The 72,089-nt window shown below is 41.9% G+C and overlaps 1 protein-coding gene across 1 annotated transcript; it reads left to right on the forward strand.

Annotated features, from left to right (window-relative positions):
• The first annotated feature begins 4,208 nt into the window (after positions 1-4,208).
• LOC309865617 (conserved oligomeric Golgi complex subunit 2-like) lies at positions 4,209-35,639 on the forward strand. Its single transcript, XM_082732144.1, has 6 exons — positions 4,209-4,352; positions 23,775-23,936; positions 25,082-25,144; positions 27,371-27,451; positions 34,213-34,340; positions 34,896-35,639. The coding sequence occupies exons 2-6, from the start codon at positions 23,880-23,882 to the stop codon at positions 34,936-34,938; spliced, it is 372 nt and encodes a 123-aa protein (XP_082588270.1). The 5' UTR covers positions 4,209-4,352; positions 23,775-23,879; the 3' UTR covers positions 34,939-35,639.
• The last annotated feature ends 36,450 nt before the right edge of the window (positions 35,640-72,089 follow it).

Raw genomic sequence — 72,089 nt, forward strand, 5'->3', positions numbered from 1 at the left:
GACCCTGGTTAAGCTGTGTCTGGCCTCCTGACAGCTAGAGATGGTAGGATAGTAAACTGAGCTGTTTAAAGTTACTAAACTTGTTATTATTTGTTATGAAGTAACTATTAAAAACAAAACAAGAAGCCCAAAATTGAGTTGCTTATGCTAAGCCCCATGTCCCCGAAACCAGACTTAATTATGATTTCAGCTGTCCCAGAAATTGAATCTGAGCACAGGCAAGCAGACACCACCTGATCCCCACTCCCTCGGACCCCTGCCATCCCCTAAGCCAAGTCATTTGGCCATAACCAACCTGCCTTGTTTGCCTGATGTGACTTCCTTGCTCCTCCTCTCTTCTGCCTATAAAAGTCTTTCATTTTGTACTGCTCCTCTGAGCTCCTTTCAGTCTGCAAGCAGGATGCTGCCCATTTCGTGAATCATTGAATAAAGCCAATAGGTTCTTTAAAATGTACTCAGCTGAATTTTTTTTTTTTAACACAACAGAAAACTCAAGCAGAAGGTCCGAGTCCCAGAGCACAGGACTGATGTCTAAAGGTCAGGAAGCTCAACAAAACCCAGCCAGGAAAGGAGCCATCATCACTGACCAGTGTGGAAGAGAAAGGGAGAGCCAACATCATGATGAAAAAGATAGAATATTTCCAGAGAAGTGGAGGGAGTTCTATGTCTATAGGACTGACAGGTTGAGTCATTTGGATCTGAAAGTTAATCATTGGATTTGGCAACTTGGCGGTGATTAGCGATCTTGTAAAATATCTGTGTAGGTGTAGTCGTGGCTGTTAACAGTGTCTGAAGTGCAAAAAAAATTCAGGGTTTGGATTCAAATGGGAGCAGTGGATATAAAGAGCAGTGAGCAAGTCTGACTTCTGTTTTGGAGGTCAAATCAGTTGGTTTTGCTGATGGATTAGATACGAGAAAAGGGAAAGGGGGAATTTATCCCAGGGGCTGAGGCTTTAGCCAGTAGGAGGTGGGGATGCTGTTTACTAAGATGGGGAGACTGGGACAGGAGCAGGTTGAGGAGGGAGCAGGATAGAAATCATGGTGAAAATAAGACTCCTGTTACATATTCATGGAGAAATATGCTGCATGTGAATCTCAGCTCCAAGGGCAGGTTAGGATTAAAGACGTTAACTTCAGAGCCTTCAGCTTCTACAAAGAACTTAAATCAATGACGCTGAATGGAATCGGCCAAAGCAGTGGTTTTAAAACTGGGGCTGGGAGGCAAGGAGTTTTTCTCCCAGGGCCGATTGAACAATATCTGGCGACATTTTTGATGCTCACCACTTGGGGGGGGGGTGCTGCTGGCATCTAGTGGCTAGAGACCAGAGATGCTACTAACTGTCCTGCATGGCACAGGACAGCCCCACAGCAGAGAATCACCCACCAGGTATCAATAGTGCTAGGTTGTGAAAGCCTGATGGAGGGAGAGAGAGAGAGAGAGAGAGAGAGAGAGCAAACGCATAGCTACAGAAGACCCAGAATCAAGCTCTTCAAAGGGGCAGAGATGAAATAGAGAAGCAAATTGACAATACAGGTCCAGGATGGTAGGAAGAGAACTAACCAACCAAAAGCTGGCCCGGGGACCCCTGCAGAGTCAAGTGTTACACGCCCAGTGCCTGGATCACGAGGCCATGGTAGGGATCTTGGGAAGGGTTTAGGGTAGGGAGACACACAGCAGGTTCTGGCCAGAGGCTAGTCACCAAACTTTGTGTGGCTGAAGGGGTGTGTACCAGCTGAATGGCAGCTCCCAGACGAAACTGAGGGAAATGTACTTTGGGAAGGTTTCCGCTGACTCTCTGCCTTTCCTTCATCCTCCCCAGGGTGTTCCATTAGCATTTGGGGTCTGGGGTCTTGCCTGTTGCTCCTGGCTTTGGTGGGCCACGCCACTGCCACAGCCAGGGCTCCAAGTGGCAGTGCACTGTATGGGCTCTTGACTGTTCCCTCCTTACTCTCGGAAGGAGAACAGGCAGCAGGGATTTTCATTCTTTGTTGGCACCTACTCTCTTCAGCAACACCAAGATCAGTACCCCAGGCTGCACAAGCTCAGGTTCATGTCTTTACCAAAGGCCGGCAATAATTTCAGAAAGGAATGACAATGAAGGTAAAAAACAGTTCAACTACTCGCTCATCTGGACTTCTAGGGCAGGTGGGGTTCCCAGACAACTTTATTCCATCGGTCTGGCACCCTTGCCCCCCTTCTCGGTGCCTTGGTGATGAGTGTGGGCCTTGCTGTTTGCGCTGCCTGAATTTGCCCTTGTCACTTATTAGTACTGTGGCCCTGGGCTAAAAGTCATGCCTCTCAGAGCCAATCGGAATAGCTTATTACACCTATTGATTCTGGCATAGTGGGCCTGTGCGGAAATCTCTCTTCTTCATCCCTCCTCCTTCTCAGTCTTCCCCTCCTCCACCTCTTCCTCCTCCTTCTTTGATGTGTAAACCAAGGTATTTGGGGAGCAGGGAATGATGTGATGTTTGGGATTTACTTTAAAATATATTCCAGACCTCCCCCCTCCCCAAAAGCAAAAATACAGGCACTTCGGGGGCAGTAGAAGGAGGGCCTATGAAACAGTTTGGGAAGCAGAGTGATAAGTACTCGGAAGGGGCGGGATCCTTCTGCTCTACACATTTTGGTGTATGCTTGAGAATGCTCATAATAAGAGTAAACAAACAAAGACCAAATAATGAGGCTTTCATTCCCTATATCCAAATGACCACAACAGGGCATAGAATGCAATTTCATAGTTGTTCCCCTGGCAATTTATTCTGATTCTCCAAATAAGATTCCAGCTCTCATCCTACCTGTCATAGTCTCTGGATATTGACTGGGAACGTTTTCCTCAACAAGGCCTTGCCAGGCCCACTGCTAGGGAATGTATTGTTTCAGATTCTGTACTCAGGTTTTAAAGATTTTTTTTTATTTATTTATCAGAGGAGGGGGAGAGCGAGCACAGGCAGATAGAATGGCAGGCAGAGGCAGAGGGAGAAGCAGGCTCCCTGCCAAGCAAGGAGCCCTTGTGGGACTCCATCCGAGGACGCTGGGATCATGACCTGAGCCGAAGGCAGCTGCTTAACCAACTGAGCCACCCAGGCATCCCTGTACTCACGTTTTAAAAAAAGTGACCAGTTTCCCGTTTGGAGTGACTCGAATGCAAGACTCACTGTAAGCCGTTGTCTTGCTGTGTCCCATCCCTTTCTAAGGACTGCTTGTGCTATCTCTGGGAGATCACAGCATTGGGAGGGGCAGCCCAGGCCTGGGCTATTACAGCAAAGCTGCAGCCTGAAGGGCACGCGTGAGATCTGTGGTTTGAGCTGTCAGAGTCTCACGGAGAAAAAAAAGAGAAATGAATCATCATTTGACCATGACATTCCCACTAACGGGGAGGACAGTGGGAGAAAGAGCAAGGGAAGAGGAAAGAAAAATCTCAAAATAAATGTGGGGTGGACGGCAGGAGGAGGGGGGGCAGGTGTGGCGATTGAACCAATGCTAGCCAAACACACGATTCCGCCCATTCTAGAGCGGACTGGACATAAACATGCTCCCACATATACTTCTCGGCTGCGTTTTGTCGGCCAGTAGCGAGGTGATTCTTTAAGAGCTCTGAGAACCCAAACTTGTGGCCTCCCAGCAGCTGAGCCGAAGTGGAGGTGGGAGCTGCCCAGAGGACCCGAGGCTGCCAGCTGACCACCTTCCTCCCTACTGATCGCTGGAGCCAAGCTCGGCAGGGGAGAAGCCACGCTCGCGGGTGGGTGCGGGGCTAAGGGCGGAAGCCGGGTTCCCACAGAGGACTCCGCGCCCAGGCGGCTGCAGCGGCGGCGCAAGAGGACCGGAGGCCTGACACCGGGACGCGCCCCCCACTCTGGACAACCGGCCGCAGAAGTAAAGGGCCAGCATCCCGCCACAGCTATGCTTCCCGCGGGACAATCTCGGGAGAAGGTCCTGGAAGAGGCTCGCAGGCCGATTTTCTGAGGGAAACGGCGAGGTGCGGAGGGAGCGCCCCTGACCCTACCCGCCCTCCCCTCTCCCGCTCACCCCGCATCACCAGCGGCGGGGCTGCTCCGCAGAAACTTACTCGAGGTTGTAGTGTCGCCCGCCACCGCATGGGGGCCGCATCACCTGCTGGCTCGGCGTTAGCGGTCCGCACCCCACTCTTGGCGGAGGCAGGCGGAGGCGGGCCTGCGGAGTCCTCTTTCATTGGCCGGGGCGCAGACGCTGCCATGTTGGAGGAAGCAGTGCCTTCTGTTCGGTGGAAACGCCGTGGCTTCACCGGTAGTGTCGGGGAGTGCAGCCTCCTACCTTTCCTCCTCGCTCGAGTGTCGGTGCTGAGAGGCGGCGGCCGGCGGGATGGAGAGAAGTAGGATGAACCTGCCCAAGGGGCCGGACAGGCTCTGCTTCGACAAGGACGTGTTCATGAAGGTGCGCGCCTGGGCTCTGCTCCCCGGAGCTGGGACGTGGGTGGCCTGCCCTCCTTGGCCCTCCGGGGCCTCTCCTCGGGCTTCTCCTGCGGGCTTCCTGGGCCGTCCCCGCCCCGGACGGGTCCTCGGCAGGGACCTCACTGCACTTCGCAGTGAGTCTCTTGGCCTCGGGTGGGCTAGGTGCAACCTGGAGAAAGCACTCCTGTGAAATCGTGCACATTGAAGGAAAAGGCCTGAAAGTTCAGGGCAAGTGGTTTTGAGCTAAACATAAAAGCCCCGGACCCGTAGGACCCGCCTCTGGTACCATGCGGCACAGTCAGACCGCCGCTCCCCCAGCCTGACAGAAGCCTCCCAGTGCCTTGTGCCTAGAAGCTCAGCGACTGTGCGTTGAACACATCTCTGAACACACGTACTTACCAGGAATCGGGTCAAAAAGGCACTTAAGCTAACGTTTATGCGTGACTTTCGTCTTAAGCTCAGAATGAGAAATCTGAAAGACTGTACTGTCCTTACTGGTTCTGGTCCGGTACTACAAAGCATACCAAGCTCCTTTTCTAATGTTTCCCTACTTCTCTTGGTGAAGTCAGCCTGAAGCTGGCAGCAGATAACTGTAGGACATAAACTTACAGAATAGAAATTTAAACTGAAAAGACTTTACTGACAGGAAAGGTTCATCAGACATAGCCTTGAAAATGTCCCAAGGTTTGAATCAGAGCCAGGAGGAGCTTTATCTGTTTTCTGTATCCCTCTGGGTCTGTACTTAAACTATCAAAACGTATATGTTTAATTTCTAAGGATTGGGATTTAGTAGCTGGTTTCAGTGTTAAAAAGTTTTGGCTCTGTAGGTACCTAAAATTCTGAAGAGTTTGAATTTCTTACTTTTTTATGGCTTCAAGTCATAATATGTTTTTTTCTTTTTTGGGTTAACCAGCTAGTTCCTTTTTGATACTTGCATTCAGATCACATCTCCCAAACTCTGGCTTTAAAAGTCCTTATGTCTGGATCCTCTGCGGTGTGGCCATATCATTTTTAATATGTAGGGATGTCTAGACGAAGGTATATTGTACTCTTGTTCTTGTATGGTGATGTTAAGCCACTGTAATAAAAGGTGTAAAGTGAATGGAGTGTCTGAAGGAGAGCACAGAGTGAATTCTCTGATCCAGAAACCTTTTGTTAATGAAGGACACGTGATGAGGAGAGAGGTCATTGGAAGAAGAAAAGGCACACACATAGACTTAAAGAATCTCAAAGCACGGAAGTCTCTTTAGCTTGTCTGTCTTTGGACTTCGTCGGGCTTTCTTTGGGCCTAACACTAGCATTTTCTAACACTTCCTAGCCCTGCCATCTTTCTCACTCTGAGCGGACAGAATGCCTTTGGTCAAAGCAGCTTCGGAAAATAGAAATCTCAAAATAGCAGTTCTAAAGTAGGACTTAGAGGTAGGAAGAGAGCAAACTGGGAAAGTGGCTAGAATGCCAGCAATTCCATATTCTTTCAAAGCTCTGAAATTTCTGAATATAATGTACAATTTGTAGTGTTAATGAACATGACCCCTTCATACATAGAAGGAAAATACATGGAACAGCTGTTCTGTGTAAAGTGGTATTGATCTTCTATGTGGGAGCTGGAGATAAAGGTTATTTGAAATTTCTGTTTCCATCAGAGAGATGTTTTGTTAAGTTACAGTTCCGAGGCAGAAATGAGCGGAGAGCTTGCTGTCGGGGTTGTATTTCTACATAGGTGTCTTGTTTGGCACATTTTGGAATGAGACTGGGATGGTAGAAAAGGAGATGGGGTGGGGCTGCGGGTTGCACTTTGGACACTGCATACATTGAGGGGTCCACGTTGATGCAGTCTTCATGGTAGAGCTGCAGTCAGGTTTACAGCAGGAAGTTGCATGGTCATATCTGTTGAGTTCGAGCTGACTGGTGGCAGGAGACTACTTAAAAAGTCATGTTTATGAGATCTAATAAGAAATAGAAGGGGAAAGGTATGCAAAAGAGGTAGGTGATCAAAGTGCAGGAATGGCAGATGGGGAAGGGTCACCTGGGGCAGAGGCACTGGCAACATCATACTTTGTCGGCTTAGAAATCCGAAAATCCTTTGGGTTGACAGCCAACTAATAGATGAGCAGGACATAAGGTATTGGTAGTAGGGGGAGAAAGTGGCATAACAGATAAATTAGACCATTTACATGGGTGTGCTATTGACATCACAAGTAGCCTTCCTCTTTCATCTCCAGTCGTACAGAAAAATTAGCAGCCATCCCACGGGACCTCTTCCATCCTGCTGACCATGATCCCATTCTTGTATTTGTCCCCTTCTCCTCCTCGCCTGGTACGGGGAGGGGCTCTCCTTCCTCCTCGGGTTCAGTCTCCACTCCGGCTCGGATTCCATGCCCTCCCGCCCTTCCAGGAGCCTGCAAGGATCCTCTCCCCTGCACTCCTTCCCATCACGCGCTCCTGTTTGATCCTCTCCCACTTGACTGCCCCACCTCTAGGTATTGGCCTGTCACTGTCGCGCATCACAGCCAGTGCTCAGGGGTTGACTTGACTTTCCCACCTTCCACCCTTCAGGCCCTGTCGTTCCACTAAAGAGTTCTTACCAAAACTGTTTCTAAGTCAGCACACCTGACCTTTCTCTGTCTCCTTACTCGACATCGCAGTAGACCAAATGCTCTGCATTGCTTCCTGTCTTTCTTCTACCTCTCTGATGTGTCTCCTGTGCAAAGTCATGCTCCTGGTAGCCACTGAATGCTGATTATTTGCTCAGCCCCGTGTTCCTTTCTTTCCCTAGATGACCTTTTGTGCAGCTTCATGACCACCTATCAGCAGGTAAGGCAGATTCCTGTCTCTGGTCCACACGCTTCCTGAGCACCAGTTCTGTGTATCGGACTTGCTGATCTTTCTTCTCGGATGTGTCTGTGGCCCCTCAGACTCATCAGGTTCAAGACGGAATTCATAAGCACCTCCTCCACGGAAAACCACCTTTCTTATTCTATTGCCTCTCTCGGTAAACACTTCATCCGTTTAGCCTGGAGTCGGGAAACCAGAAGTCAACTCCTACTCTGTCACCTTTCCAAAATCTAGTCTGTTACACCAAGTCCTGTGGATTTCGCTTACTAAACCTCTTGAGTCCATATACTTCTTTCCATCTCTTCTCGTACCTTTGCAGTGCGCCCTTGCCATCACACCGTAGAAGCTTCTCACCCAGTCTCCATGTGCCTTCCTTGTCTTTCTGGCCCCTGGTCTACACTGCAGGCGAGCCACTCTTGTCAGAATGCGGATGTGATCTTGTATGTACCAGGTGACTGGTCAGTCCACCAGCTCTTGAAAAACCATTTTCCCACGCACTCGAACGTATTTCAAAGAGAATCAGTCCCCCATGGGGTAGTTTTCCTTGGTAGACAGTTTGTTTCTGCAATGAGCCATCTGCCTCCTTTGAACTTCTCTGTGTCAGTTCCTCTCTGGAACCTGTGGCTTCGTTGGCACCCCGGGTAGGCACATGATGACCTTTTCCATGAGAAGTGAAGGCAGGAGCCCTCTGGACGGTGAATGTATGTACCCTCATGTTCCATAGGTAAAAGAACCGTGTGTGGGGGTCCGGGGGTAAGTCCTTGAGGCTCCTCCCTGTTCTAATTGGGTGAACTGGGAATTTTGAGGCAGGAAGCAGGTCCTGTGTGTCCTTGTTTGCAGGGAGCATGCATTCTGATGGACAAAACGGAAAAGGGGAAGAATGAGCAGCTGCTCAGATCTGTTTGTACTGTGCTGGCTGATTAGCTGTGACCTGCAGATGTGGGTCCCATCCTCGGCTCTGCTCTCTGCCTGCTTATGTCTGTCTTGGGGCAAATCACTCGCCTCCGGCCTTCTGTTTGCTTGTTAGTATAATGAGGTGGTGCTTATCTATGTGATCTTTGCCGGCTCCTCTGAAAAGACTCTAGTCCATCCTGGCTTGCAGATAAGGAAACTGAGGCCTGAGGGGTGATGACTTCCTTTAAAGCCACACAGCTAGTTGGGGCCAATCACAGGCCAGATCTCCTGACCCCCACGCATCAGTCCTTGGAAATCCTACTGTAATATGTTCCTTTCCAGAGGCCACAGGTGGGAACTGAGGGAAGTGGGACGATCAGAACATTAAGAATAGCGCAGAAGATGGCACAATGTCCGCATGCCTTGGCACCTGCATTTCACCAATAGGGCCACCTCTTGCCTTAGAAGAAGTTCCCACAGGGCTGGTGATCTGGATGCCTGGCCTGGAGCTTAGCTATGGTAAATGGGACCAGAGGGAAGTGATGGCTGTTTGAGGTGGACTTTGTTGACAGCAGCTGGAGATAGCAGCTGACAGAGGAGGAAGAGGGAAGAGTGACAGACGGCAGATAGCCGCAGGCCCACAGGTCAGCCACTGTTGCCCAGGGTCGCCCATCCCCAGGAGCCGACTTCATATCACAGGATCTGAGTGCTTACCCTGTGGGTTCTTAGTTCGATGTCACGTCTTGATGACAAGATTCCATTCTCTTCCGCATCAGTGTGAGACAGACATCGTAATGAAATTCTAATTAGCCAAATATGGAATGTAAGCCTGGAACTCATTTTATAGAGAAATTTTCTTATGTGAACTACTTTCCCTGATGATAGAGGAGTTGTGACGATGTAACATCAGATAAAGTTTATCTGATTGGCACTTGTAAGAAGGGTTCCCGGCAAAAAAGAACTGTTTTTTTGTTGTTGTTGTCCTCCCTTTTGATCTTTCCTTTCCATTCCTTTTTTTTTTTTTTTTTTTTTGTCTTGTGAGCGGTCATCTGATTTATAAAAAGATGCAACAAAAAGTAAAATGGTACAAGATAATCAGTTTCAAAACATAAAAAAGTGAGTGTCTTTAGCCATAGCTCAGAACAGAGGAACTGGGTAAGGAGAATTGCTTGTATGAACTGGCAACAGGAAAAGTTGGTAAAGGAGAGCTGAGGAACTCTATTAAGACATAGGAGTGAGGGGCTCCATCATCATCTGGCATTTGCTCAGTGTCGTCTATATGGTTAGAGATGTCCATGATGGGAACTCCAGCAATCTTCTGGGTCTGGGTCAGCTGATGCCACAGTGTAACACTCTGAAGTACTTCCATACTGAGCAGTCATCTGCATAGTTTGTCTTGTGTGTACGTGGTAATCATTTGAATCTTGGCTCTTTCGCAATCCTTAGAGCCTCTTGATACTTTCACCCCGGTTTCTCAGTTTCAGCCATTACACAGTCAGTTGTACAACTGGTAAACTTGGCACACAGCCCATCCATCATTGACCGGTCAAGTTTGGCTTAAATAGAAAAGTTGATAAAGTCGGTACCAACCAGGATGTGTTAAGTCGGCCCAGCTGTGTTTATATTGGAAAAAGCAGGAGGGATGTTGGGGGACTTCTCTTTCCTTGAGTGCATGGGATCCTTCTTTTCTTTCTTTTTAGGTTTTAATCTGTCCTTCTCTCAGAGAAGGATCTCAGAGCTAAGCATTCGCTTCCTGGTCACATAGTTTCTTGCTTTCTCTTGCTTCCCCATGTTCACATCATGCCCATTTCTCCTTGCTTTTGATTTTCTAATTCACTCTTTGTAGTACCATAAAACTTATTTAAATAAAATGTTGGCCTACTAAGTTATTGATTATTAGTAAGTTCTTTGTTCAAAATTTGAGAGCAAGAAGTATTATGTAAATATATCTTTTTGTTATTTAACTAGTCTTACAACATTTAGCATCACATTTCTTGAAACATTTAAACAAATTAATCACAAACTGGGGCTTGGGCTCTTTCTTTCTTTTTTTTTTTTTTTTTAAGTAATCTCTATACCCAACATGGGACTTGAACTCACAACCCTGAGATCAAGACCTGCACGCTCCAGTGACTGAACAAGCCAGGTGCCCTTTGGGCTTTTTGTTTTTAAGTTCCTCAGGTGAGGGGGTGCCTTAGTGGCTCAGAGGTTTAAGCTTCTGCCTTCAGCTCAGGTCATGGTCTCAGGGTCCTGGGGTCAAGCCCTGCATGGGACACTCTGCTCAGCATGGAGCATGATTCCCTCCCTCTCTGCCTACTTGTGATCTCTCTCTGTGTGTCAAATAAATAAATAAAATCTTAAAAAAAAAAAAAGTTCCTTAAGTGATTCTAATGTGTGACCAGTGTTGAGAACTCTAGCACTGGATAATTCCTTTAAATAGCTCAAGAAATTAATTTTGAAAAGCGAACTAAAAGCCTACATAGATTATGATTGGTGTTAAATTGAGGGGAAAAAAGAGATAAAGAGAAGAAATCAGCGGGAACAGAGTGTAATTAGGTACTCAAATATTTGTTAGATGGATAAATACATTTACGGAATGTAGGGTTTGTTGTTTTTTTTTTTTTGTCTCTTCATAAATATGTCAAATGGGTATATAAATTCAAGAAAGGAGTTTGATATAAAATTGATTAAAATGTTAGAACAGAAGTTTTTTAGAATTTTAGTGTTACTATTTCATGATGCTTTTAAGATGATCTCTCTGTAGATGGTGGGAAGATCTTGTTAGCATATGTTTTTAATTTTCAAGCTTGAATAATTTAGTCACCAAACAAAGATTTAGAATGAGTTTTGGGAGACACAAGTCCTAGATTATGTCCCCACCTAGCTGGGTCAGAGATTTGAGAGCAGGGGCTGGAGGGAAGAGCTCCAAGGACATTTTTGTATACATGCTGATACCTTGGGCGGGAACACTCTTCCCACACTTCCGGTGGCTAGCTCTTTTGTGTCACTTGGATCTCAACTCATTGTTCTATATTTCCTGGTTCATCCAAGTTAAAATACATCCCATTTGTCACTCAACCTTTACTGTGTCCTGTTTTCTTTTTAGCTGTGATCACTATTCATTAATCACTATTTGATCACTGTTCATTAATATAATGTTTGTCTACATATTTATTTTCTCATTTCTGCATTAGAATATCTGCTCCTTAAAAGCAGAGACCTTGTCTTTTCTTTTCATGACTGTGTCCCCAGGTCTTAGAGCAGAGCTGGAGTTGCATGATAAATATTTGAGGAATATTTATGGGATATACAGGGACATTTATTCATCTCTGTTGTCCATTGTTTTCAAGAATGGTTGGAAACACACACATACGTGAGCTCACACAAACTTTCTATGTCTTTCAACCCCTATGTAGTGTGCAGATTAGTGCTTAACTATTTTGGTTTTTTGTCTCGATGAAATGGGACATGTTTCATAAATTTCATATGCCCTCTTAGTACTTCTCATCATTACAGAGTGATGGTTCTGGGGGATTCTGCTTCTCGTGGAGATAGTATATAGTGATTTTATAAGTCCATGTATCTGGGAAGGAGTGTTTTACTTCTTGGCAGCTTAGAGAACTTCAATCTTTCCAAATTCCATGTAATTTTCATAGCATTAAAGCTACTAATTTCAGATTATTGGTAAGTTTTAAATGATTAATTCCCAGGTTACTTTGAATTAGTCTTTGTTTGCCATCCCTGATTGCAGCTAGTTAGTAAAGTAGCTAAACTTTTAAACTCTACTTGGTTTTAATTTTGAGTGAAGTCACTGCTTCTCTCATGGTTAATGGTTCTTAATTACCTGCAGCTTGTCTGGTTTGCTCATTTATTTTCCTGTGTTCCAACACCTCTTGTGATCTCCCAACTTCTGGCCTTTTGGGGGATTTGTACTTTAACTGGGTTCAGATAGGAAATGCCCCTGAGTACAAAGAGAAGATATTTTTCTTCTAACTTCACTATCTCCTATTATTAATGGATTACATTGTTGTGGTACATGTGTTACAACTGATGAACCAGCATTGATACAGTATTAATTAAAATCCATGGTTTACATTAGGGTTCACTCCTCTTTCTATAGTTCTGTGGGTCTTGACAAATGTATAATGTTATTTACCTACTGTTGGTATCTTACAGCCTAGTTTCATTGCCTTGAAAAACCCTGTACCTCATCTATTTGTTTCTTCTCCTCTCTCTGCACCCTCCTTGCTCACCCCTCAGCCCGGGATCTTTTTACTGTCTAGAGTTTTACCTTTTTAGAGGCACCTGGCTGGCTTAGTTGCTAGGGCATCTGACTCTTGATCTCAGGGTTGTGAGGTCTAGCCACCACATTGGGTATAGAGATGACCTAAACAATAAATAAAAATAAAAATGTTGGTTAATTTTTACCTTTTCCAGAATGCCATAGAGTTGGAATCATATAGTATTTAGCCTTTGAGACTGGTCCTTCACTTAGCAATATGCATTTAAGGTTCTTCGAAGTCTTGTGGCTTAATAATTCATCTTTTAATTGTCGAATAATCCGTCGTGTGGGTGTGGCACAGTGTACCTGTTCACCTACTGAAGGAGATTGGATTGCTTCCAAGTTTTGGCACTTCAGAGAATAAAGCTGCTGTAAATATCCGTGTGCAGGTTTTTGTGTGGACACTAGTTTTAAGCTCTTTTGGGTAAATACAAAGGAGCACAATTACTGATCTTATAGTGAGAATGTGTTTAGTTCTGTGAGAAACTGCCAAGCTGTCTCACACAGTGCCTCCCATTTTGCATTCTGACCAAACAGTGAATGAGAGTTTGGTTGTCCCACATCCTTGCTAGCATTTGGTATTACTAGTGCTTTGGATTTTATTTGCAATTTCTTAATGACATACAAAGTTGAGCATCTTTTCAGATCCTTTTTTTTTTTTCGTTTTTAAAGATTCTATTTATTTATTAACAGCACAAGCATACGGAGAGGTAGCAGCAGGCAGCAGGAGAGGGAAAAAAGCAGGCTCCTCGCTGAGCCGGGGGCCCAGTGTGGATTTCAGTCCCAGGACCTGAGCTAAAGGCAGATGCTTAACTGACTGGGGTTCCCAGCCACCGCTCTTTTCACATTTTTAAATTAGGTTTGATTTCTTGTTGGTACTAAGACATCTTTATATTATATTTCTTATTTTAAGTCCTTTACCATGGCTGTGTTTTGCAGATATTTTCTCTACTCTGTGACTGGTCTTTTCATCTCTCTCTTTTTTTTTTTTTTTAAAGATTTTATTTATTTATTTGTCAGAGAAAGAGCGAGCGAGAGTGAGCACAGGCAGACAGAGTGGAAGGCAGAGTCAGAGGGTGAAGCAGGATCCCTGCGGAGCAAGGATCCCAATGTGGGACTCGATCCCAGGACGCTGGGATCATGACCTGAGCCAAAGGCAGCTGCTTAACCAACTGAGCCACCCAGTTGTCCCGTCTTTTCATTCTCTTAACAGTGTCTTTTACAGAGAAGTTTAATTTTAACAAAGTCCCTCTCATCAATTTTTTTCTTTCGTAGATCATGCTTTTGGTTTTATATCTGAAAAGTCATTGCCAAATCCAAGGATCCCTACATTTTTTCTTATGTCATCTTTAAGAAGTTTTGCATTTTACGTTTAGGTTTTGTGAAAGGTGTGAAAAGTTTGTTTTTATTCTTTTCATTTGTTTGTTTTTTCTTATCAATGTCCCATTGTTCGGTTCCATTTGTTGAAGACTGTCCTTGCCATTGAGTTGCCTTTGCCTGTGTGTGTGGATGTTGTTCTGGGCTCTCCACTCTGTTCCAAGCACCTGTCTCTTTTGCCAGGCACCTTCTGTCTTAATCACTATAGCTTTAATAGTAAGTCTTGAGATTGGGTGGTGGCAATCCTCAATTTCCTTTTTTTCCCCGCTCTTTAATATTTTGTTGACTACTCTGGGACTCTTGGTTTTCCAGTTTTCCATCCAAATTTTAGAGTCAACATGTTGGTATCCACAGAATAACTTCCTGGCATTTTGATTGGGATTGCATTGAGTCTGTCGATCAGTTTGGGAAGAACTGACCTCTTAACAGTATTGAGTGTTCTTACCCAAGATTGTGGACTTTCTTTCCACTTCACATCTTACCTTGCTTGTTATCTTTCATCAGAATTTTATACTTTTTCTCATATAGATCTTGTGCATATTTTGTTAGATTTGCACCTAAGTATTAATTTTTTTGGTATGCTAATGTAAATGGTCTTGTGTTTTTAACTTCAAATTCCACTTGTACATTGCTGGTATATACGAAAGCAATTGACTTTTTAAATTTTTTAATTAAAATTCAATCTCGTTAACATACAGTGTACTTTTAGTTTCATGGTTAGAATTTCGTGATTCATTGGTTGCATACAACACCCAGAGCTCATCCCAACAAGTGCCCTCCTTAATACCCCTCACGCAGTTACCCCAACTTTTCCCTCTCCAGTAACCCTCAGTTTGTTTCCTGTAGTTAAGTCTCTTGTGATTTGCCTCCCTGTCTGTTTCTATTTTTCCTTCCCTTCTCCTATATTCATCTGTTGTTTCTTAAGTTCCACATGTGACTGAAACTATATGGTATTTGTCTTCCTCTAGTTCCATCCATGTCCTTGCAAATGGCAAGATTTTGTTCTTTTTGATGGCTGAGTAATGTGTGTGTGTGTGTGTGTGTGTGTGTGTGTGTGTGTATGTATACCACATCTTCTTTATCCATTCATCTGTTGATGGACATTTGGGCTCTTTCAATAGTTTGACTATAAACATCAGGGTGCTTTTGCCCCTTCAAATCACTTTGTGTACTTTGGATAAACCTCTAATAGGGCAATTGCTAAGTCGTTGGGTTGTTACATTTTTAACTTTTTGATGAGCCTCCATACTGTTTTCCAGAGTTGCATTCCCACCAACAGTGTAGGAGGATTCCCCTTTCTCCACATCTTCGCCAACATCTGTTGTTTCCTGACTTGTTAATTTTAGCCATTTTGACTGATGTAAGGTGGTGTCTCATTGTGGTTTTGATTTGTATTTCCCTGATGCTGAGTGATGTGGAGCCCTTTTTCATGTGTCTGTTGGCCATTTGGATGTCTTCTTTGGTCTGTTCATGTCTTCTGTCCATTTCTTGACTGGATTTTTTAGTTTTTGGATGTTGAGTTTGATAAATTCTTTATAAATTTTGAATACTGGCCCATTGTCTGATACATCATTGGAAAGCAATTGACTTCTGTATTTTAACTGTGTATTGTGCAGACTTGCTATAATCACTTGACTAGTTTCAGGAGGGTGTGGGGTGTGAAGTCTTTGTATTTTCTGTAGACAGTCATGTCATCTGTGAACAAAGTTTTATTCTTTCCCAGGTTGTATACCTTTTGTTTCCTTTTCTTACCTTATTTCATTAGTTTGGCCTTCCAGTATAGTATTGAATAGTAGTAGTAGGAGGGACATCCTTGCCTTGATTCCCTGTCTTCTATTTTCTCAGTATTAATATCATGTTAGCTGTGGATTTTTGGAAACATTCTTTATCAAGTTGAGGAAGTCCTCCTATTCTTAGTTTCCTGAGGGTTAATAATGAAGAGGTGTGGATTTTGTTAAATGTTTTTTTTCCTCCCTTCATTGATATAATCATGTGATTTTCTTTCTGTTGATATGATGGATCACATTGATTTTCTAATGTTGAACATTTTCTAATGTTGCATACCTTGAATAAATCCTACATGACCCTGGTGTATAATTTTTTAATATAGTGTTTGCTTTTATTTGCTAATTTTTGTTGAAGATTTTTGTGTCTGTGTTCATGAGAGATACTAGTTTATAGTTTCTTTTCTTGTAGTATTGGTGTTGGTGTCAAGGTAATAATGATCTCCTAGAATGATTTAGGAAGTACTCCTTCTAGTTTTACTTTCTGGAAGAGATTTTAGAGAATTGTGTAGTATTCCATAAATGTTTGGTTGAATTTACAGTGATTGGGATTGTTAGCAGTAGCCCTCCCTTCTTTCATCTGATATTAGTAATTTATGTCTTCTACCTTTTTTTCTTTGTTTGACTGGCTAAGGGTCTATCTGTTTTATTGATGTTTTCAAAGAAACAGACTTGGGGTTTATTGATTTAAAAAAAAAATTCCTGGTTTTAATTACATTGATTTCTGCTCTAATTTTTATTTTTTTTCTACTTCCTTTAGGGTTTTTTTTAATGATTTTATTCGACACAGAGAGAGTCAGTGAGAGAGGGAATACAGGCAGGAGGAATGGGAGATGGAGAAGCAGCCTCCCTGAGCAGGAAGCTCTGATGCAGGGCTCTGTCCCAGGACCCTAGGACCATGTCCTGAGCCAAAGGCAGATGATTAACCAACTGAACCACCCAGGAGCCCCTCCTTACTTTAGATTTGATTTTGTTGTTGTTGCATAAAATGGAAGCTTAGATTATTGACTTTAATCTTTTTTTTTCTAATATTTGCATTCAGTACTGTATTTTCCCTTTAAGCAGCATTCCACACATTTTGCTACATTGTATTTTGTTGAGACTGGTCTCCTGTCATTTAGAAGTGTGTCATTTAATCTCCATGTATTTTGGACTTCTTCAACTATCTTCTGTTACTGATTTTTAATTCCATTGCGGTCTGAGAACATACTTGGTATAATTTTTATTTTTAAAAATTTGTTGTGTTTTGTGGCCCAGAATTATTCTGTCTTGATGAGTGTTCCATATGAGCTTAAGAAGAATGTGTGTTGCACTATTACTGGGCGAAATAGTCTGTGTACATCTGTTGTACGGTAATTGATGGTGGTGTTAAGTGTGCCATGTCTGGACTGAATGTCCACATCTGTCAAATCCTTGTTGCCCTGCTGCTGGATCGGCCCATTAATGATGAAGAAGTGTTGAAGTCATCAGCTGTGATAATGGAATTGTTTATTTCTCCCTGCAGTTCTGTTAGGTTGTGTCTTACCTGTGTTGATCAGGCACACATACCTTAAGGATAATTGTGTCTTCTTGGTCAGTCGATTTCTTTATCATTATGTAATGCTGCTCTTTATGCCTGATAATTTTCCTTCTCTGAAATCTGCTTTGTCTGAAATTCATGTAGCTACGCCATTGTTCCTGTGATTAGTGTTACTTTGGATTTTTTTTAATGAATCCTAGCATTTAGCTTGTTGATATTTAAGTTGTTTCATTTTTCATCAAAATATAATTCACAAAGCATAATAGTTGCCATTTTAAAGCGTACTCTTCTCTGGTTTTTAGTATATTTACTGTGTATATGGTACATACGTCACTTCTGTCTAATTCCAGAATGCTTCCATCACCCGAAAAATAAACCTCTTACTTCCAATTCTCCCCTCCCCTTATTCCCTGGCAATCATGAATCTACTTTCTGTTTTTATGGATTTGCCTTTTCTGGAACATCTCATATCAGTGGAATTGTATAACACGTGACCTTTTGTGTCTGGCTTCCTTTAACCTGAGAGTAGAATGTTTTCAGACTTCACTCGTGTTGTAGCATGTAACAGTTTATTCCTTTTTATGGTTGTGTAAGAGGCTCTTCCACATTTTATGTATCCATTCATCAGTTGATGGACGTTGGGTATATACTCTTTTGGCTGTTACGAGCAGCGCTGCTGTGCACATTCATGTACAGGTTGTGGCAGGAACATCTGTTGTCAGTTCTGTCGGTGTCATACCCCTAGACGTAGAACTGCTGGGTAATTGTACGTGTGTAACTTCTTGAGGAGCTACCGAGCTGTTTGCTGCCTTAGCCACACTGTTTTACATTCTCACCGACAATACAGGAGGGTTCCAGCTTCTCCGCCTTCTTGCCAGCACTTTTCTTCTTCTTTTTTTTTCTTTTTCTTTTTCTTATTTTACCATAGTTGTCCTAGTGGGTGTGACGTGGCATCTGCATGTGCTTTTGATTCGCATTTCCCCAATGACTAAGGATGTCGAACATCCCGACATGTGCTCTTGACCGTCTGTGTATCATCTTTGGAGAAATGTCTATTCAAAAGTCTTTGGCTTGTTTTTAAATTAGGTTATTTGTCTTTTTGTTGTTGAGTTCTAAGATTATATTTGCATATTCTGGTTATTAGATCCTTGTCAGACAAATGATTTGCAGATACTCTCTCCCATTCTGTGGGTTGTCTTTTCACGTTCTCCGTAGTGTCCTTTGACACACGAAAGTTTTTATTTTGATCAAGTTCAGCTTATCTAATATTTCTTATTGCTTTGTGTATCATGTCTAAGAAAGCTTTTCCCGATCCAAAGTCATACAGATTTTCACCTGTTTTCTCTGAGTGTTACAGTTTTGACTCTTACATTTAAATCTTTGATCCATTTTGAGTTATATTTTTGTGTATGTGTGACGTTGCTGTTCCAAGTTCATTCTTTTGCATGTAGATATTCACTTGTCCCAGTAGTAGGCACTCGAAAAGACTGTTTCCCCCCCCCCCCATTAAATGGTCTTGGCATCCTAGTGAAAAATCAGTTGACAATAAATGTATGGGTTGTAAATACTTTCTTTTTGAATACTTGGGGAATCTACACTATAAAGTAAAACCATTCCTAAAGTAGTAAAACCATTCTTGGTTAAGTGAAATGGGTCTCTATTATGGCACTGTGAGTTTGGGTTTGCTTTTCACAGCAAACGCTGCCTAACCCAGTATTCACAGATGTTCCGAGTTATTTAGTCATGTGTTATGCAACTTTTGTTTATCTGAGAACAAATGCATAAATGGTAAGTTGAGTACTAATATTACCTAATAGCATTTGTTCACTGAGGCTAAGTTATATGATTTATTTATTTATTTATTTATTTAAGATTTTATTTGAGAGTGAGAGAGTGCAGGAGCAGGAGGAAGGGACAGAGGGAGAAGCAGGCTCCTTGCTCAGCAGAGCGCCTGATGTGGAACTCAAACCCAAGAGACTGGGATCATGACCTGAGCCAAAGGCAGATGCTTAACCACATAGGCACCCCAGTTATACAATTTAGAATGCCATCATGAAGTTCAAGAACTTCAACAATGTGTAACTGAGGCAGGGAAAGTGATCGACCTAAAGGTATACAGTTGATGAGTAGGATGGCCAGGATTATGAACCAAGACCCCCTCCCGTGATGTACTACATAACTATGATGTAAGGTCTGAAATTGTCTCAGGAGAGAAAGGTCCAGGCTAATTTGGTCACCAGTGTAAGGAGCAGGTGGCTTTCTGTAGATGACTGTGAAATTACGGTTTGGTATGAAGTCCTTCTCTCCGACACTAGCAGGGTCAGTCTTTGGTTGATTAACTAAAAAAGTCAGTTTAAACAAGTATTCTTAGGGAATGGTACATACAGTTTTTAGTATTTTATTTGGAAAAAATATATGTACATTTATTCTCCATTGAAACAGTGCCAGGTCTTTTCTCTGGAAACTGGCCTGCAGATTAGATTTCTGAGTTATCACAGCACTTGGGTTGCTCAATAGGTTAGGCATCTACCTTCGGTTCAGGTCATGACCTCGGGGTCCTGGGATGGAGTCCCACATTGGGCCCCCTGTTCAGCAGGGAATCTCCTCCCATTGCCCCTTTCCCTGCTCATACTGTCTGTCTGTGTCTCAAATAAATAAAAAGAATCTTTAAAAAAAGTTTTCTATGTTGTCTTTTTTTGCATTCAGTTTCAGTTTCTTTAACTGAATTGAGTGAGAATCCTGTGATCACTCCCTCCCTGCCTGGTACTTGGTCATCTCACCCATACCTAACTTATCAAAAATTTTCTTATTGATTTCTTTGTATCAAATCTTTCCAAAGTAGCTGTGTTAGTTTTCAAAAGAACAGTGATTTTTTTTGCAGTCATATTTTGTTGGTTTACATAGTGTTTAATGAAAAGTAAGTGTAGGTGTCCTTAACTAGTTTGGGAATCATCACATTTGATTCTTTTTTTTTTTTTTTAAGATTTATTTATTTGACAGAGAGAAATCACAAGTAGACAGAGAGGCAGCCAGAGAGAGAGAGAGAGAGAGGGAAGCAAGCTCCCTACCGAGCAGAGAGCTCGATGCGTGACCCGATCCCAGGACCCTGAGATCATGACCTGAGCCAAAGGCAGCGGCTTAATCCACTGAGCCACCCAGGCGCCCCATCACATTTGATTCTTGCTGACTAAACAGGTCATGGAGTAGCAGAGTCACAGGGGAATTAGATAGTAATTTATTGCCTCTAAGCATATAAGCCTACCAGGGTATCACAGTATTGTAGAGGGGAAACACAGGATAGCTAATCCTGTGAGACCAATACTTGGAAATAGGTTATGAAAGATTTGGAACATCTGTTCAATGGGACACTCAGCATGCACATAAAATATTAATAGAAATGTATGTGTTTTATGTAAAGACATTCAAGTTATATTTTTAGATGGGAAATTTTTTTAATAGAATGGGTTTTTATTTTTTATTTTTTTATTCTTTTTTTAAGATTTTATTTATTTATTTGACAGAGAGAGAGAGAGGTCACAAGGAGGCAGAGAGACAGGCAGAGAGAGGGGGGAAAGTAAGCTCCGGCTGAGCAGAGAGCCTGATGTGAGGCTTGATCTCAGGACCCTGAGATATGACCTGAGCCGAAGGCAGAGGCTTAACCCACTGAGCCACCCAGGTGCCCCTAGATGGGAATTAGTTTAGAAGAGCATGAATATTTGTGTGTGTGTGTGTGTGTGTGTGTGTGTACACACATATGTGTGTGTACACACATACATAGATAAGGTCTGGGGTTTCCATTCAAGATGGTGGCATGGGAGGATCTTGATCTCATCTCTTCTATGAAATACACACTGAATCTATAGCTCCATATGGAAAAATTTCCTGTGGAAAAAACCCTACAACTAGCTGAGTGACTCCTACACATTAGGTGAGTAAGGAAAAAAACCTATGTTGAAGTAAGAATCAGTCTTGCCATAAACCCCACCCCTGGTACAGCGACCTGGGATTGGGAGGGTACTCAAAACCCCAGGCTTCTCCCTGAGGAGCAAAGGGTTTGAGCCCCACTTCTGGCACCCCAACTTCCAAGACGTACATCTAAGAGACAAGACCCCAAAACATCCAGCTTTGGAAGCCATCAGAGCTTGCACCCATGAGACCCACAAGGCTATAGCAAACTGAGAAACAGTTCTTAAAGCAGTCCCGCGAGTAGACTGACCCACCCTGGAACTCAGCACAGAAGTAGCAGACTGAAATGGGATCAGATTTCTGTGAAAGAGGCTCATTTGCTTATCTTAAAGCCCTGAGGGGCAGGCATCTAATTTAACGTGGATCTGGGAGCCTAGTAAGGTATTCTCCAAAGATGGAGCTGATGGGTACCATCTTTGCGCTGTCCCTCTGCCTCGCTTCTGCTTTCTGGTATCTCCTGGAAAGGAGCTTGAATGCTCGTATGATGCCCCGAGGTTTGCTGTTGCTACCCAGGTATACCTCTAGATCACCTGGCTCAAGCAGCCAGCAAGACTCACACTCACGGTAGTGAGTATCACAGTATTTACAACAACCAAGACTTGGAAATAACTAAAGTGTCCACCAATGGGGTGAATGGATAAAGACAATGTGTGTGTATACGATGGAATATTAACCATAAAAAGAAGGAAGTCTTGCCATTTGCAACAACATGGATGGACCTTGAGGATATTGTGCTGAGTGAAATAAGTCAGACAGAGAAAGAGAAATACTGTATGATCTCCCTCACATGTGGAATCTAAAAAACAAAACAAAATGAAGTCATAGAGAACAGATTGGTGGTTGCCAGAGGCGAGGTTGTGGAGGAAATAGATGAAGGGGTCCAGTGGTATAAACTTCCAGTTAATAAGATAAGCCTTGGGGATGTAATGTACATCATAGTGACTGTAGTAAATAATACTGTGTATTATTGTATATTAATTTTATTATTTTTTATTAGAAATATGTATTATTAGCCCCAGGGTTACAGGTCTGTGAATTGTCAGGCTTACACACTTCCCAGCACTCACCGTAGTACATACCTTCCCCAATGTCCACAACCCCACGACCCTCTCCATACACCCCTCCCCCCAGCAACCCTCAGTTTGTTTTGTGAGATTAAGAGTCTCTTATGGTTTGTCTCCCTCCCAATCCAATATTTTTTTTTAAGATTTAATTTATTTATTGGACAGACAGAAATCACAAGTAGGCAGAGAGGCAGGCAGAGAGAGAGGAGGAAGCAGGATCCCCGTTGAGCAGAGAGCCCGATGTGGCCTCGATTCCAGGACCCTGTGATCATGACCTGAGCCGAAGGCAGAGGCTTTAACCCACTGAGCCACCCAGGTGCCCCCCTCCGAATCCAATCTTGTTTCATTTTTCCTTCCCTACCCCCACACCCCCCACTTTGCCTCTCAAATTCCTCATATCAGGGAGATTGTATGATAATTGTCTTTCTCTGATTATTTCACTCAGCATACCTTCTAGTTCCATCCACGTCATTGCACATGGCAAGATTTCATTTCTTTTGATGGCTGCATAGTATAATATATATATATATATATATATATATATATATATATATATGAAGATTTTATTTATTTATTTGACAGAGATCACAAGTAGGAAGAGAGGCAGGCAGAGAGAGAGGAGGAAACAGGCTCCCTGCTGAGGAGAGAACCTGATGTGGGGCTCGATCCAAGGTCCCTGGAATCATGACCTGAGCCGAAGGCAGAGGCCTTAACTCACTGAGCTACCCAGGTGCCGTATATTATTAAATATTTAAAGTTGCTAAAGCTTAATAGTTCTTAGCACAAGAAAAAAATGTGTATGTTTGGTGATGCATGTTAACTAGTCTTAGGGTGATCATTTCACAACAGATAAAAATATGGAATTTTTATGTTGTACGCCTGAAACTAACATGTGTCCATTATATGTCAGTTTCTTTAAAAAGTAATTGATATTTTATTTTTTTAAAAATTATTTATTTATTAGAGATCACAAGTAGGCAGAGAGGCAGGCAGAGAGAGAGACAGGGAAGCAGGCTCCCTGCTGAGCAGAAAGCCCAATGTGGGCTTGAACCCATAACCACTGAACCAGCCAGGCACCCCAAAAGTAATTTATATTTTAAAGAGAAAGCCTATGACACCTGGGTGGCTCAGTCAGTTAAGCGTCTGCCTTCGGTTGAGATCTTGATTTCAGGGTCTTGGAATGAACCCTGGCATCAGGCTCCCAGCTCAGCAGAGAGCCGGCTTCTCCCTCTGCCCCTCCTCCCACTTGTTCTCTCTGTCTCTCTCTCTCAAATAAATAAAATCTTAAAAAAAAAAAAAAAAGTAAAGAGACCAAAACAAAGTCTGGAAGGATGTGAATCGCTGTGTTAAAATTAAGAAGAAAAAGCTGTTTCTATTTTGAGAAGAGCCTCTTTGAAATGTATAATTAAAAGAAATAAAATGCCTGTAGCGTTAGGCAACAGGAGAGAATGGTCTTGGTGAGGGGCCCCCTTTCCCATAATCTTAGGAAGTGAGCAGACCCCCTGATGTCCTGTGTGTGTTCCCCTGCAGTAATACGGCCTCTTATTCTTTCTCTGATCTTATTTTTCTATGTAAAATGTGGTATCAGTGCAATCATTTTTTCTTTCTGGTTTGATTTTCAGGAAGATTTCAACGTCGATCACTTTGTGTCTGACTGTAGGAAGCGTGTCCAGCTGGAGGAACTAAGAGGAGATCTGGAACTCTACAATAAACTTCTTAAAATAGCCATGGTCGAGCTCATCAACAAGGATTATGCAGATTTTGTCAACCTTTCCACAAACTTGGTAAACCTGAAATTCACAAGTCCTACACACACACACACACACATACACACTTTCTCTCTCCTTAATATTTATTAAAAGGGCAGAGTTTTTAGAAACCTTTCAGTTGATTACCCCACCAACCCCACCAGAAACTTGAAGAAATTACCAATTTCATTAATAAAAGAACTAAACTTTTTGGAATACATTTTTTTGTTTTAGTTTTTATTCATTTAAGGTTGCTCTAGTTTGATTATGTTTCAAATTCATTAGTCAACAGTGAAAAGTAAAGGATAATAATACCCAAGGGGTTGTTTTATTAGTTGCTAAGTGATTACCCTGAAGTCTTCCTTGATTTAGATTAATTTGTAGGAGCAAATGTCCACCACTCTTACAATGTTTAATTTACTCCCAGGTATATCTGTTAGCCAGAGCTAGGTTGAGGGAACATTGGCCAATATTGATATTTAAAAAGTTTGGTTTTATAAAAATATAAGAATGATTTGCAGTGAGCTTATCAATTGTTTGTAAAAGCCGTTTAGAAATGTTGAATTTTGTTACTTGGCAGAAAAGTCTCCTTGTTGATGCTTCATTTTGTTTTAAATCTGTTTGTCCAGAGAAGCACAGAAAGTTGCAGCTCCGTGGGAATTTCAAGAAGCATTAAAATTAATGATGCACATTTGCTTTTGGGAAATATACCACTAAGATAAATATCCCAATAGGATTAAAAACCTAGAAAATTTTACTTCTGTTTAATTTCTATTTTTCTCAAGGCTTATAATAATGTTTAAGAGAGACGTAGCCCGTCAGACTTTCACATCAGCTGGCTGAGTATCATCAATTACAGACAGAGAACTGTTCACCTTCTGTGAAAATTTTTCACATTCATTTAAAATGTCATCTAAAGGCAAATTGTTCTTAAGGAAACTTTCGTTTCTCCTGACTTCCCTTATTTTTATAGTTTCATGTATTTCAACAGATTTTTTTCATATTCTATGAACAACATTAATGGCCAAATAACACTTCTGTTGCTTAGCTAGTTATGTAGCAAAATACGGTTGTGCCAAAAAAAAAACAAGTTAAATCTGGTACTGCTTTGATCGTTAAATAGATACGTCACTATTACTCCTTATCGTGATGTGTTTGTGCCAACCTGGTTTTGCCTTTAGGTTGGCATGGACAAAGCCCTCAATCAACTTTCTGTGCCTTTGGGACAGTTACGAGAAGTTCTGGTAAGTCCCCAATTAATGAAAACAGTCTGCTGTGACGCCTGTTGTCCTCGTCGGCTTTTCTCTAAGAATTCTTTTCATCTGTTAGTTTGGTGGTACTGGTGGTTGTATTTTAACGGTTCATGATTATAATATTCACCTTCAGAAGAGTTGTAAATGATTTTGTTTTTGCATATGCTAAAAACCTAAAAAAACATGTTCGATTTGAAGAAGACATATTCTCAGAGTAGACAACCTTAAAATGTCAGGGGAGAGGAAGCATATTTCCAAATTCAACTTATTAATGCCACTTTGGTCATATGTAAGTGGTTTCTAACTTACGAATGACTTGTATTTTAACAGTTTGTAATCTTGTAAATATCCCTCCCCACCCCACGTAATCTACGTGTGGTTAGGTTCCTGGGCTGATCTACAAAAACTGTGTAATCCCTAATGGAACTGAATTATAATATAAATAAAATGTAATACTTAATAAATGTTACATTTGCATGTTCTCTCAGAAAAATCTCTGTTGTGGGAATGGGACTCCCCACCTCTAAGCCATTGGGAATAGGAACTCCACCTGGGTGAACAGTGGAGGGGCAGTGGTGGCATCACTTCTTACAGAAAACTGTGCTGCCCTGTCTCCCTTCCCGCCCCCCCCCCCATCTGTGTCTGGTGCCCTGACTTACGGCCTCTGTCCATTCTGATGCCCTGTCGTAAACTTGTCATAAACGACACCATCCTTCCTTGTGTGTCTCCTCTAGCTTGAGTGGCCTCTTGCGTCCCTCCCCTAAGACAGTGCCTGCATCCTAGAGAGAATATAAGGAGAACATAATTTAAGTGAAGACACAGTACATGGTTAGAACCAAGAAAAATGCGGAGTAATGGAAATATCAGTGCTGAGAAGCCTAGGGGAGGGGCAGGCAGGAAAGAGTTCGTGAAACAGGTAAAAATCTTGAGTTGTGCCTTGAGTTGTAGCCAATACTTTCCATGGTTTATGTCTCATTTGAATTTTACAAAATCTTGTTAAAGATACTTTTCCTTGGAATGGAAGGGATTTTCATGGTCCGCTGTTGGATTCTACACCAGCCGCTGTGGGGCTCTCCCACTGCCTCCTTGGTGTGCCTCTTCCTCCCGGGGCCTCATAGTGGTGTTGTTTCCCAAGCCTAGCCTTCCTTTGGCCTCCCACTCTTCTCTCGAACCCCCTTCCTGGAGGCAGATTTGCTCTACTCACACAGGCTCCCGTCCCGCCTCACCCCCTGCCATCACCGTATCCCCTCCCTTTTCCATGGCCTGTTTTTATGGCCACTTTGGTCCTGCTCAGCCACAGGCCTGACCTGCCTTTCTGGTCCCAACTCTGAAGCTGTTCTGTGAGATTCTCAGACCACTGAGGGATACGACTATATCTGTCTTCATTGCATCCCTGTAGGCTGCCACAATACTGACGTCCAGGAGGAGTTTCATAATGTTGATGGAGTGAATTAATTCACCTTCCTGTGGAATTTTTGTGATATGCCTACTTCATTCTAGTTGTTTCTGTTAACCTTTGTTTTGGCCCTAATTCCTAATTATCTCTTTATTCATTAGCTTCTGGACATGTTTCTCTACCTCTGTGCTCTGCCTTTTTCTGGTCTTCTGTTCTTCATTCTTGATTCCTGGTATTTCCATACCCACATTTCATCATCATGCATCAGTGCTTTGACATTCTTTCGTTCTCCAAAATATGCAGAATCTAAAGACTTCATCTCAGTGAAGTTGGCCCTCCATTCCTATTTCTGCTTCTCTCCAGAAGGAAGCCTGCAGTGCACATGGCTGTGTGCCTGTCTGACCCTGCCCCTGAGTGTGTGTGCACTTACATCTGCTCCCCATCCCCTCCCCACCTCAGCAGCTGTGTACACATGGCTTTCAGAGTCCGATTCAAGCCCCGTCGCATTTCCAGACTCTCCTGTACTTTGCTTCATATTATCTGTTCTCCATTCTAAGCCCCCTCATCCCCATAACTTTCACTGTATATGTCATTCTTCTTCTGGCCATGCGACCCTGCCTTCGTGTCATTATGCCCCCAGGTCATGAGTCCCCTCAACAGTAACTGTGTCTGGTATATCATGTTTGTTTTTTTTTTCTTGTCAATATCTGCATAGTACTGGTGCACAGGTATTAATTTCTGTGGAATTGAATGAGATGTAGGAAATTGATAATGTGACAAAACCGTGTCTGTAATACATTTTCTTTATTATTCTTTTAAAGAGTCTCAGGTCATCAGTCAGTGAAGGAATTCAGGCAGTAGATAAACGAATGTGTAAACAAGAGGACATAAGGAAGAAAAAGGTACCCTCCAGTAGATTTCTTATGCTGCATGCCAGTTGAAGCCCTCTCCTCTTGTCTCCGCGAACTTGTCAGCACTATTCAGCTTTTTTTCTTTTTTTTTTTAAATTTAGCTTTTTTTCAAAGCTCTCACGCATGTGCATTTTATGCATTATGTCACGTTATCTACCTGAAACAAGAAGACAGAATTTCAGAGGTACCCACACAATGTCAAGATCACCCACTTTTTCCAGAACAAGAAACAGTGATAACTGTTGTCGGTGCAGCGCTTGACAGTTAACGACTGTATAAATTGTCAGTGGCCCTGTAACGAAAATAGGCCTATATTAGAGACTAGGGGAGAAGTGGGCTTTCCAAAGCAAACTCAGGATTCTGCCGTAGGTTTGCTGTTATTTTCTGATCCTGTGTTCTTTATGTTCTGGTGTTCACTTTAATTTTTTCAATTCCCAGTAGTTAGCATGCAGTGTTGGCTTAGTTTCAGGTGTGTGAGACAGGCAATGGCTCTGTACATCTGAGGGCTCACCCCGGGAGTGTGCCCCTTAGTGCTATCTCCAGTTCCAAGTGTCCCCGATATCATTCATGATCATAACAATGTAGGGGCACAGCGGGCATTGGGAGTCTGGGCTTCTGACTCTCGCCTGCTGCTCTGTACAATGTTTTCTATGTGTATTATTAGCATATTTGTTAAAATCTCAGTGGGGAGAAGCCTGTTTGAGGGACCTTCTGTTTAATTCGCCTCTGGATCTCCTCACAGCTTTTGTCCAAAGAATGCTTGTCGTGCGCTTCCAGACAAAACAGTAAGCTTTGTGAGAGCAGGGTGTATTTCTTGCTTTATTTTCTCGTGCCCCCCCCCACCCCCCGTCGGAATGAATATCGAGCTCCCAGGGGTGTTCCTTATTATTATTATTTATTGAATGGATGACTTTGTATATTTTTGTTCTTTAAGGATGAGAGTTTTCATAATGTCCCTCAACCTCTTTGATAATATTTGTAGTGTAAAAGGTCTTTAATGATTTGGTGCTTGGGCATATAGGTATATGCACATGTAAACTGAGAGGGCCAGTACAATCGGAAGCCAAAGTTAAAACATGAATAAAGGGCCATAAGAAAACAAATGGAGGGGCGCCTGGTGGCTCAGTTGGTTAAACGTCCGACTCTTGATTTTGGCTCAAGTCATGATCTCAGGATCATGAGATTGAGCCCCGCATTGAGCTCTGTGCTCAGCAGGATGTCTGCTCGAGATTCTCTCTCTCCCTCTGCCCCTCCCATGCACGCGCACATGCAGTCTCTCTCTCTCTCAAATAAACAAATCTTTTTTAAAAAAATAGGAAAGAAATGCCCATAGAAAGATTCAGGATGGGGAATAAAAGAAATAAGAGTATAGAATATGAGAAAGCAAAGTCTAGGGTTTTTTTTTTCCTCTATAAACTTGCAATAGAATATGGAAGTATGCTTATTCTAGAACTAAGATTTGCATTCTTGAGAATTCTGTGTTTCATAGAAATATTCAAAATATAGCATGCCCTATATATTTGAAGTTAACTTTTGGTCTTATATTTTCCTGCATTTAGCATGGGAAATAAAGATGATTAAGAGTAAAGATGGTGACGTTTTTTGTTTGCTTAATTTTTATTTTTATAGATGTGTGTGTTGAGGCTTATACAAGTTATTTGATCAGTTGAAAAGATTGAAAAAATCTTAAATTCACAAAGTTCGAAAGAAACCTCTGCACTAGAAGCAAGCAGGTAAGCATTTTTTTTTAACTAAGTAGCACATAAATTAATACTTCACATCCAATCTAATTAGGTGGGGACGGCTTAGTTAGAATTCATTTCTGAACCAGAAGGAAATCCAGGTTTGTGGCTAGAATGTAGCTCCAGGAGAGTGGAGAGCATGAAATGGTGAAATCTATAACACGTTCCTATAAACCCTTTGGTTATAGACCACAGTTCCAACACGTCATTATGCTTGCAGTGTAAAAGTATATTTGGAATCACCTTCCCTGAGGACTAGCAAAGTCATGTTGATCTTTAAGGCATACCTACCATTCATCTTGGTTTTTCTCCATCTCATTTTTTCCCCTAGACATGCCCAGAGTATTACCATTGATGTATTTTGCACCAGCATTATATTATTATGAAACAGTATAGGACATATCCAGTTGAAATTTACAAACAGGAAAGAAAAAACTTATGAAATAGGAAAAAGATGATGGCTCTCTTTGTTATACTGTGATTGTCTTGTTCCCTTCCTGGTGTGAATTTTCAATCAGCCAGGGTAGATGAGTGACTCAGAAAATGAGTAGTTAGGTCCTGTCAGCACTGTGAGACGCACAGTGGTGCAGTGGGAGTAGCCGGGGCTGGTCCTACACATACCAGCTGGGCTGCCTGCGTCAAGGTCGCCTGGTGCCCTGAGTGCTCTGTTGTGTGACGCTAACAGTCCCTCCCCTTGCAGGCGGAGTTAGGTTTCTAAATTTTAGGAATTAAGGTTTTAGATTTGGAAGGAACTTGAGAGACCATATGCTCCACATGTCTCATGATGGAGATTAAGAACGGACACATCCCAAAGGAAGCGATTCTCTGGTCCTAGGTCTCTGTCCCCTTTCACATCAAGGCATTCAACTAAGTGGTCAGCCTCCACTGTGCTTGTGTCTCTAGCCCGTTGCACTCGTGCTTCTGCCCCGTTCGTCCACACTTAGCAGACAGTCTGCACGCGGCCCTTCTGCAGCCCGTGTGTCTCCAGCGGCTCTGCTTCACTGCGGCCCTTGGCAGCGCCTGCAGCCCCTCCAGCCCCTCCAGCCATGTCCACGTTCGGCCCCTGGAGAGCTGGCCCTCCAGTGTTCTTCCCGTCTTTGCTGTTGCTGCTGTGCTCCTCGGATAGAAACACCTCAGTGAGCTCTGTGTCTACAATCCTGTCCCTTTGCAACACTGTCCTTGATAAACAGACATTGTGCGCTTTCTTGCTCAGAATTACCTTGGAGGACTTTTTTCTCCAGAAGAGCAGCTCTGAGCTCTAGAGTCAGGAAAGCCAGAGCAGCGTCAGTGCACAGTAAATCCATCATGCTCTGCCAGGCCCAGAAATGCTGAGAAAAGGATAAATAGGAAATGCGCATGGGATCAGTCAGTAGAGGTTGGGATTAGGCTTCGGCACTGTTCCTGCCAAGCGCTTGCCTTTCCTCCACACCAGTTCTGATGCTCTGGGACGGGGCACACCATGGCAGGTCTCCAGAGATTTTGGGTTTTCTTACAGTGTGTTTCCTCACTACCTGACTGCCCATCCTCAGATGTGGGATGCCTCATAGAGCCCAGCAGGGGCTTTGGGGCCTTTGTTGTAGTTTTTTTTTTTTTTCTTTCACTGTTCGACTTCCTTTTGAATGGGGTTGATGCTTTCTAATGTGGGGGGCAAGAGGAAGTGTATCCAGTCCACTTGATGGCAGATGCACTGTGAGTGATTTCTCACCAGCTCCCGGAGCACCGAGCTTGCTCTTTCTGCCATTGGGTAAATTTAAACTTGGAGTCCACTGCTCTGAGCGATTTCCCAGGTTGCTGCTAGGCGGTCAGTTTTAGCTGATTGAGGAGACAGCAGTAGTTGGTACTGGGGAGGTACTTGGGAGGGAGAATGAGGCAGGCAGAGAAGATGAGGGGACTTCAGGTATGAATGGTAGGACAGGGAAAGAGAGAGGAGGGGGTTAGAGAATGGGAGAAGAAGGGAGAAGAAGGGCACGAATGGGAGAGCCCGAGGAACGTGGAGGAATCATGCAGTTGTACCCACACTGACCTAAAATAGCTCCATCCCCTTGCCTGGGCCCTGTGGCCCGGGCCAGGCTGCGTCGGTGGCTTCTATGACCTCCCCGCTCCTCACCCCTTGCACTGGGGCCTGCTGCACAGACAGTTTGTCATGAAAATTGATGGCGTTCAGGTGCAGGTGCCTGAGCGCTCTAAGGCATGGGGGGCGGTGGGGGTGGCAGGTTTTAACTTTGGGAATTACATTTCTCTAATTGTCTCTACTAGCCCTCTCTGGACTAGACAGATTTTGGAGAGAATTGCCACAGAATTTAACCAGTTACACTTTCATGCTGTTCAGAGCAAAGGCATGCCTCTTCTGGACAAAGTAAGACCAGCAAGTGTTGGTTTTGATTTTCAATTTGCTGTTTGCGAATTTCCTGGATGATTTTGGTTTGACCTAGCATTGCCCCTGATAATTGCTACTCTATAGGATTTTGAAGCTAGCTTTGAATTTTTTTTTTTTTTCAGTGTCTCCTGCTTGGGACCCTGCTTCCATTATGTCACACTAGATAGATTTTGTGTAAAGACACAAACGTAGTCTCCAAACTATGCAAGTAAAATTAATTCTGAATTTCATGTAACTTGACACATCATATGATGTAGTCAGAGTTCATTTATCCAAAGCCCTTGACTGGGTTTAAATGCACGTTTGTCAGATTTACTCCGTAGCTTAAGAGGCAAATAACTTTTTGTCATTCCGTAATTGTCTAAACTTCACTTTGATGAAGCCGACTTACTTTCAAAGAAATCATAGGGAGGAGACGCCTCAGTGGCTCAGTCAGTTAAGCCACTGCCTCTGGCTTAGGTCATGATCCCAGGGTCCTGGGATCGAGTCCCACCTTGGGCTCCTTGCTTGGCAGGAAGCCTGCTTCTCTTTCTGCCTGTGTCTCCTTGTGTGCTTGTGCTCTCTCTTGACAAATAAATAAATAAAAACCTTTAAAAAAAAAGAAAGAAAGCAATCATGGGGAGAAGAGATTCATTGTTATTCTCTAGGAAATGTTGGGATTTTAATCTTACATATATTCTGGTAGAATTAGAGGCTCGCTTTATATATATAACACATATGTATATAAATTATACACATATATTTGAGCTTTTAGAAACTGTGGTGCCTGGACCTTCTTTCCTGGTCTCTCTGTTCTTGCAGCGTATAGCCCACATTACGGCCATGCTGCAGCAGTCCCTGGGAGGCCTGCTGCTAGAAGAGCTTCAGACTTCCAATGTGGACATCATACGGCACTGCCTCCAGACTTACGCTACAATTGACAAGACACGGGATGCAGAGGCGTTAGTCGGTCAAGTACTGGTGAAACCGTACATGGATGAGGTTTGTGCCCCCATGCACCTCATTCCACAAATACAGAGCATCTAATCTGGCTTCATTTCTTGACTGGGTGCGAGAGAGCTCAGGGCTCTTCCTTGAAGATGCTCTTAGTTCCTGCTCTTCTGGTTGTAAGAAAAGGTTGGTCCTGCTTGGTGCCCATCAGCATGGCAGGAATCAGGCATGCACTCTGGTCTCTTACAGTGATGCCATAACTCAGGGATCATCTTAATTTAGTAGGGGTGAGGGACTTGCCTAGGAAGAAGGTACAGATCAGAACATTTTCAGGTCAATTTCCATTTCCTTAAGTTATACGTTAATGAAGTTGCGGAAAAGCATGACCCCACCAAGGTGCCCATGCCCACTGGAGGAGCTGGAAGACAGCTCTGTGCGCAGGGAAAGTCTGTGAGGGGAAGCGTCTTCGCAGAATTGATGTGGCCTAAGTCTTGAAGACCATGGGGGAGTTTGCCAGGCTAGGAAGGTGGGAGGGAGGGAATATTCAAAGATAAAGGGCTTTGAAGGGCGAGTTAGCGGGGTAGTACCTTAAGTCCAGAACTTGGTTACCCAGTGTTCTTGACCTTTAAGGATACAGTTAAATACAGGGAGTCAGTGTATCCTGCCTCTGAGCGGCCGGAGTATGGGCTGCACCATGTGAGGCCGCCAGCAATCAGCAGCTTCCAACTTAGAGAGCGTCGGTTTCATCTAGTTCAAGCTGACAGAAGTCATGAAGCCAGTCTCAGCGTTTGAGGGCTTTCTTCCAGTCACCTGCCAGTGCGAGTGTTCTTTCTGTCTGGTAAGTATAAAGCTACCCACCATGACTTCAGGATGAAAGGCTTCCAGTTTTAAAACGAGACAGTATCCCAGTGATAGAAGTGAAATTGAAGGATTAATTTCAGTAATCTTCTCAGCTTCATTAAGACTACTAAAAGTAAATGATCTGTCAGTTCTTTGTATGTATCCTATTATAGTTCATAGCTCTCTCTGTGGGGGTGAAAAAGATCACATTATTCTTTGTCACTAAATGAAAATATTTTAGTTATTTAATTTATGCCCTTTTCATTGAACTGAATCTAATATGCTAAATTAGAGAAGTACTTTACGTTTCCGTGTCATTAAATGAACTGTGGCCACGTTTGTATTTTAAGTTTGTATGCTTGTCATTCACCTCCTGCAACTCAGCCTCACCAAAAAAAATTAAATACTAAAGCAAAATAAGATGTGTTTTCTTCCATCACTTTCCATCTCAGCCCTTTCCCTGTTCTGGAGACGGTAGAGGATAAGGCCAGGGTGAAGATGGTACAGAGCTGTTGTCTGCAGATACAGTATTTCGCTTTTAAGCTCAGAAGGGAAGCAGATGAGTGTGTGTGATGTTTTAGCTTCAGGCCAGTCTCTGTCCCTCAGCCTCTGTGTCCCCCAGGGTTGGAGCAGTATTCCCAAATCCCGGGACCTAGATTTTCATGCCATTGTTACTTACCTCCTGTTTAGAAAGCATACTGAGTGGGGAGGAGGAAGGACGAAGTGCATTTTTAAGGTTTACACGATTCTTTTCTCTGTAGTGTATAGTTCATACTTCTCTTTTAGGTGCTTTAAAAACAAACAAAAACACAAACAAACAAACAAACAAATAAATAAAAATAAAACGCTCTTCCTTCTGCTAGGTGATTGTAGAGCAGATCGTTGAGTCTCATCCAGACGGCCTGAAGATCATGTATGCTAATAAGCTCCTGGAGTTCGTTCCTCACCACTGCCACCTTCTTCGAGAGGTCACAAGAGGAGCCATCTCAAGGTGACATAAAATGCTGTGTATGCACCTGAGCTCAGTTTAGTGACCACCTGTCACCTCCTCATGTGCCGCTGATCCCTGGCTGTCCTGTCTGACCCGGGAACGTGGGAACGTGTGCTCTTCCCTATTTGTTACCAGTGCTGTGAAGCAGGTGTCACTTGCCTGGGTTTACAGGGAAGGAAATGAAGAGTGGGGACGAATCTCAACGGTGACATTTGTGTGACTCCAGAGCCTCTGCTTTTCTCTTGTCTATACTGTCTCCTTAACCAGGCTCAAAATCAAAATTGGTTTCCTTCCATTATTGTGATGTCATCATCGGTCTAGAAATACCAATTCATTTTAATTCAACACGTTTTATACTGATGGCAATTAAAGTCATGAACGGTTTTCCCTCCCTCTCTTATTTCATTTCCATGGCTTTCCAGTTCTGTTTCATGAATATCCCATTACCTTCCACCATCTCTGTCATCCCAGTCCAGACCTTTGTTGCCTTTTGTTCGAGGGTAGTGGGCTCTCCCCACCTGGTCTCCCAGCTCCACCTGTCCCTCTTCATTGCAGCCCTCAGCTGTCCCACCTGCCCAGAGCTCTTCAGCCTTCCTGAGTCGCTCGTGGCTTCTCATCGCCCACAGAAGAGCATCCAGTCTTCCTGGCGTAACCTGTGACCGTTGGTGCTTGAGTCCTAGTGGTTCTCCGCTGTAGAACTTTCTACTGTGGAACTTTCCCCCATACCACTATGGTTCCTGGCCAGACAGGAGCACTTGACCTTCCCTAACACACCTGGTACAGAAGATCCCTGACTTCACCTTGGTTCAGTTTATGGTTTTTTGACTTTTTATAATAGTGCAGAAGTGATATGCATTTAGTTTGGATCTTTTCCCAGGCTGGCGATCTACAGTAGGGTCCTCTTTTGTAATGCTGGGCAGGGGCAGCGAGCACAGCCCCCAGGCAAACCACATGATCACGAGGGTCAGCAACCAACACACTTGAACCGTCCTGTTCTGGCTTTCAGTGCAGTGTTCAGTAAGTTACATGAGATACCAGACACTTTATTGTGAAATAGGCTTTGTGTTAGATGATTTTGCCCAACTGTGCAATACTGTAAGTGTTCTCAAGACATTTAAGTTTGGCGGGGCTAAGCTCTGATGTTCAGTCGCTTAGGTGTTTTCCATGCATTTTCAACTAAAGAGATTTCCAGCTGAACAATGGGTTTATTAGAATCCGAGGCCGTCATAAGCCGAGGAACATCTGTCTATACTGTGCACCTCTGTGTTTTCCTTCATTGCTTCCTGTCTCTTATTCCTTTGTCTTTCTGTTGATCTGTCACTCCACGTGAAGCTCCAGTCAAATACAACTTCTTTTTTTTTTTTAGGTTATTTATTAATTTACTTATTAGAGAAAGCATAAGCAGAGGGGGAGGCAAAGAGTGAAGCAGGCTCCCCACTGAGCAGGGAGCCCGATGTGGGACTCAATCCCAGGACCCTGAGATCATGACCTGAGCCACCCAGGGGCCCCCAGGCTATGGTTATTTCAAGAAAAAGTCCTATTTGTGAATTCTTCATCTAGTGAAGATGAATTAAAATCAGAAAGTCAACTCTGCCACCTTTAAAAACCCAGGAACAGAAAAAAATTCCACGAGCAGGTATAACCCTATCCACAATAAATCACTTTCAATCCAGTCCTGAAAACTAATACAGAGTAGGAAGAAAGCATTACAGAAAAATTTTGTTTTCATTAATCAAGCTGTAAAATAACGGGCCTTACATGAATGCCCTTTAGGAAGACAGTTCTTATAGTTTTATGTTGATGGAAACTCACATTACATTCGAAATGCATGTTAAAACCATGACTGTAGATTAACTACCACTTTCAGTCATCAGAAGATGAAAAATGGTCAAGAGTCACCCAAACTGAATCCTGGTTCCTCCTGGAAAATGTGTTCCTAAATATTTTCCCCCTGAACTACTGTGCTCTTTCTGTATCTTACACAGCAGACACTGCATTGCACAAACACATCCAGAAGGCCTTTGAGGGCTGACAGCCTGCTGGAACAATGAGGAATTCACCTGGGTTTCTGCCTTTCTGCCGGGCCCAGAAAGTTCTGGGTATCCCAGGTGACGTGTCATGAGAATACATGTGTAGCTCACACCATATGTATTATCTCCTCAGGGTAGACACCAAAATCCATGTTCGTTTATGAAAATCCGAGATGCGTACAGAAATCAAGAGTGATTCTGTCATCTTGAAAGAAAAACACACTGTTGCGCTGCCACATGCCTCGTTTCTTCTTGAGTGACTGCAGGAAGTAGCGATTGCAGTCAGAAATCTCAGAAAGAAAAATTAGAGTAAGGGCAACACCTGCAGTTTATTCCTGAAAATACTTGGAGAACGACTGTGACCAATAAACCAGGGCTTAGTTCATGAGACTATGTCAATGAGCTTATACCATCCCATGTCCTGGTCAAACCCTCATGTCTGGGAGATGGAGGGACGTCTTCATCTTCCAGAGCTACTCTTAGGGAAAAATGTGGAGACCATACTGACTGAGTCCCTACTTCAGCAGGAGAGCCAAAAACACCTTGCCCCTCCATAATCCCAAATGAAAATAAACATCTCGGGGCGCCTGGGTGGTTTAAGCTTCTGCCTTTGGCTGGGATCGAGCCCCACGTCGGGCTCTTTGCTCAGCAGGGAGCCCACTTCCCTCCTTCTCTCTCTGCCTACTTGTGATCTCTGTCTGTCAAATAAATAAAATAAATAAAATCTTTAAAAAAGAAAAGAAAAGAAACATCTTATTTTACTAGTGTGCAGCAGTGACTATGCAGGAGAAATTATTATTATTTTATTATTAGATGATATATTATTATTATTATTATTATTGTACTATATTGTTAACCTTTTGAATTCGGACACCTAAAATTTTTAATAAAATATGAAGGCCTTTTTTTTTTTTTTAAGATTTTATTTATTTGAAAGACAGAGATCACAAGTAGGCAGAGAGGCAGGCAGAGAGGGGGAAGCAGGCTCCCCACTGAACAGAGAATCCGATGCAGGACTTGATCCCAGGACCCTGGGATCATGACCTGGGCTGAAGGCAAGAGGCTTTAGCCCACTGAGCCACCCAGGCGCCCCATGAAGGCTTTTTTTGTTTTTTTGTTTTTTTTTTTTAAAGATTTTACCTATTTATTTGACAGAGAGATCACAAGTAGGCAGAGAGGCAGGCAGAGAGAGAGAGAGGAGGAAGCAGGCTCCCCACTGAGCAGAGAGCCCGACATGGGACTTGATCCCAGGACCCTGAGATCATGACCTGAGCCGAAGGCAGCGGCTTAACCCACTGATCCACCCAGGCGCCCCATGAAGGCTTTTTTTAAAGAACAAAAACTTCAGACTATATCTTTATCCTATCAGTTCCCACTACAACTGGCTTCTGTCTTGGCCAACATTTAGCCATTCAGATAAAGTCCGTATTTAGTGCTTCGTGTGTATGCATGTGTAAAATAAGCGGACAGTCATAAATCTTTAAGATTGTGTATAATAACTGTGAAATAAGGATTCTTGATACACAAGGTCTCGTCTGGGGAAAACAGCTGGAGAACAGTATGCAGTTTTCAAATGACGAAGGGGAAATACGCATTCGGTTATGAAAAAGGGAAGGAGAACAAGACCAAATATTAATAAAAGGGAAAAAAGCTTTTTCTGCCATCTTTCCGTGCCGCAGTAACAGTGTGAACAAATGTCCCACAGATGCCCTCAAGAACATTAACACTGCTGAAAGGGGGGGCGAAGGCCAGGTTCTTAGGAGGCCCTGCACCAAAGTCATCGTCCCGTTTCCTCACTGTGATGACGAAGCATGAGTACATTGGCAAATTTGAAATTATTGATGACCACAGAGCTGGGAAAACTGCTGTGTACCTCACGGGCAAGTTAAACAAGTGTGGCATGACCAGCCCTAGACTTGTATAACTGAAAGATCTAGAAAAGTGGCAGAATATTTCCATCCCCTCAGTTTGGTTTCACTGCATGGAAAAATTCTTCTGGCATCATGCACCATGAAGAAGGAAGAATCCAGGCAGGAGGGAAAATCCTGGGATTCCTTTTTCCTAGAAATATAATATACATGGCACGTGAAATGCCTCAATGGGAAAAAAAAAAGGAAAATAAATTACAGTCAACTAATGTTTGACAAGGGTGCCAAACAATTCAATGGGGGTAAGAACAGTATTTTACTCCCAAGCAGCCACATGCAAATAATGAAACAGGAGTCCTGCCTCACACCATACAGAGAAAATAACCCAAAATGCGTCAAAGACATAAATGTAAGCATTAAAATGATAAAGTTCGGGATGCCTGGGTAGCTCAGTTGGTTGGACGGCTGCCTTCTGCTCAGGTCATGATCCCGGAGTTTCCGGATTGAGTCCTTCATCAGGCTCCAAGCTCCACAGGGAGTCTGCTTCTCCCTCTGACCTTCTCCTTGCTCATGCTCTCTCTCATTGTCTCTTTCTCAAATAAATAAAATCTTTTAAAAAATAAAAATAAAGTAAAATGATAAAGTTTTCAGAAGAAAACACAAAGGTAAATGTTAGTGGTCTTGAATCTAACAACGGCTCCTCGGCCAAACACCAAAGTACAAGCAACTTAAAAAAAATAATAAACAAATAAATGGGACTCAACCAAAATATCCCAGTTTTGGGCTTCCAAGGACCCCATTGACAAAGTCAAAAGACAAGCCACTAAATGGGAGAAAATATTTGCAGGTCATATATAAGGAACATGCATTCAGACTGTGTGAAGAATTCTTACAACTCAAATAAAAAGACAACCAAGTTAAGAAATGAGTAAAGAGGGGCGCCTGGGTGGCTCAGCAGGTTAAGCTGCTGCCTTCCGCTCAGGTCTTGAACTCGGAGTCCTGGGATCGAGCCCCGTTCTTTCTGCTCAGCAGGGAGCCTGCTTCTTCCTCTCTCTCTGCCTGCCTCTCTGCCTGCTTGTGATCTCTTTCAATAAATCTCTCTCAAATAAATAAATAAAATCTCTTAAAAAGTGAGCAAAGAACTTGAATATACATTTCTCTAATATTCAAATGTATACATTAATATATAAATGTATATATATTTTACATGATCATATATTTATATAAACATATTTATGTAAATATATTTACATTCTTAAATATGTATTTAAATATAAATAAAATATGAAATATATAATATATATTTAAAGATACATATAAGGTATATATAAAATATATGGGACAATAAGCACGTGAAAATATGCTCAACATCACTAATCATTCGGGAAATGCAAATCAAAACCATGGTGAGATACCACCTCCCACCCACGTGGATGGCTACTATCAAAAACCCCAAAAGCAGGTGTTGGAAGGATGTGAAGAGCTGGAACCTGGAAATTGCTGGTGGGCTTGGAAAATGGCGCAGCCACATTAGAAATGGTTTAGTAGCTCCTCAAAATGCAGAACACAGAGTTGCCATATGACACACCAATATCACTCCTGTGTATAGAGCCAAGAAAAAAACTATGCCCACACAAAAACTTGTGCATGAAGGTTTAGGGTTTATTCGTAATAGCGAAAAGGTGAGAACAACCCTGATGTTCATCAACTGATGAAGAGATAAATAAAATATGATCCATCCAGCCTGTGGAATATTATTCAGCCTTGAAAAGGAATAGAATTTTGATATGTGCCACGACACAGAGGAGCCTTGAAAACATTCTGCTGATTGAGAGAAGTCAGTCACAGAATACCACGTATTGCATAATTTGATTTATATAGAATTTCCAGAGTAGCTAAATCTACAGAGACCGAAAGTAGATTAGCGGTTGCCTAAGACTGGTGGTGATGGCTAAAGTTGTCTTTTGAGGATTATGAAAATGTGTAGGTAGTTCAGTATAGTATAGTTAAATATAGTGAAAGCCATTAAATTGTCCACATTAGATGGTGAGTGGTATGGCCTGTGAATTATATCTCAATTAAGCTGTCATCGAAAAATGCAAAGAACTTCTATATTTATCAAGTACAAAAAGAATGAACTTGATTAAAAACATCAAAAATGGGGAAAATAAAAACAAAATAAGATGGGAGGAATAAAATTATGACTGTTTATCATTAATTTAAATGTGTACAGACTGACTTTTTCTATTAAAGCGCCTATCAGGAGGTTACAGATCCACGCTGTTCAAGAAACATACTTAAAATGCAAAAGGGATTGAGAATGTATCAGGTGAGGAGATACCATGCAAAAGAGAAAGCCGGAATGGCAAAATTCATCGCAGACAAGTTGGGTCTAAAGTTATAGGTACTAAGATGAAGAGGGACATTTTTAAAGGCAGAGTTTGGAAAGAAGATGTAAAAGGTATAAGCAGGTATACATCTAACAACATAATACCTGAAGACTCTAAAAATGCAATAACAAGGTAAAATTTTAGCTTTTCAAATGGGAGTATCTACTAGAAGGAGGGAAAAACAAGGACACACAGAAAATAGACATCCTGGGGCGCCTGGGTGGCTCAGTGGGTTAAAGCCTCAGGTCATGATCCCAGGGTCCTAGGATCGAGCCCCACATCGGTCTCTCTGCTCCGCGGGGAGCCTGCTTCCTCCTCTCTCTCACTCTCTGCCTGCCTCTCTGCCTACTTGTGATCTCTGTCTGTCAAATATATAAATAAAATCTTAAGAAAAAAAAAAAGAAAATAGACATCCTTATTTCCCTCGGAAAACATTTCTTTCTTACACCTAAGGAAAGCCATATTTGTAAAGATTAATTGCATACTAGGCAACAAAGGAAACCTTTACAAGCCTTCCAAATTAAAGATTTAAAGAACAGTTCTTTGATCACAATCCAGTAGAATCAGAATTAGATAACCTGGTAACAAAAAATTGAAACTACATACAAGTTAAGAAATACAGTCTTCAGTCAAAGAAGAAATCATAAGACGACTGAAGAAAATCTTGAAAGCAATGGAAAGGAGACTATTTCATACCAAAACTTACAGAAGACACCAGAAGTTATACTCTAAGGAGACTTTAGTGTCAAATGTCTTCAATTTCAAACATTTTTTTAAATAAAAGAAAGTACTCATTTAAACCCATCAGAAAAGGGCAGCTCAATCCAAAGAAAGGAAGTAGTTATAATAAAGATAAATTTTTAAACTAATAAAAAATATCAGGGGCAAATAAACTCAAAGTTGTTTCTATGAAAGACTAATGAAATAATAATAATAAAATAAACTTCACATTCCCTATTAAGGGTGTGATTCCATGACTATAAAAAATCTAGAAAATACAAATTTATATATAGTCACAGTCATCAAATATATTGGTGTGATTTTAGTGCCTTCTTCTGTGCTCCCATAGCTTCCTACACTTGGATCTACGAGGATTTGTTACACCATGTGAAAATATGAACTCTTTTTCTTTATTCTATCTTACTAGAATAAGAATCCTTGAAATTTTATGGACATTTGAACTCTCAGTTATTAGCAGAAATTCTATCACACAGTAAGTTTCCAAATATAAAAGCCAGAGTTTTACAATGACTTCTAAGCTTTTACATGATCTAGCGACTCATTTAACCTCTGTGACCTCTTTCCCTGCTACTCTTCAGTCACTCACAGTGGCCTCCTTGCTATTCCTCAGATATGCCAGGCATGATCCAACCTTATGGCCTTCAAGATAGCCAATTCCTTTGTCTGGAGTGATCTTATTGCTAATAGTTCTGGGCAAATTCATCACCTTTCCATACCTTTGTTCAATTGTCAGCTTCATTGTAACTACCCTGATCTTCCTATTAAAAATTTTAACTCCCCATCCCCTGCCTAGCAACCTTGATTTTTCTCACCCTGACCGAATTTTTCATTTTCCCCATTTTACTCATCATTTTTGAATGCACTATGCAATTTTTATTAAGGTTTATAGCTTTTAATTGTCTCACCCATGAAAATAAAAGTTCTACAAAGCCAAGTATTTCATTTACCAGTGTAGTCTGAAGTAATATCTGCCATATAATAGGTTCAATAGACAACTGGTAAATTTCAGAATAAATTAATGTTGAGAGTATACTGAATTTCATAAGTCATTTCAATAATTTTTTCCAAAAAATAAACTATGTAAAACATACCTTAAATTTTCTTTCAAAATATTTTATAGCATATAATGGACAATATACATAAGCCTTAAAGAAACAATCATAGAAATAACCATTTCGTACCTACTTAAAAACTGCATAACACCACACTCCTAGATCCTCTCTGAACGCTCTAAAATGACCCTTCAAAAGAATTACATTTTTATCTTTAGGGTAAATACCCAATAGTGCAATTGCTGGGTCATAGGGCAGTTCTATTTTCAACATTCTGAGGAACCTCCATGCTGTTTTCCAGAGTGGCTGCACCAGCTTGCATTCCCACCAACAGTGTAGGAGGGTTCCCCTTTCTCCACATCCTCGCCAGCATCTGTCATTTCCTGACTTGTTGATTTTAGCCATTCTGACTGGTGTGAGGTGATATCTCATTGTGGTTTTGATTTGTATTTCCCTGATGCCGAGTGATACAAATGTAGTGATCCAAAGGGGCACATGCACCCGAATGTTTATAGCAGCAATGTCCACAATAGCCAAACTATGGAAAGAACCTAGATGTCCATCCACAGATGAATGGATCAAGAAGATGTGGTATATATACACAATGGAATACTATGCAGCCATCAAAAGAAATGAAATCTTGCCATTTGCGACAACATGGATGGAACTAGAGCGTATCATGCTTAGCGAAATAAGTCAAGCAGAGAAAGACAACTATCATATGATCTCCCTGATATGAGGAAGTGGTGATGCCACATGGAGGCTTAAGTGGGTAGGAGAAGAATAAATGAAACAAGATGGGATTGGGAGGGAGACAAACCATAAGTGACTCTTAATCTCACAAAACAAACTGAGGGTTGCTGGGGGGAGGGGGTTTGGGAGAAGGGGGTGGGATTATGGACATTGGGGAGGGTATGTGCTTTGGTGAGTGCTGTGAAGTGTGTAAACCTGGTGATTCACAGACCTGTACCCCTGGGGATAAAAATATATGTTTATAAAAAATAAAAAGTTAAAAAAAAAAAAAGAATTACATTTTTAAAATAACAGATTTTTTTGTCAAATAATTTAATAAAACAAAAGTTTCTTTCATCTATGTAGATCATATTAAATGTTTTTAATAAGCATGAAATTATAACTCTGAAGTGTGCTAAAATGAAACCACCTGCGAAGGGTGAGAGAACAAAAATAAACATCATTTTTCCAAATAAGAGGAATTTATTACCTTTGAATCAAAGCATGTGGATTTGTTCAAACTGGCAATAAAGGAATATGGAGACACAAACCATAGAAAGTCATATTTTAGATTTCTAAAAGACTTCGAAGTGAAGAGTATACATTCACTTCTCACTTATTGCTCCTACATATTCATGAATTTGAGCGAAAAAATAGGCCCTGTGTGTCTTAGCAACTAATGGGATATATTTTGATATTTACATGCTTACACATATTATGTGTTATAGTCTTCTCTTTTACATGCAGTAAAAAGGTTAACCCCTTTTCTGCAGAGATCTGAAAATGTGAAACAGTGCCTGAGTAGCTGAATTCATCAAATTCGAATTTCTTGCAGGTCTAAGACCTATTGTTTTTCACTTGACTGCCTCCTTTTTCATCTGTCAATTGGTTACAAATTCTGGTACTGAAGAGAATCCATTGGGGCTGGTGGCTCAGTGGGTTAAAGCCTCTGCCTTCAGTTCAGGTCATGATGTCAGGATCCTGGGATTGAGCTCCACATCGGGACATAATGTAACGACAGATAGTTTATATGGGAGCCCTTTGGGTACTCTGGTGGATGAATGTTTTTAAATTAGTTTTTCATGGACATGGGGAGTTAGAAACGAGAAGGGAGGTGGGGAAAATTGGAAGGGGAGCTGAACCATGAGAGACTATGGACTCTGAAAAACAATCTGAGGGTTTAGAAGGGGCGGGGGGTTGGGAGGTTGGGGTACCAGGTGTTGGGTATTATAGAGGGCACTGCTTGCATGGAGCACTGGGTGTGGAGCTGAAAATAAATAAAATATAAATTTTAAAAATATTAGTTTTTCGTAAACTACAAAAAAAAAGAAAAGCGCTCCCATTTATAGCATACACTTTATGGTTCACAAAGAACGTGCCAACAATAAAAATAATGATGGGAAGGGAAATTTTTTTACTGTTACAATTCATAGAAAAGGAGGTACAGGGAAACTGAATGAAAGGGAATAACAAAGTAGGTTCATAAGTCAATCTTCCTTGTAAAAAAATTAACCTTAAAGTGCGTTTCTGCCACCTCTCTACTGTGTGATATGATAAATAATGACCACGATACATGAATTATTGTTCGGGGTTTTGAAAAGCATAATAGCTTTATACCAACACTTGAGCGTGCCACCCATGCTCTCCCGCGTGAGGCCCTGCTGTCCCGCTCCTGCTGCCTGCTGCCCCTTCCCGCCCCAAGGCTACTCCTGACCACCCTGGAGATGAGGAGACTGCTCAGACAGATCCTGGGCAGGCATCTCAGCTCAGGCCTGTGCTGGGGCAGCTGGTTCCTGGCTTTGGGCGCAATCTGGAAGCCAGCAAACTGACCCAAGTGTGCAGCCTGCATTTAGGACTGATGACCTATTCACAGCCAGGCCAGGCGCAGACACCTGCTCAGGGAGCCAGGCTAGGAGGCTGCCCAGCACTGGCGCTGGCAACACTTGCAACACTTGCAGCCCGCCAAGGCTTCGCCCCCCACCCCAGGCCGGCCCGGGCCTCAGGAGGGAGGGGGGCAGGGGCGGCGCAGAGAAGGGGCATTGCTAATTTCCAAAGCGGGAAGTGAGCTTGCTGAGGACTCAGGAGGGAGGGTCGGGGGCCGGGCAGGAGCAGCCCGGAGAAGGGGCTTTGCTAATTGCCAAGGCAGGATGTGAGCTCTGGGAGGACTCAGTGGAGAGTCTGGGAGGAGGTGGAGGGGCTGGTGGAGGAGGGGCGCTCAGCGCCAGGGTGCTGTGCTGCAGCCCAGTCGGGACTGCAGGACCCACCATACCGCCGCCCTCGCCGCCCGTGCGCTCCCTGCTCCAGCCTAGCCCCCGAGGCCCCGCTGTCCCATTCCGCCGCCTGCTGCCCCTCCAGGCCCCATGGCTTCTCCGGAAGACCCTCTGCTCACAGGTAAAGTGACACCGCGCCGCGCCCTCACCTGGAGCAGAAAACGGGGGCCAGGAGCTGGGGGGGGGCGGGGCCCAGCCTCCAGCAAACCCCATGGCACCGGGACCACCTTGGACGCGGCGCCGCACCCCGACCCCCAGGGGTCGGGCCAGGCACAGCGCTGCCCGAGGTATTCCCCCCCCAAAAAGGGGCGGGCTAGCCCCCATCGTTTGGCACCCCCTCGCGCGGGTCAGAGCCTTCTGCCATTCCAGGCCACCCAGAACCCAGAGAGTGAGGCCTTAGGTGCTTTCTTGTGACAGATTCAAGGCAATTCTTCGACTTTGGGACTTCAGAGTTAACATAGTTTTCATTTGTGATTATTATTTTTGTGTGGGGGCCATAGCTTTTCTTGTGACCTATGGTTGTTTTCACTCCCGGTTCTGAAGAAGCCCCTAAATCCTAACCCTGTTGAGGACTCTGAAAACTCTCAGAGCAGCAGTGCTGGGCGACAGTGTGGACACATGGTTTGGTTTCTCCTCTGGCCTGATTCTGTGGCAGCCCCGCTCTGTCCTCCTCAGACTTCAGAGCAATATCTGAACAAGTGGAGAAGGGACCAGGGGGTCAGGAAGGTGGCTACCGAAGAGTGACTTCTCTGGAGGGTGACTGAGCTAGCAAGTGAGCATGTTAGTCCAGCTCTGCCTGCAGTCGGGATGGAGCTGAACAGGGCCCAGGGAAGGGGAGGAGGAGCAGAGAGCTGGGACAAAGGGAACAAAGAGGAGATCCAGATGAAGGGAAGTAAAGGGGAGGAAAGAGAAGAAACTCTAGAAGTCAGGCATGTAGAAAGGAAAAGGGATGAAGTGGGCATTGGGAAAGGGCACCACCAGGGAAGGAGAGAGGGGAAGGGAAGAGGGAGGAAGAGAGGAAAGGGGAAAGGGAGAAGGGAGGAGTCAGCATGCCAGGGTTCCCTCTGCATCTGAAGAAGAGGTGGCTGGTCCAGCTTGTCAAACAGGGTGCTCACTCTTTGGTCCCAGTTTCTGCTCCCAGTGCTACTGGGCTTTTCAAGGAAGGCAGGCTGTCCCCTGGGACCTACTGGAGCCCACTGGAGCCCACAGGAGGGTGAGAGAGGTAAGATGCCACCGGGTCCTGTCCTGAGCTGCTCCCAGCCACCAGCCTCACCACATGGTGCAAGAGGGACCCCAGAACAAAGGAAGGACACAGGCCCGCATGTCTGCCCCTAGCCCTGGGCACTTAGCTCATCGCAGTGAACCAAACCGCCTCCTCAACCCAGGCTTTCAAAGCCTCCTTCTTCGTTCCTGGCTTTCATGTCTGTAAGAACATGAGCCAGATCTAACTCATCTCCAACAGACAATTCTGACTCACCCCGTGTCAGATTTTTATGAGTGGCTGTGATAGAGTAAGATAGCAATGCTCCAACAAATGGACTGTTTTCTCCCACTTGACCTCAACAGTCTTATACATTTTCTTAGCGAAAACATCTTGTCTCCTTCCATTAAGCTCATAACGTGGTCTAATAGTATACATGTGCCTTCGTTAGATGCAAAGCGATACAGAGGTCCTTTTTTTTTTTTTTTTTTAATTTTACAAGGTAAAGTTAGTGAACACATCCAACTTGACGAATACGTCTCTAAAATGTCAATCCAGGCAAAGCTTTTTCTGCCTACAGTTTGGAGCCTACGTGGTAACCTTTTTAAAATGCTTTCAGTCCCTCAGTGAGGCTCTTAGAAGCTAGCCAGGGCTTACTACGTGCCAGGCACTGTGTCAGGTGTTGGAGCTAAAGGGAAGGAGAGCTTGGAGGCTGGCTGGGGAGGGACATCCATGACACAACCACAGCTAGAAACAGAGGCCAGTGCTAGAAAAGAGAGAGCAGGCTGCATGGAGAGTGTGTACCATGGGGCTAGTTAGCTCACGAATAAGTGGGAGTAACTGGAGTGGGGAGATGGGGGAGAGGAAGAGGGTCTTCCCATCAATGGGAATCACCTGTGCTTGGAGGCAGGCACCATGAGGGGTCTCCACAGGAAGAGGGAGGCAGTGTGGTTGAAGGGCAGAGAGATGGGGCAGAACAGGCATCAGTCAGTTGGAGGGGTATGAAGAGACTGATGGGAGGATTATGGGTGCCTTTGGAGGACTGGGAATTTGTTAGAAGATCAGTGCAGATTTCTATGGAGACAAATGCCAGGAACTGATAGGTCTTTGAAAGGTCACTCTGGCTGCCTTTTGGCAAAGGGGTTGGTAAAAGGCACTTGCAGGTGTGAACACACCAGGTGGGAGGTGAGTGCAGGAAATCAGGTGAGGGAGCATGGGAACTTTGTCAGGGGGTATATAATGGAGAATAGCCTTTAAGGAGTTCCACAAATTGGCACCAGCTGTGGCTTCATTACAGAGCTGGAAGGGGGAGGTGGGTGTGTCCTGGAGGTTACAGAAATTACATGAGAAAGGGATGTCATTTTAGATCTTTTTTTCAACTAGAGGAACTCTCACCTTATTGATAGAATTCCAGAGTGGGAACCGATGGACATGAGGACATCTTTGAAATGTCTGAATATGTTCTTCGACATCTTTGCAAGTGACGAGGAGACCTTGACCTTAGGAGGCCTCGGCCCTCTTTGTAGCCAAAAAGATTTCACCTACAGATTTGGGTTCTCCCTTTTAAAGTCAAGGAGACAGTCCTTCCAAAGGACACCTCCTATCATTTTACCCTCTCATCATACCTCACGTGCTGGGATCTCCAAGACCCTCTGTTCCAGGTTGTGAGTATCCACTTTGGCCGGGCTGGTCTTGCCACCACAGAAAATCTAGAGCTTGTAGTGCTACTAATAACATCATCTAAGACTGTATTTGCTGCCCTCATGGCCTCTTCCCACCATGACTCACTGAAGCTTTTTACACATTGTATCCATTAAGCTATAGTTCCCAAAGCTCATCTTCTCTAGTGCCATTAATTTTTAGGGGACCAGGCAAACCTTAAACTTGTCCCCCTTAATTGGATCCCTGTGCCCCCACAATCTCTTTGAATGCCTTTCACCATGATCCTTGAATGAGATCTGAGACCACTGCTGGTACCTAACACTTTTTGGCACCTTGTCTGTTAGGTTCTTGGAAGAGGAGGTGGCTATGGAGGTGAGTGGGGATGGGAGTGGGAGGATTTCTCCCTTCACTTCCCTTTTTGTTTTTTCAAATAATGGGTTTTGAGGGGGAGGGAAAGGTTAACCAGACCATTTATTTTCAATCTCCCATCCATAAAATGTTTACCACTCCCCACTGGAAGAATTTAGATCTTTCGTTTGAATCTCCAGGAAAATCTCCCAAACCCAGACCACCACCATGTGGATTCAGCCATCTTCTGATTCACCTCCAGATTGTCTCCTCCTAACTGCTCAAGCCACAGGTTAAGGGCGAAATGTTCAATGCCCAAGCAATTAAGTGGGGAACACGTTTAAGCAATTGCATGCAGCTCTGTATCTGCATACAGGGGGTCTCGCCCAAGCCTTTCCAACCTCAGCAAAACAAGACAAAGCCCCAGCGATCTGGGGTATATATCATTCATTCATTCCTGGGTTCAACACTCATGGCGGATCCCCACCAAGACAGTGGGAGAGCAAGGACTGGAGAAATCCTGGAAGCTGAAGTCTGAGGAGGATTTCAAATTCAAGTCAGAGATGAAAGAAACATCTGGACTCGGTCCTCAGATACATGCAGTATTCTGAACTGAGGCTAGAACCAGAGACCATTCTAATGAAAGGCCTCTACAGGTGGGCTCTCACAGGTGGGCTCCGACTCAGTTTCCTGGATATTCATTCATAAAATAGCTCTTCGGGTCAACATGCAGACGAAAACCATTTAATAAAACTGACAATGAGGAGAGGAAAGGGAAGCCGGAAGGCTTTTGAATGGGGAGAGAGGAAGAGCCAGGGCAAAAAACCAAGAATCCCTCCCTGCCCTCCTTGCTGCCAGGGAGGTCTGAGGGACTAGTTTCCACCTGGGATCCCAAGTCCAGAACAAAAGCAGCGGGGCCACGGCGGGGGAGGGAAGGGGGTCCTCAGCACACACTGTGGGGGTTCCGAATAATGGGGGCTAGCGCGCCCGCTGGCAGGGGGCACCTCGCAGGGCGCTGTCCCCAGCCCGACCCCATGCAGACCCGGATTCTGCCCAGCGTCCGGGGTGGTCCCGGTGCCCTGGTGTTCCCGGGAGGCTGGGTTACAACAACCCCCCTCCCCGCCCCCAGGTCGCGTCCCCCGCTTTCTGCTCCAGGTGAGGGTGAGGCGCGGTGTCACTTTACCTGTGCACAGAGGGTGGTCAGGAGAAGCCTTGGGGCGGGAAGGGGCAGCAGGCAGCAGGAGCGGGACAGCAGGACCTCACGCGGGAGCGCATGGGCGGCGAGTCCGGTGGGTCCTGCAGTCCCAACTGGGCCGCAGCACAGCACCGCGGCGCTGCGCGCCCCTCCTCCTCCAGCCGCTCCACCTCCTCCCAGACTCTCCGCCACATCCTCCTTGAGCTCACTTCCCACTTCAGCAATTAGCAAAGTCCCTTCTCCTGGCCGCCCTCGACCCGCCCCCGCCCCCATCCCTCCTGAGTCCTCAGCGAGCTCACTTCCCGTTTTGGCAATTAGCAAAGCCCCTTCTCTGCGCCGCCCCGCCCCCCTCCCTCCTGAGGCCAGGCCGGTGCTGGGGCGCGGGGCGAAGGCCCAGGGGGCTTGTAAGCATTGCCAGCTCAGGCGCTGGGCAGCCTCCTAGCCTGGCTCCCTGAGCGGGTGTCCGCGCGTGGCCTGGCTGCTAAAAGATCATCAGTCCTGTTCACCGTGGCTGCACTCTCTGGTCAGTTTGCTGGCTTCCTGATTGCGCCCAAAGCCAGCTCCAGCTTCCCCAGCACAGGCCTGGGCTGAGATGCTTGCCCAGGATCTGTTGAGCAGTCTACTCATCTCCAGTCAGGGATGGCACTTCGACCTGGATGTTTGGGTTTTTTGTTTGTTTTTTGGTCATTGGTTATTACATGACCTCCAGGGTAGGTGCTCCACAAAGGGAGTGAAAACAGGACACCTGATATATAGGCATATGGCCATTCTTCCTTCTATTTATGGAATATCAATTTATAAGCTTTCCTCCATATGAAAAATGCCAAATACCAGAATAAAGGGTCATCTAATACAAATAAAGGATAGAATTAAAGAATTCTGGTAAGCCATTTCATTTTGAAAAATGGTGCTCTATTGTTGCTGAGTTGTGGTTTTCAGTTACATAATATCTGATAAGTGTAGAAGTAACATGAGTGTTACGTGAGATGAGAAATGGTTTATAATTAAGATAATTTTAAAAGTACAGATAAATACAAATTTGTAAACATAGCATTATGGAGGAATAAAAATAAATGATAGCTACACACTCTAAAGTGAATAAATCTTGGAAAGTTAATAGAGAAGTAAAACAAGGGCAGTGCAAAAAGTATGGTACATTTTTATGAAGTTCAAACAAATTCTGTGAAACCATAGATGGACATAAAGATACTATTATGTATCAAATATTGTAAAAATTAATCAAGGAAATAGCAAACATAAAATAACCAAAGCATACAAACTTGGGTAGATACAATAGGTGTGATCATGTTCTACTTCAAAAAGAGATGAGTTAATAGATAAACAGAAGTAACTAGACTTTTTAGAAGTTAATAAAACTTTGCCTGGTATTTCTTAGTAATATAAAATATGTGGTTTTCTAACAAAAACGTTTATCTTAAAAATATTTAAAAATAAATTTCAGGCTACTCATAAGGTTATATTTACTTTTCCACTGAAGGAAAAGCTGGTTGTTGTAGTTGTAGTTGTTTGTTTGTTTTAGTCTCCTCCTAGTTTTTATTATTATAATGTGGAATAAGGAATGTTAGATTGAAAAGTGAATTATTTTATAGACAAAATCATTACTTGATTCACCTCCTAGTACAGCAGATGAAACTCCTGAAAATATGCCCTTTTGCCTTACAGAAGAGTAACAGTTATGCTTACTTCTGAAACATACTTGGTGGTGGCCCTAAATAGTGACACCATAGTAAACATTTTGAATATTTGCAATTAATTTTTATAGTCATAGGGCTCCAAAAGGCACTGCTGGTATCTTAGCAGGTATTTCAATAAAGCTAAAAGTTGCCTGACTGTTTAAAAATATTAACAAGGCACAAAACGGCAGAAGTATTGTCCTCAGATATTATTTTTTTCCATATGCTCCTGATTCCAGACATGACAAGTTATTTTTTTAAAATTTTTTTATAAAAGATTTTATTAATTTATTTGACAGAGATCACAAGTAGGCAGAGTCAGGCAGAGAGAGAGGAAGAAGCAGGTTCCCTGCTGAGCTGAGAGCTCAATGTGGGACTGGATCCAAGGATCCTGGGATCATGACCTGAGCTGAAGGCAGAGGATTTAACCCACTGGGCCACCCAGGCGCCCCCATGACAAGTTATTTTTGATAGATATATACACAATGTATTTTCCAGTTATAAGAAAAATGGTTCTGCTATTTTTAGCCTTTTTTAAAAATTGCATAATTTTTAAAATTAAAAATTTATTTTTTAATGTTTTAATTTTCTTTTCTTTTTTTTAAAAAGATTTTATTTATTTATTTGAAAGACGGAGATCACAAGTAGGCAGAGAGGCAGGCAGAGAGAGAGAGAGAGGGAAGCAGGCTTCCTGCGGAGCAGGGAGCCCGATGCGGGGCTCGATCCCAGGACCCTGAGATCATGACCAGAGCCAAAGGCAGCAGCCCAAACCACTGAGCCACCCAGGCGCCCCAATGTTTTACTGTTAATATACTACTTAGAATATAAAACCAATTCCATTTGGTAAGATATTTACCATTTAAAAAATGGTAATTTTCTCATAGTGTGTTCCCCTCACATTGCTTTATTTTGAATAAAAAAATTTCACACTAAACATAACTGATGCTTTCCTTTTGATTGTCCCTCTGTTGGTCATACTGTATATGAGGCATGACAATTAGTTTTACAAAATTTATTCATGTTTGTTGATATGTTTTATCATCACTAATTTTCCCTCCCTTATCTAGATTCCCGAGCTTTCAGACAGGTGGACACTTCAATAAACCATACCCAAGGGATGTATCAAGTACTTCTTAGACATCTCTCAGATCCTTGAGGTCTCATTTTACCTAGGGATTTGCAAAAGGCTCTGCCAGAGGCACCACTGTGACAACTGATGACCATGGTCTATCTCCTGCTAAGCTCAAGAGGTCACTGGTTTCCAAGTTTATCTATACAATTAATGCATTCCAGCAAGTTCTTTGTTTTTTAATATTAACAAACTTACTTTAAAGTTTATATGAAGAGGCAAAGACTCACCATAGTCAACATAGTGTTGAAGGAGAACAAAGACTGAGGACTGACTTCAAAGTTTACCATAACGATGGGGCGCCTGGGTGGCTCAGTGGGTTAAGCCTCTACCTTCTGCTCAGGTCATGATCCCAGGGGCCTGGGATCGAGTCCTGCATTGGGCTCTCTGCTCAGCAGGGAGCCTGCTTCTCCTCATCTCTCTCTCTGTCTGTCTCTCTGCCTATTTGTGTTCCCTCTCTGTCAAAAAAATAAATAAAATCTTTTAAAAAAAGTTGACCATAACGATAATTGTAAGCAAGATATTGTAATACCACAGAAAGACTAGATTAAAGGAACAGAATATATATTATCAATTATATTTTATATTTAATATAAAAGCAAAAGCAATACAAGAGAGCAAAATACAATCTTTTAAACAAATGGTTCTGGAGTAATGGGGAAGCTAAATGTAAAAATATAAAATAAAAATAAAATAAAATAATAAAATAAAATAAATCCAGGCAGATATCATACACTCTTCACAAAAATTAACTCAGATTGGATTATAAACCTAAACATGAAACATGTAGAAGGTAATATAGAAGAAAATTTAAATGACCTTGGTTTTGGCAATAACTTTAGCTACAAAAGCACAAGCACTGAATTTAAAAATGTCTACTCTGTGAAACACAATGCCAAGAGAATGAAAAGGCAAAGCACAGACTCTGAGAGAAAATTTGCAAAATACACATCTGGCAAAGGACTGTTAATCAAAAATACACAAAGACCCCTTAAAAGTCAACAATGGGGAAAAAACCTGATTAAAAATGAGCCAAAGACCTTAGCAGATACCTCACAAAAGAAAATATTACAGATGGCAAATAAGCATATAAAAAGATGCTTCACATCATAGGTCATCAGGAAAATGCAAATTAAAACAAAAAAGAGATACCAGTACATACCCAGAATTCAGAACACTGACAACAGAACATGAAATGTTGGTGAGGATGTGGAGCAACAGGAATGTTCTTCCATGTCTATTGAGAATAAAGAATGGAAAACAACTTGGCAGTTTCTTAAAAAACTAAACATATTCTTGCCAGATGATTCAGCAGTAGCAGTTCTTGGTATTTATCCAAAGAAGATGAAATCTATACTCACAAAGATGTCTATAGTAGTTTTATTCATAACTGACAAAAGCTTGGAAGCAACCAGGATATCATTCGAAGGGGAAAGGTCAAATAAAGTGTAGTACATGCAAACAATGGAATATTATTTAATGCTAGAGAAATGAATTATCAAGCCATGAAAAGATATGGATATAAATATTTAATAAATATTTGATTTTAGGCTTCTACCAGTCTATCAATAGTATTAGTATATTTTCACAGTGAATGCTCAGCATTCATGAATTTACCTAATAAAATATTTTGGGTTCAATATTTTAAATACTTCAACCTCTATGATTATAGTCCTAATAATTTTGAATTGGGGTAAATAAACCTTAATTTTTTGTAACTTGTTTCTTATTGCAAAAGAGCTCAATGAAATTTTAGAAAATAAAAATTTACAGAAAAAAGTTTAGTTTACTATTGCCAAATAATTTAAAACTTTATCTTATATTCAAATACATATATTTTTCTAAATTGATTCATATGCTACTAAAACCAAAAACTTTTAGTTATACTAGATTTCATATCATGCAACCAATGCCAGAAAGCCATCTGTCGATGACTTGTCTTAAATAGAGTTAAGATGGGCGTTATAACAATGCAAGATGGAAACAAAGATAGTATAACAATTGAGTGTTACATAACTTTTCTGTTTTGATCAAGTTACTAATCTACAAAAGGCTTTTATCAGTGACAGACTTGGGAATTTAACAAAACTTTTAAACTAGCATGTGCGACTCATTCCTAGAAAACAACACAACCAATAACACTTTATTTAGATTAAATCATGACTATTTCTCCATTTGAATAAAAAAGGTAGCAACCCCAATAAGTTTATTGAACGTGAAAAGTTGAAATGCTGTAATGCTCCTAAGGAATCAAATGATCCAGTCATGAATTACAAAAAAAATGATATTAATACCAAAGTGTTTGTATAATTGTAATGTACAACTGCCCATTATCGTTCAAGAGTGTAGGCTTGTACAAGAACTCTATAAAAGAACTCCACTTCTAAACTGTGGAAAATATGTTCCCTTTCTCCCTTTATACAACTATTAAGCCATTCATTTAGCTTTTAAAATATCCACTTAATACAGGCTTTTTACTCATTTGAACCCGGCAGCAGGGTTCTATTCTTATTGCTTACATCTGAAGGATAGACTTCTAGCGTAAGAGGTAAAGCCCATATAGGATCCCAATAATAACAACAAAATACAGTTTAGTGATCCCTTACAATCTTCCAGCTACCTTTCTGAGAATACTTCAATTAATAAAACATATAAAATAGCTGACCAGAAAGAGCTTACATTCTTTTGAAATATAATAGTGAAATAAACCAATAATAGAGGGGCGCTTCGGTGGCTCAGTCCATTGAGTGACTGCCTCTCGCTTGGGTCATGATCTCAGGGACCTGGGATGTAACTCCGCAGCAGGCTTTCTAGGCAGTGGGGTGTTTTCTTCTTCCTCTGCGCACCCTCCCAATTCTCTCTCTCTCTGTCTCAAATAAGGAAATAAACCAGTAATAGAATAATGATTGATGGTTGATGGTGATAAGTGTTACAAAGAAATACAAGAAAGGTAAAAGCCATTGGAGAATGCTGGGATGAAAGTTAATTTTATTTTGTGTTGGGTGGTTATATCTCATTTAGGAGATGTTATTTGCACAAAGACCCAGGAAGTGAAGGAGGGTGTTATACAAATATTAAAGGAAAAGATTGCTCTAGGCAGAGCAAGTAAGTATATAGACTTTGTGTGAACAGCTTGTCAGTTACTTTTGAGGAAAAGCAAGGAGGCCAATGAGGAGTTCATAGTGGTGGAGAGAGGAAGAACGTATTGATGTATGACCTTCTAGTACATTGAAACGCCTTCAGTTTTTATTTAATATGAAAGGGGAAGATACCAAAAGACTTTCAACAGCAGAATAAAATCATCTGACTTGATTTTTAGGTTAAGTTGCTGTACCAAAATAAATTTGCAGGGAGAAAGGAGTGCAGTATGTGTGGAAGTGGGGCTATCAATCAAGTCAATAATTCAGGAACATATGATGGTGTTTTTAGCATGCTGGGTGGTAATAGAAGTGGTGAGGTATGGTTTTCATTTTGTATATATTTTGATGGTGATATTCTGGTGAACAGGATGGGGTATGTGCAGGACAGACAATATCAACATTTATTTTACCTGCACAAACAGAAGGGTGGAGTCTTCATTCCCTGATATGGAGAAAACTCTGAGTTCAATTGTTCTTTGTCATTAAGTGGCATAGTGATGATGTGGATTTAGCCAGACAGTGAAAGAGAACAGTAAGCATAGTGTTAAGCGGTAAGACATTATAATACATTTGAACAACAAAAAACGTTGTGTTGGATCATGTGTTTATGTGAGTAAATAAATAAATAAAGCTTCCTGGGGTTCTGATAGAGGTAAAGAAGACTACTATATGATCCAAAGGGGCATGTGCACTAAATGTTTATAGCAGCAATATCCACAATAGCCAAACTATGGAAAGAACCTAGATGTCCATCAACAAATGAATGGTATATATATATATACGATGGAATACTATGCAGCCATCAAAAGAAATGAAATCTTGCCATTTGTGATGACATGGATGGAACTAGAGGGTATTATGCTTAGCAAAATAAGTCAACCAGAGAAAGTCACTATCATATGATCTCTCTGATATGAGGAAATGGAGGTGCAATGTGGGTGCTTGGGGGACAGGAAAAGAGTAAATGAAACAAGATGGGATCAGGAGGGAGACAAACCATAGGAGACTCTTAATCTCACAAAACAAACTGAGAGTTGCCGGGGGGTGGGGAGGGTAGGGAGAGGGTGGTGGGGTTATGAACATTGGGGAGGGTATGTGCTGTGGTGAGTGCTGTGAAGTGTGTAAACCTGGCGATTCACAGACCTGTACCCCTGGGGCTAATAATGCATTATATGTTAATTCAAAAAAAAAGAGGAAGAAGAAGACTACTATAAATCAAATGCTATAGTTTTCAGCAAAGAGTGTGTAATCAGGCATATTTTATTAAAGTAACCATGTAAAATGATGGTTGAAAATTGGAATAACAGAAAACATAAAAATTAGAGATTTTAAAAAGAGATCTGGGACAGTGTAGAGAATATAATCAATGATATTATAATAGTGTTATATGGTGACAGATGGTGGCTATATTTATAGTGATCATAGAATAATGTATGGAGATATTGAAAACCTGAAACCAATGTAACACTGAATATCACTATACTCAAATAAAAAAATAGTAAAAATAAAACATTTTACTTTAAAAAGATAAAAAGAGGGACAAGAATTTGTAAAGTGGGGGCGCCTGGGTGGCTCAGTGGGTTAAGCCACTGCCTTCAGCTCAAGTCATGATCTCAGGGTCCTGGGATCGAGTCCCGCATCGGGCTCTCTGCTCAGCAGGGAGCCTGCTTCCTCCTCTCTCTCTCTCTCTGCCTGCCTCTCTGCCTACTTGTGATCTCTCTGTCAAATAAATAAATTTAAAAAAATATTAAAAAAAAAAGAATTTGTAAAGTGAGTTTCAAAAAGCTTAAAGATGAGGCGAAGAAATACTCTGAACCTTGAGGAAAACACCATTTTGAAAATTCTTCCCATTTTGAGAAAACTCATATGAATCAATACCATAAAAGAACCCATTTTAACTGAGAGATATAATGAATGCTCAAGGAATAATTTTATGACAGGATAATTCTTCCCTATGAAACAGCATACAGAAACCAGGGGAAACACCTGGAAGCAAAATAAACTATACTGAAAATAAGAATTAGGAAAAAGATAAATGATGAAAGATAAGAAAATTAGACCTGCGACAGAGACCTAGTGAAGAGAATTTTTAGCTTGTGGTTTAATGTTTTTGAGGATAATCTAGAGTTCATAACTGCCTTGAGGCAGGCTGGTTGTAGGCAGTTTAGGCAGACCCCTAAGACAGGCCTACTTTGGGCAGGTGGTGTTGGAGGAGGCCATTGGGCTGGACAAAGACAAATCCAACCATTTGACTAAAGTTTCTGTGAAGATGTTAAAGTCAGATGCAACAGAGAAAGACCTGTTAAACCTAATCTCAGAAATGGAGATGATGAAGATGATTGGACAGCACAAGGACACCATCAACCTGCTGGGTTCTGCACACAGGATGGTCCTTCGTACACTGTCATGGAATATGCCTCCAAAGAGAACATACAGGAGTACCTGCAGGCCCAGAGGCCTCCTGACCTGGAGTACTGTTACAATATCAGCCACAATGCAGCAGAGCAACTCTCCTCCAAGGACCTGGTATCCTGTGCCTATCAGGTAGCCTGAGGCATGGAGTACCTTGCCTCCAAGAAGTGCATACACCAAGACCTGGCACCAGGGAAGTGCTGGTGACAAAGGACAACATGATGAAGATCTCAGACTTCAGCCTTGCCAGAGATATCACCACATCAGTTACTATAAAAAGACAACCAACAGTGGACTGCCTGTGAAGTGGATGGTCCCTAAGGCCATGTTTGACCAGAGCTACATCCACCAGAGTGACTTCTGGTCTTTTGGGGTGATCCTGTGCAAAATCATCAATCTGGAAGCCTCCCATATCCTGGAGTGCCTGTGGAGGTGTTTTTCAAGCTGCTGAAGGAGTCATTTGATGGATAAGCCAATAAGTGCACCAGAGAGTTATACACAATAATGAGGGGTGGCTGGCATGTGGTTCCTTCAAGCTGCTGGTAGAAGACCTGGATCATACTGTGGCCTTGACTTCTAACCAGGAGTACCTGGACCTGTCCTTGGACCTGGAACAATACTGTCTATGCTTTCCCAACACCTGAAGCTCAACCTGCTCCTCAGAGAAGAATTCCACCTTCTCTCATGTGCCGTTGCCCAGGGAGGACTATCTGCCCTGAAACCCAGCCCAGCTTGCCAATGGTGGACTCAAATGACTAGTATCCCTATTACTCCTGTCCAGATTCCATCATAAGCTGTAACCCTTACCCCCCACCCTCCCTGCAAAACTTACTGCCTTCTCCTTTGTCCCTTTCCTACTGGCAGGAGCCAGCTGCCTACCTGAGGCCTTCACCCCCTGAAGTTCACCTCTCTTCCCCTTCCTCATCCTCCTCCTTACAACCTGCTCATGAAAGAAAGGCACAGAGAGGCAGGTACTTGCTCGTGGCTACTTCCTTCCCGCCCATATGTTGGACCAAGACCCCTCCCTGGCATCTGGTACTGCCTGGACGTCGTTGGGAGTGGGAGATGAGGCATGCCAGTGAAAGCTGTTGGAGCTTTCCTGTTTTGGTTTTGTCTGCTTAGCATAACATGTAAGACTGAGTTCTGGTGGCAGGGACCTAGTCCTTGGGGCTATAGCATTAGCGAGGGGAGGTCAACTGCTCTGGGCCTTGGCTAAGAGCAACCCCTGCTCCAGAGATATGGTGCCAAGGGCTTATTAATTTTGATACTAATTTGCTTTGCTGACCAAATACCTGGTATCAAAAGATGGGAAGGCAAAGGCTGAAAGCAGTGTTGTCACCATGGGGTCCAGCCCCAAACTATGAAGAAAACACAAAGTGTATAAATCTGAGTAAGTATATATTTACACACCTTTTTAAATAGGTTGTTATCAAAGATTTAATCAATGGGTAATATGCTCCTCGTGGCTGGGAAGCATCAGTTGCCATATATTAAAAACAAAGAAAAGAGGTGTCTGGGTGGCTTCCTCCATAAGTGTCCCTTCTTTTCAGGTCATGATCCCAGGGTCCTGGGATGGAGCCCCACATCAGGCTCTCTGCTCAGTGGGAAACCTGCTTCTCCTTTTCCCTCTGCCCTGCTTATAGTTCCTCTTCCTATCTCTCTGTCTGTCAAAGAAATAAAATATTTAAAAAAAAAGAAAGAAACAAAATGTTTTTAAAAGGTCTTTTTTTTTTTTTAATTTTCTAGGGGTGCCTGGATGACTCAGTTGTTTAAGCAGATGTTTGCCTTTGGCTGAGGTCATGATTCCAGTGTACAGGGCTCCAGCCCTGCATGGGACTACTTGCACCCCAAGGAGCTTGCTTCTTCCTCTCCCTTTGCACGTGATTCCCCCCGCTTGTGCGCTTCCACTCTCTCTCTCTCTCTTTCTCTCTCTTGCTGTCAATAAACAAAATAAAATCTTTTCCTAAATAAATAAATAAATAAATTTCTAAACCTACTTTCAGTTTAGGTCCCTTAACAAAAATTGCTACTGCTTCATTTAAAAAAAAAAAGATAATTTAGAAATGTGCTTCCAGAGCTAAAAAGCTGTTTTGTTTTTTTTTCAGGATTAAATATAGAAGTGCTTTAAAAAGTAAAAGAAAAAATATGCTATATTAACACTAATCACACTATAACTTTGGTGGTTATATCAAGATAATGAAAAGTGATTTTAAAGCAAATTTCATTATCAGACATAAAGATCAAGTCAAAAACACAGAAGAGCAAAAGGATGAATTCCTCAGGGAGTATAATAATTCTTGACTTTTAATACTTAATAACAGATTTGGGGATATATAGGGAAAAACTAAGAACAAAAATCATAACTTCTACCTTAGAAGAGAAATGGAAAAAATTTCAACACCTTTATTTTAAGATTATATAGACAAATGGTCATCAAATTGGTAAGATATGTAAGACTTGAAGAAAATTATCAACTAACTAGATATGCTTGATATTACAGAACACTCCCAACAACCGCAGACTACATATATCTTAAGCCATGATTTTCTTTGCAAAGGTAAACATTGATAATGTTCTAGTCTGCATCCGTGTACCAGGAAAGAAGTAGCACTTTCTTGAAAGACACAGCTATCAAAGCTCCATTGAGAAACCGTAAAGATGGAGAAGGGATTTGCAAATTATATATCTGATAATGGACATCTACTCTGATGATTAAAAAATGAATAAAAATAAAAAACCTTACTAATAACCAAACAGAGTATCCAATTTTACATGTGAAGAAAATTATTGCAGAGACATGTCACCAAAAGGATATGGATGGCTTATAAGCACATGACAAATTTCTCAACATTTAGACATTAAAAAATACAAATTAAAATCATAATGAGGCATGCTTACATATCTATTAGAATGGCTAAAATTATAAAGGCTAATTGTACTTCGTCTGAGCTAGATTGAGAAGCAACAAAAAATCTAAACTGTTGTTGGCATATATCATGATACCACCACTTTGGAAAATATCTGCCATATAATAGGTTCAGTAGACAATTTGTAAATTTCAGAAAAAAATAATGTTGAGAGTATACTGAATTTCATAAGTCATTTCAATATTTTTTTCCAAAAAATAAACTATGTAAAACATACCTTAAATTTACTTTCAAAATATTTTATAGCATATAATGGACAATATACATAAGCCTTAAAGAAACAATCATATAAATAACCATTTCATACCTACTTAAAAATAGCATAATACCACACTCCTAGATCCTCTCTGAAAGCTCTAAAATAACCCTTCGAAGGAAATACATTTTTAAAAATAACAGATTTTTTTGGCAAATAATTTAATAAATAAAAATTTCATTCATCTACGTAGATCATAATAAATGTTTTTAATAAGCATGAAATTATAACTCTGAAGTGTGCTAAAATGAAACCACCTGCGAAGGGTGAGAGAACAAAAATAAACATCATTTTTCCAAATAAGAGGAATTTATTACCTTTGAATCCAATCATGTGGATTTGTTCAAACTGGCAATAAAGGAATATGGAAACACAAACCATAGAAAGTCATATTTTAGATTTCTAAAAGACTTCAAAGTGAAGAGTATACATTTTTTAAATGTTACATAATGCTACATAATGACAAGATGACAGGTTGTGACAAATAGCATTTTAAAAGCTCTACTCATAATGGAACGGAAGGTGTCATTTCCCTATAATTTTATATATGTCATTAATTTACTATATCTGGATACAACATATTACCAAGCAGATGTTCATCAAAGACTAAATCATTTTTAATAGAACATAATAATTTGAACCTACATCTATTAATCATTTTTTTCAATCAAACATTTATAGTCTCGCTAAACATTTTATCAGTTGTTGACAAAATTAAAAAATAATAGGATAAAAAGTCGTGTTTGGAAAAGTAGATTTACTTTGAAATTTGCATTTAAATGAAAATATTTGCTGATATTTTTAAAACTTTAAATGTAATTTTATATATATCTGACCTATCAAATGATATAAAATTTTGGGGGACAATATAGTTTGGGGCACATGGTAAGCAATAATCAATTTTTTTGGTGATCCAAGTGTTCTTGTATTATTTTTCTTAATTATTCTAGTACCACAATTTATAGTTCTAAGATTTTTCCACCCCCCCCCATTTTAATATCTTTTAAGGTGGCAATCACCTTGCACTTGATGACATATCCTAGTTTAACTGACAGCATTTCACTTTCTTAGTCGAACATAAACTATAGTGCATCTTACCCTTGATGAAAGCTAGGATGCAATTAAATACTCTATTATGGTTACGATTCTGATATGTGAAATCCTCCGGTAGCTCCCTGTGCCCCCACAGTGTAGTACCTCACCTCCTCGCCAAGTATACAAACCTTCTCACCCCCAGTGTTAACCCCGGGGCTCAGCCTCCATCCCCAGGTGATGCTGCCAGATCAGCTGTCGGTTGTCATGAACTTGCTGTAGTTTCCCGAATGCACTGTGCTGCCTCCTGACACTTTGAAACTTGACACACTCATCCTCATTCTTCGCTTTGCCCTTGTCTATCACCTCCCCTGAAAATCTGTTCCTAAGTGGCTTTTCCCAGCTCACACCTACCCTTGGCAGTCTTTTATCTCCCTGTGGTAAAGCCTGTCACACTGCACCATGGACATGCCCGTTGTCCCCCTGAGAAGAGAAAAGGGACAGTGAGGGCCCCCCAGCATTTGCAGCTCTAGTGCAGAGCCCCATGCCTGGCTTGCAGGAAATGCCAGATTATGAAGACAAATGGAGATCATCCTCTGACTAAAACCAGCACTTCTTTGCCTACCGCAGGATCTGGATCAATAAAGGGCAGCCAGTTATTATTGCTGTTTGTCTAGGGATTTTTTCCCAATATATTTCCCAGGTCTTTACTTTTTTTATAGCACTTTAATTCAGGCTTCAACCACTTCCTAGTCAGATCAGGTGAAATCATTTTCCTTCCCATACCCTCGATGTATTTCACATCTAGTAATTCTTTTTTTAATGATCTTATTTACCCATTTGACAGACAGATCACAAGTAGGTAGAGAGGCAGGCAGAGAGAGAGGGGGGAAGCAGGCTCCCCGCTCAGCAGAGAACCCCACGTGGGGCTCCATCCCAGGACCCTGAAATCATGACCTGAGCCGAAGGCAGAGGCCTAAACCACTGAGCCACGCAGGAGACCCCATATCTGGTAATTTTTAATCAACGTGGACTTGCTGCATCAAATACTTCCTTCTTCAAATATAAATATATAAATATATTGGTCAAGTCACTGGCATGTCTTAGGAGAATGTCATGCCTTTAGTAGCAAACTTGAAATCTTGGCCATTGGTTTTGATTTTTGATTTTTGTTTTGGTTAGATTTGGTTCGGTTTTTGTAATTTTAAAAATCCCTCCAGCCCTTGGCTCTGTCTGACCTGATTACTTTCAGCTGTTTCTGCAACAAAATTGTCCAGGCAGTGAAAACTCTCATTGTTTACAGTGGCGCCCCCTTCTGAACACTTTGTTAATAAAAAGATTTTTTTTTTTTTTTTTTGGCTATGTTATTGTGCAATAACAATGAGGTATTTCAAAGAGGTGAACCACAGATAAATTTCTCTAAGGGTGGGGTGAGGGTTACTCAAAAAGGAACTTGACAAGGCTTTTAAAGATATCGACAATCATTATAACATAATGTGACTGATTGTTACCGTGGTCTTAACTGGGCAAACACTTGTTGGCTTCCAAGAAAGACTAACATCGTTGAGATGGTTCTAGCGGCCTTCTAGCACAGGGTCTCATGAGGCAGGGATTCTAGCCACTAGCTGTGCAAGGCATGAGGCCTGTTAGTGATTCTATTTTGTCCTCTGCAGAATGGGTCTTTCTACATTCCAGGTCCTTTTGACCCCAATAAATAATGCGGCGATTCTCTCAGTGAGTTGTACTTTTGGTTTAAACAGCCAACTGTCTCTTAAAAAAAACTTTTGTTTAAATTCCTTTAAAAAAAGTCTTTTTTAAAAAATCTTTTTTTTAATTTTTATTTTTTAATCCCATATGTTTACTCTGATCGTGGAACTTTGTCATTATGACCTTCTTGGCTGATTAAAATATTCATCATCAGCACCTACTGCTCTCCTCTCCTGGTGGTCTCTCCGGAAGGGGACTTCTCTAGCTCTTCTAGCAGGAGATGGGCACTTTCCCTCTACCCCTATTGCCAGACCAGCCTTACCAATCCTGCAGGGTCAGGTCGTTCTGGCCTTTTATCTGTTGTTCTCTTCTGAGTGGTTAGTTTTTCATAGATATCGTGCTTTCCTTTTGTCAGGATTTACCCTGGACTATCAAAACCCTTTTCTTGTGCCAGTGAAGCCTAAGAAACAGTCCTGATGAGAGAACCAGGAACTCGAACAGATCATATTTATCCTGAATGTTCTGTCCAAAATGAAAAATACATTTCTGAGGAGCCTCAAGATCTCTGAGAAGGGAAGTTTCACCAACTCTGTCATGTAGGGGCATCAATTCCGATTCTGTGTCAATTTTCCTACTTTCCCAGCTAATAATTCTCTACCTCATAAAGCCCAATCTCAACCGTTTCCTCTCTCAAAGGCAGTTGCTCTTAGAGTCTTCACATGGCACCTGGGGCCTGCTGGTCGTTGGCTACTGCGCTCTGTACTTTGGGTCTAACAGCTGCGCGGCATCAGATGAGAACTTCTCTTGTTCTAAGACTTAATATAGTTTGGGGCACATGGTAAGCAATAATCACTTTTTTAGTTGATCCAAGTGTTCGAACTTTTCTTAATTATTCTAATACCACAATTTACTTTTCTAAGATTTGCCCCCCCCCCGTTTTAATATCTCTTAAGGTGGCACTCACCTTGCACTTGATGACATATCCTAGTTTAACTGAGAGCATTTCTCTTTCTTTGTCGAACATAAACTATAGTACATCTTACCCTTGATGAAAGCTAGGATGCAATTAAATACTCTATTATGGTTACGATTCTGATATTTATGTTTAGGTTCTGTTTTATGAGTAGGTTCAGGATCAGGGTTAGCTTTAGGGTTACGATTCTGTTCAGGATCATGGTTTGCGTCAGAGTTAGGTTTACAGTCTGGGTTAGGGTAGTGTTAAGGTCAAGGCCAGAGTCAGGTTTAAGTTTAAGAAATGACAAAGGCAAATTTCAGAGTTAGGGTTATGATCATGGTCAGGGAGAGTTTCGGGATTATGGTTAAAGTTTGGTTAGGGTTAGGGTAGAGGTAGGTTGAGGGTTAGGGTTAGACCAGGTTAGGGTCAGTGTCAGGGATAATATTAGGGGTTAGTTTTAGGGTTAGGTTCAGTGTTAGGTTTCGGGTCAGGGCCCGTGTTAGTGTCAGGGAGGGTTAGGTTTAGGGTTAGAGTTAGGGTCAGGCTCATATTCAGTGTCAGGGTTAGTGTTAGGGTCAGGGTCAGGGTCACTTTTAGGTTCAGGGTTAGGTTTCTGGTGTTTGCCTGAGTCAGGGTCAGGGTGAAGTCTAGGGCCAGTGTCAGGTTTATGGTCAGGATCAGGTATTGGTTTAAAGTCCACATTAGTGTCAACGACAGGGTTATGTAGTAGTCAGTGTTAGAGTAATGGATTGGATTACGATCGTAACCATAATAGAGTATTTAATTGCATCCTAGCTTTCATCAAGGGTATGATGCACTATAGTTTATGTTCGACTAAGAAAGAGAAATGCTGTCAGTTAAACTAGAATAAGTCATCAAACGTAAGGTGAGTGCCACCTTAAGAGATATTAAAATGGGGGGGGGGGACAACTCTTAGAACAAGTCAATTGTGGTAGTAGAATAAATAAGAAAGGTCCCACACTTGGATCTACTAAAGAAGTAATTATTGCTTACCATGTGCCCCAAACTATATTAAGTCCTAGAACAAGAGACGTGCTCATCTTGATGCCCCGCAGCTGTTAGACCCAAGGTACAGAGGGCAGTAGCCAATGACCAGCAGGCCCCAATTGCCATGTGCAGACTCTAAGAGCAACTTCATTTGAGATAGTAAACGGTTGAGAGTGGGCATTCTGAGGTAGAGAATTACTAGCTGGGAAAGTAGGACAATTGACAAGAATTGGAATTGATGCCCCTACATGACAGAGTTGGTGAAACTTCCCTTCTCAGAGATCTTGAAGCTCCTCAGAAATGAATTTTTCATTTTGGACAGAACATTCAGGATAAATATGATCTGTTCGAGTTCCTGGTTCTCTCATCCGTACTGTTTCTTAAGCTTCACTGGCACAAGAAAAGGGTTTTGATAGTCCAGGGAAAATCCTGACAAAAGCAAAGCAAGGTATCTATGAAAAACTAACCACTCAGTGGAGAACAACAGATAAAGGACCAGGCTGACCTGACCCTGCAGGATATCTAAGGTTAGTCTGGCAACAGGGGTAGAGGGGAAGTGCCCATCTCCTGCTAGAAGAGCTAGAGAAGACCCGTTCCGGAGAGACCACCAGGAGAGGAGAGCAGTAGGTGCTAATAATGAAGAATATTTTAATCAGCAGAGATGGTCAAAATGACAAAGTTCCATGATCAGAGTAAACATATGGGATTTAAAAATAAATAATAAAAAAAAGATTTTTTTGAAAGGACATTTTTTTAAAGGAATTTAAGCAAAAGTCCTTTTAAAGAGACAATTGGCTGTTTAAACCAATAGTACAACTCACTGAGAGAATCGCTGCTTTATTTTTTGGGGTAGAAAGGACCTGGAATGTAGAAAGACCCATTCTGCAGAGGACAAAATAGAATCACTAACAGGCCTCATGCCTTGCACAGCCAGTGGCTAGAATCCCTGCCTCATGAGACCCTGTGCTAGAAGGCCGCTAGAACCATCTCAACGATGTTAGTCTTTCTTGGAAGCCAACAAGTGTTTGCCCATTTAAGAGCACGGTAACAATCAGTCACGTTATGTTATAATGATTGTCGATATCTTTAAAAGCCTTGTCAAGTTCCTTTTTGAGTAACCCTCACCCCACCCGTAGAGAAATTTATCTGTGGTTCACCTCTTTGAAATACCTCATTGTTGTTCCACATTTACCATAGCCAAAAAACAAAAAGAAAAAAAAAAGCTTTTTATTAACAAAGTGTACAGAAGGGGGCGCCACTGTAAACAATGAGAGTTTTCGCTGCCTGGACAATTTTGTTGCAGAAACAGCTGAAAGCAATCAGGTCAGACAGAGAAAAGGGCTGGAAGGATTTTTAAAATTACAAAAACCGAACCAAATCTAACCAAAACAAAAATCAAAACCAATGGCCAAGATTTCAAGTTTGCTACTAAAGGTATGCCATTCTCCTAAGACATGCGAGTGACTTGATCAATATATATATATATTTATATTTGAAGAAGAAGGAACTATTTGATGCAGCAAATCCACGTTGGTTAAAAATTACCAGATATGGGGGCTCCTGGGTGGCTCAGTGGTTTAGGCCTCTGCCTTCGCCTCAGGTCATGATTTCAGGGTCCTGGGATGGAGCCCCACATCGGGCTCTCTGCTCAGCGGGGAGCCTGCTTTCCCCCTCTCTCTATGCCTCCCTCTCTACCTACTTGTGATCTGTCTGTCAAATGTGTAAATAAAATCTTTAAAAAAAGAATTACTAGATGTGAAATACATCGAGGGTATAGGAAGGAAAATGATTTCACCTGATCTGACTAGGAAGTGGTTGAAGCCTGAATTGATGTGCTATAAAAAGAGTAAAGACCTGGGAAATATATGGGGAAAAAATCCCTAGAAAAACAGCAATAATATCTGGCTGCTCTTTATTGATCCAGATCCTGCGGTAGGCAAAGAAGAGCTGGTTTTAGCCAGAGGATGATCTCCGTTTGTCTTCATGATCTGGCATTTCCTGCAAGCCAGGAATGGGGCTCTACACTAGAGCTGCAAATGCTGGGGGCCATCATTGTCCCTTTACTCTTCTCAGGGGGACAACGGGCATGTCCATGGTGCAGTGTGACAGGCTTTACCACAGGGAGATAATACACTGCCAAAGGTAGGTTGGAGCTGGGAAAAGCCACTTAGGAACAGATTTTCAGGGGAGGTGATAGACAAGGGCAAAGCGAAGAATGAGGATGAGTGTGTCAAGTTTCAAAGTGCCAGGAGGCAGCACATGCATTTGGGAAACTACAGCAAGTTCATGACAACCGACAGCTGATCTGGCAGCATCACCTGGGGATGGAGGCTGAGCCCCGGGGTTAACACTGGGGGTGAGAAGGTTTGTATACTATGGCGAGGAGGTGAGGTACTACACTGTGGGGGCACAGGGAGCTACCGGAGGATTTCAAATATCAGAATCGTAACCATAATAGAGTATTTAATTGCATCCTAGCTTTTATCAAGGGTAAGATGCAATATAGTTTATGTACGACTAAGAAAGAGAAATGCTGTCAGTTAAACTAGGATATGTCATCAAGTGCAAGGTGAGTTCCACTTTAAGAGATATTAACATGGGGGTGGAGGACAAATCTTAGAACAAGTAAACTGTGGTACTAAAATAATTAAGAAAGTTCGAACACTTGGATCAACAAAAAAAGTGATTATTGCTTCCCATGTGTCCCAAACTCTATTAAGTCTTAGAACAAGAGACGTGCTCATCTTGATGCCCCACAGCTGTTAGACCCAAGGTAGAGAGGGCAGTAGCCAATGACCAGCAGGCCCCAAGTGCCATGTGCAGACTCTAAGAGCAACTGCCTTTGAGAGAGGAAACGGTTGAGAGTGGGCTTTCTGAGGTAGAGAATTACTAGCCTGGAAGTAGGAAAATTGACACAGAATCGGCATTGATGTCCCTACATGACAGAGTTGGTGAAACTTCCCTTCTCAGAGATCTTGAGGCTCCTCAGAAATGTATTTTTCATTTTGGACAGAACATTCAGGATAAATATGATCTGTTCGAGTTCCTGGTTTTCTCATCAGGACTGTTTCTTAGGATTCACTGGCACCAGAAAAGGGTTTTGATAGTCCAGGGTAAGTCCTGACAAATGCAAAGCACGGTATCTATGAAAAACTAACCACTCAGAAGAGAACAACAGACAAAAAGCCAGGCCGTCCTGACCCTGCAGGATAGGTAAGGCTGGTCTGGAAACATGGGTAGAGGGGAAGTGCCCATCTCCTGCTAGAAGACCTAGAGAAGACTCCTTCCATAGGGACCACTAGGAGAGGAGAGCAGTAGGTGCTGATGATGAAGAATATTTTATTCAGCAGAGAAGGTCAAAATGACAAATTTCCACGATCATAGTAAACATATGGGATTTAAAAATAAAAAATAGAAAAAAAAGATTTTTTTGAAAGGACTTTTTTTAAAAGGAATTTAATCAAAAGTCCTTTTAAAGAGACAGTTGGCTGTTTAAACCAATAGTACAACTCACTGAGAGAATCGCTGCTTTATTTATTGGGGTAGAAAGGACCTGGAATGTAGAAAGACCCATTCTGCAGAGGTAAAAATAGAATCACTAACAGGCCTCATGCCTTGCACAGCCAGTGGATAGAATCCCTGCCTCATGAGACCCTGTGCTAAAAGGCCGCTAGAACCATCTCAACTATATTAGTCTATCTTGGAAGCCAACAAGTGTTGGCCCAGTTAAGGGCACGGTAAGAATCAGTCACGTTATATTATAATGATTTTCGATATCTTTAAAAGCCTTGTCAAGTTCCTTTTTGAGTAACCCTCACCCCACCCTTAGAGAAATTTATCTGTGGTTCACCTCTTTGAAATACCTCATTGTTGTACCACATTTACCATAGTTCATGACAACCGACAGCTGATCTGGCAGCATCACCTGGGGATGGATGCTGAGCCCCGGGGTTAAAACTGGGGGTGAGATGGTTTGTATACTATGGCGAGGAGGTGAGGTACTACACTGTGGGGGCAGAGGGAGTTACCGGAGGATTTCAAATATCAGAATCGTAAAAATGATAGAGTATTTAATTGCACCCTAGCTTTTATCAAGGGTAAGATGCAATATAGTTTATGTTCGACTAAGAAAGAGAAATGCTGTCAGTTAAACTAGGATATGTCATCAAGTGCAAGGTGAGTGCCACCTTCAGAGATATTAAAATGGGGGGGGACAAATCTTAGAACAAGTAAATTGTGGTAGTAGAATAAATAAGAACGGTCCAACACTTGGATCAACTAAAGAATTGATTATTGCTTACCATGTGCCCCAAACTACATTAAGTCCTAGAACAAGAGACGTGCTCATCTTGATGCCCCACAGCTGTTAGACCCAAGGTAGAGAGGGCAGTAGCCAACGACCAGCAGGCCCCAAGTGCCATGTGCAGACTCTAAGAGCAACTGCCTTTGAGAGAATGAAAACACAATCCACAGAATGTAAGAAAATACTTACAAATCTTATATCTGAAAAGAGGTTAATAACCAACAGATACAAATAGAAAAAATATATATAATTAAAAAAATAGCAAAAGGATTTCATAGACTTTTTTTTTCAAAAAAGTTATATAAATTACCAACAGGAGCATTAAAAAGTGCTCAACGTAAAAAACTCCGGGCAAAGTCATTATGTTCTTGTTGTTGTTGTTTACCTCTGAAAAACACAGCAAGATATTACTACCTATTAGAATATATACTACCAAAAAATTGAAACTAACAAATTTTGGTAAATATTGGGGAAAATGGGGAACTTATGCACTGTGATAGGGATATAATTTTGTATGGAAAACAGTATGGAGATTATTCATATTATTAAAAGTAAAATTACCATATGATTCAGTAATCCCACTTCTAGGGATATATCTAAAGGAAACGAAGTCACTGTTCAGAGACATATCTGCACTCTTATGTTTATTATCACATTATTAACTCTAAGCAAGAGATGGAAATAACTTCAGTATCCATTAATGGATGAATGAATAAACTAAGTATGGTAAATATATACTATGGAATACTACTTAACCATGAAAAATTAAGAAATATTGCCATTTACAACAGCATGGATGGATCTTGAAGGTGTTATACTAAGTGAAATATTTAAAAGATTTTATATATATTTTTTAATTTATGTATTATGATATCCCTTACATACAGAATCTGAGGAAAAGGCAAACTAATGGAAACTTAGAGTTGAGTTGACAAGGGGTGAACCTGGGGTCGAGTAAGGTGGTCAAAGGCTGCAAACTTGCAACTATAATATGAAAAAGTTCTGGGCATCTAATATACAGCATGATGATCATAGTTAATAAAATATACATACTTTTTTAATTGTGCTTCCCTTTATTAAACTTTGCATATATCACATTCTTACAAGTTGAAAGTTTATAGCAATCTTGTATAAAAGAGGTCTGCTGCCACCATTTTTCTAACAACATTTGTTCATTTTGTGTCTCTCTGTCACCTGTTGGTATTTCTTGCAATATTTCAAGTTTTTTCATTATTATTGTATTTGTTATGGTGATCTGTGATCAGTAATTATGACCCACTGAAAACTCAGAACTAGTTTACTTAAGGTATATACATTGTTTTTCTTTAAAAACATAATGCTTTTGAACAGTACGGTATAGTGTTTATTTTTTATATGCACTGGGAAACATAATTTTTTATATGCACTGGGAAACCAAAAAAAAATAATAATGTGACTTAGTTTATTGAGATAATCACTTTATTGAGGCAGTCTGGAACAAAATCCACAAGACCTCTGAAGTTTATCTCTACTATACTATATACATAAAAGTTGCTAAGAGAGTAGATCTTAAAATTCCTTACGATACATGCATAAAAAACAGTGGCAACTATACGAGGTAGTAGATGTATTAACATTTTTATGTAGATTGTATTGCAATAAAGATGTATACCGATTTATCAAATTGTACAAAATTTACACAATGTTAAAAGTTTGCA

Source organism: Mustela nivalis, assembly GCF_964662115.1.
Source record: "Mustela nivalis genome assembly, chromosome: 5".
Taxonomy (NCBI): domain Eukaryota; kingdom Metazoa; phylum Chordata; class Mammalia; order Carnivora; family Mustelidae; genus Mustela; species Mustela nivalis.

Bases quoted from the DNA above. Each gene is read 5' to 3' on its own strand.
- LOC309865617 (XM_082732144.1), top strand. From the start codon at position 23,880: ATGGTCGAGCTCATCAACAAGGATTATGCAGATTTTGTCAACCTTTCC. The intron at 23,937-25,081 runs GTAAACCTGAAA...TTTTGCCTTTAG, and splicing joins TCAACCTTTCCACAAACTTG to GTTGGCATGGACAAAGCCCT. The intron at 27,452-34,212 runs GTACCCTCCAGT...TCCTTCTGCTAG, and splicing joins AGGACATAAGGAAGAAAAAG to GTGATTGTAGAGCAGATCGT.